Raw genomic sequence first — 72089 nt, 5'->3', positions numbered from 1 at the left:
AATCTCCAACCTAAATTTCTTCTGTTGCAACTTGCGTCCACTGCTCCTAGTTCTGCCCACTATGGCCATAGAGTCTTTCTACATCTTCATAACCACCTTTCAGTTATTTGAAGACTTAACAGTTCAGCCCTCTGTCTTCTCTTCTCCAGGTCTCTCTTATTAGTTCTGCTTCCCAGGCGTCTAAGCATCTTATTGCTTTCCACTGGACACTTTCCAGTCTGTCCACATCTTTCTTGAAGTGTGGGTTAGGGTCTCCAGATTGGATGCTGAAAGTGGATAGCCACCTCCCCATTTAAGTCCACTTGTAGCTGCATATTTCAGGTCAGCCAACACTTCTCTCTGAAGATGGTCTGTGAGTAGGCTTGGCCAGACTGTTGCTGAGAGATATTTAAAGGGACCACCAAGCAGCTGCAATGTGTGGCAACAGCAGTGGGAGTAGCAGCAAAAAATTCACGATTTGGATCTGTGCCCCCCTCAGAGGGGAGAGCAGATCCAGTGATTTTACATATGCCGGTGGTTTCAATCTAGGCAGATGGAGGAGAAGAAATGGTGGTGGATTTGTGAAAAGGAGCTGGACTCACATGTCATTTTAAGTAGGTAGTGCTACAGGCCATGTTTTCTGCATGGGGCTGCAGAAAAGGAGCATAAGCTTGCCATTAGGCAGAGAAAGAGGAAACCCCTGTGTGTGCCTAGGGAGCCACATGAACAAAAGGGGTGATACTTAGAGGGATATAAACCAGGGCCTGAGGCAAAGTAGGCAGTCTGAGCCTGCAGGCTATAAGAAGCAGTGCTCTAGGGAGAGAGGGGCCTGATTAGACAAGGAGACAGGATCCCAAACTGCAGGGAAGCTGGAGGAAGCCCTATACCACTAGGGATCTGAAGAAAAGTATTTGAGATATCATATTGCAGCTGGTTGCCATGGCATGGTGTTGAGCCAGGGCTGGGGAACCTCTTGTTTGAGAGCAGCTGCTCATATCTTTTCATTTGTGTTTAAATACCAGAGAAGCAGGTTGTGGCTGTAGGGGCAGAAGAGGCCACTGAGTGGCTCCTCATGGTTGAACCCAGGATGGGCTTCAGATTTTTGGAATGGCAAAATAGCCAAGAAGTGGGGAGCTTTTTAGATTAAAACCCCCCAAAAACAAATATTTTAAGGAATCCATAGCAATGTGGGTGAGAGGAATAGAGGACAACGCAAACAGAAGTAGCAATAGAGAAAGGATGAATGCTTTTATTACATTCTTAATAATAGCATTGGTAGTGGCCTTCCTAAATGTGAGAAGTATTTTAAGTAAACAGATGTGGGAAAAGGTTGAATTGTTTTTAGCACAGATAAAGTAAAGCATTTTCTATGTACAGGAGTGTGACTTGTCATATGGTGGAGGCTATAGTGTGGTTGAGAAGAGATGGAGGTAGAGGCCCTCTTGAGGATCAGGCACATATGAGAATGGGTCAGTGGGGTGGCAGTTTTAATTATGAACCCCTAAGTTAATATTGTTAGAGGACATATTATGGATGACTGTCTGCAGAGCATGATGGTGAAGGTCAGGGAGGCAGAGGTGGATGTTTTTAATGTTTGTACCCCTCCCAAAAAAGAAGTCAACTGTGAGCTTCTTAGGAAAAAAAAGGCTGTGTGTGTATGACTGGAAGGAAACTGTGGTCAGTGCTGGGGGATTTTTAACTGTATCGTTGCGGAGGGAGATAAACAAGAGACAGAAGCAGCAAGTGGTTTGGACTGTTCATCAATATTGTTGAAGGAGGTTTTAAAGAATGAAAGTTGTATGGATATGTGAAGAGGTGGGAGGGATTTTTCAATACTAGATACTGGGACAGAGGCACAATCAAGGATCAACTCTCTTGTTTTTAATCTCTTCTGAATTTGAAGTGAATAACAAGAAAGTGACAACCTATGTTTTTAAGGGATCACTTCTTACTGAAAGTGGAGGTTGGAGTTGGGTGACATGGTATCAGAGGCTGGAGTATATGGAAATCAAACATGCAAATACTGGAAGAGGAGGGAGTTGGTAAAGATTTTTAGGTAGCAGCATAACTGGTGGCAAATGCTGAAAGCTACTATGTTGATATCATTTATCAAAGATTTGAACAACTTTCTTTGCTAGCCTAAATAAATCCATATTGCCTTCTCAGCCTGCAGCCACTTTGTTGCATTGTAAGCTGAGAGCAGAAAAAGCTTATCTGGGAATCATTTGTTTACATGAATCTCAATTGCCTTTTGTCCCTTCTGTTTTTAAGGAAACTAAAGATGCTCTTAAGGAGCAAATGAAAATCCTTCCTTCCTGTCTCCCCTCCCCTTCCTGCTCAAAGGCATGCCTACTCTTTGTCTTCTTCCCCCTTGCCTCTTTCTGGCTGTCTTGGGGGCCAGGAAGTACGAGAACCATTCTTGCCTGCTGCATGGGGAATGGGCACAGATGGAGATAATGGCAGTAGGGATGGAAAGGGGTTCTCTTTCTTGCACCTGCTCTAGCACTGGGCAGGGGGTGTGTGTGGAATGGGGAGGGGAACTACTCTCCTTCATACTGTAATTGTTGCCCCCTCCCCAGCAAAGCATCCCCATCCCCAAACAGGGGAGAGGACAGCAGTGCAGGCAGGGGAGCTGAGTGGTAGGAAGGAAGGAGAAGGGAAGGGGATTTTTCACTTGCTTTAGAGATGTTAAAAAGCCTGTGCACACTGGTGGAGACTGAGAACAGGGAGTGCAGCCCCCTCTGCAGTGCTGGTTGCTGCTCCCACACTCCCTTCTGGGAAATCCTGGGTCTTCCTCCGAATATCTCCCCCTCCTCAACTGTATGGTAGGGAACCCCTCCTCTTGAGGGAAGAGTCCATCAATGTTTCTAGACTCCAAGGCTGCAGTCCAATACCCTCTCTCCCACCCCCAGCAGTATAACTGGCTTCAATAAATATACAAGTACACATGATTGAGAAGAACAACACCTTAATGGGTTGCCACTCCCTTTGGCAGACTCAGGAGACAGTTCCTTATAGAAGCCAGTCCATGTATTATAACACGAAGAAAGTTTCTTGCCACGGTAAAAAAGACAAGTCTCTCACCACAGCAAACCAACAAACACAAAATCAAACCTCTAGCCCTTCCTCAGCCCTGGAGGAGTGACACAAGTCCCTGTGCTTTTCCCCCCCAACAGTTTCTCTTCCTGAGTGTTTTGAACTTCCCTTGAGCCCAGCTCCTCCTCTCTGTCAGTTCAGCCAGTGTTCCTAAGCAGGTAGGCTGTTATACCATTGATTCATAGATTGTAGAGTCGGAAGGGATCATCATGTCCGACCCCCTGCCCCTGACAGGAAAGAGGACTGAGGTCAGATGACCCCAGCCAGATGACTATCAAGCCTCCTCTTGAAGACCTCCAAGTTAGGTGATAGTACTACCTCTTTTGGAAGCCCATTCCAGATTCTGGCCACTCAGATAGTACTACTTCTCTTGGAAGCCCATTCCCTTAGCCCTCTGCAAGTGGCTCCCAGCTCCTGAGCCCTGCATCTTGTTACAAAAACACTTTAATTTGTGGAGCAATGTGTAAGGTTTGCAGGTCCTTTGTTTCTCTCAGGGTGCATCTACACATGAAATGAATGTGACACAATAAACTTTGAAGCACTTTGAGCTGAAGTACACTGCTCCTGGGCACAGAATTTACATGTGAGCTCAGAACAGCTGGACTTTGAACCAGGGTAGAACAGGCCCCTGGCTGGCAGCATGCTCGGGGGTCGGGGTGAGGGGGTTAGCCTCAGGCTCCAGGGGTGATAGTGTTGGGTAGCAGAGGGGCTGGCTGTGGCACAAGGGTGCTGATCCTGCTGAGCCACATGGCTAGGTGGCAGGCAGGATTCTGGCCCCCACCTGGTCACTGACTACATGTGTGTTTCAGTGCAGTAAAAGACTGTGACAGTACTATCTTATGTTGGAGTTTATTAGTTAATTAATATGTCCTAATACAAGCACTTGTGTAGACTGTGACACTTTACTACAGAGCTAATTAGTCAACTCCACAGTAAAGCACATGTGTAGATGCACGCTCTTATTCTGAACTAGCTATTCTTTGAAAGATTATGTTCCTATTCCCAGATCCCTCAGTTGCCTGTTAGGAAGCATCCATAAATTATAAATGCTATCACTACATCTTCCCTAAAAATGTACAAAAACAAATTTAACACAGACGGGGGTCCAATTTATTTATACTTTTAGTAACTGTGTTTCTGAACATACCGCAAAGTTAATTAGCTGAGGCTGAATTGTTTTTTTCTGCATGATAACATTTACATTTGTTTCCATAGGTACATTTTTTTCCCATGCTTCTCGTGTTTTGGAACAATCAAAGAATGTCTTGCATTCAAAAGTTTGACTAACTTTATTCCAACTACATTCCTCCACTCCAACAGAGTCAGGGAGGAGGACTCACAGGTTATGGCTCTTCAGAGATTCAAAGTTCCCTTTACCAGCTAGGGCTGGTTTTAAAACTGGCCATTACAGCAAGGACATGGTTAATGCCTGTCTGTTGTTTAGAGGAAGGAAGACTGCTGTCCTGGTTAGCATAAGGCTGTGTGGGGTGGTAGGGAATGAATGTGAACTTTTACAAATAAACTGTATACAGACTAGAGGAGGAGAAATTGAGGTGAAAAACACAAAAAGAATTAAGAAATTAAAGGGGAATTGGAATGATTTAAGGTGGGGACAGCCCGATGAAGACCTAGGTTTGCTCACCAGAGTGGGTCAGGTCAAGAGAGGCACACCAAAACAAGGAAAGAAATCCACAAGGAGCAATAAGACAGAAATAACTAATATATTGTTTTATTTATTTGTTAATTTATTTTATATTAATTACATGCCACAGGAGCAGCAGCCACGGACATTTTCAAGTCCCCAAAGCAGCTAAGCATTCTCCCCTTTCTCTTCCATGTCCCTTTCACATGTCTCCCATTCTGTTGTCCCTCATCCACCTCCCCATCTGGTCCCCTAGATGATCCCCAACAGCCCAAGAACAGGCTCAGGGAAGGGGATCCTGCCCATCTCCATGGCCAATGCTGCTGCTTCTGGCTTATCTGGAGCAGGTCTGGAGTTCCTGTTGTCAACCAGAAACAGCTGCAGCCGCCAGTAAGAGAGAGGGAGAACAGAAGGGGAGCAGAACATGCTTCTGAGCATGGAGGGGAGGGAAGAGAGTATCAAGAGCTGGAGGAGGTGGGATTCTTATTTGATTCTTGGACTTAAAAAAAGTTCCTGTCTGTTGCTCCTGTTGCTTGGCCTGCCTGCTTGTTGGCAGGGGCAGGGGAGTTGGGAATGGGGATGCTGCCACTTTTTCAGTTAAATGGGTGCTCTCATCTCCCCATTTACAAGATCCTAGATCCACCCATGAATGTATCTTATGGTTCAATTCATTCACTGGTATATGTCTGCAGATCCCCTTAGCTGTCAGTGACTGAGATCTGCAGCTGGTATAACTGCCATAAATATTATGAATTATATTCCTGGATAATGTTAATTGGTGTAGCTTAAAGTTACTGAGCCGTACCCCAGCTAGCGTAAAACTTTCATTCAGAGGGTCAGTGGTCCAGCTATCATAAATCAGTCATTGGAATGAACAGGACAGATTCTTGGCTGTTGTATGCCATTGACTTCAATGGGGAAATACTGATTTACAACAGCTGAGAAGATGGTTCCTATAAATATCAGATAACTGAGCTTCAGCATGGATCATCACTTCTGCTGTGAAACTTACCCATTGAATTCTTCCCCTGGCTCATCTACCATTTCAGTTATTTATCTGATACTTTTCTTATGGTTTCCACTCAGGGCACCTTCTCCTCCCCTTTATGCTTTGGAAGGGTATTAAGACTAATCCAGGTAACAGCCCTAAAACTAAACAGGAGAGATGATTATCAAAAAACCATAGTGGGCTTTAATGCCGTACCTAGGAGAGGTGCTCAGGAATGCATCTGTCCTGTTCTCTCCTACTCTAAATGTGCCAAATCCCAGAAATGAGGCCATGCAGTGGCCTTAGAGTTCACATGGTATCTCTTAGGGTATAGACAAATATAACAATTGTATTGATTTCAGAGGATACCGGTACAGGCCAACACCATGAATCAATTACATCTGCATGATTCTGTAAAAAACCCACAATGGTAGCAGCACTGCTCCAACTTTAACCCAACTTCAGTCAGGATCACAGTTTGGTTGAATCATGCAGAGGGTAAGTGTTAGAGCATGACAGCTGATGTCTGCTCTTGAAAGCAGTTCCACCTCCTCTTTTAAAGCAGCTAAAAAATTTGTTCATAACTTTAGGCACTCTGTCTTCAGCATCCTTATTAGCATACACGCAGTACCCCTCGTTCTACATTGCCACTTTTGGGGGGTTTAGCATACGTGGACCTAGCAGGCAGGCTGTTTTTTGCAGCCAAACTTAGGTTCTGCAAAGAGTCAAAAAAAAGACATATATATTTTTTTCTGACAGTCTACAGTTGGCACGCTAGTTTAAACTTGCTTGACTAAGTTGAGACAGATTGCTGCATCTTCATTTTACTGATCCCATTTCTGTTCTGTTGAACCTTACAAATTTACTAACACCTTTTCTTAGGGCTTTCTTCACCTCTTTGTTTCTCAGGCTATAGATAAGGGGATTGACTAGCGGAGTCAGGACAGAGTAGAAAACAGAAAACACTTTGTTTAGGTTTCTCAGTGCACTGCTATTTGGTATCACATAAACAACAGTTAAGGTCCCATAAAAAAGCATAACAACAATGAGATGAGAAGAACAGGTAGAAAATACTTTCTGCTTCCCTGTACTGCAAGGGATTCTCAGAACTGTAGAAATGATGCCACAGTTATTACAAATGGTGGAGGGATGTCTATGTAGGCAAATACAAAGGCGGTCCGTGTAACCAAGCTGGTATCTCTGCAGGACAAATCAATTAATGGGGTGAAATCACAAAAGAAATGGTCTATTTCATTAGAACCACAGAATTTCAATTGTGATATCAATAAAAGTAATATTGTAGTTACCAGAAACCCACTCATCCAAGATGCACCTGCCAACTGAAGGCAGAGCCTACCATTCATGAGGGCTGCATAGTGAAGAGGTTTACATATTGCTAAATATCGATCGTAAGACATTGATGCTAAGAGATAACATTCTGTAGTTGCCAGAAGAGCAAAACAGTAAAATTGTGCAATACAACCACCAACAGAAATGGCCCCATCCTCAGTCAGGAAGCTGGCCAGCATCTTGGGCAGGATGGTTAAGGTGCAGAAGGTCTCTAAGCAAGACAAGTTTGCCGGGAAGAAGTACATGGGGGTATGAAGGTGCTGATCAGCCACAACCAGTACAATGATAAGGATGTTCCCAGCCACAGTTACCAAGCAGATCGCTAGAAACAGCAGGAAGAGGGGAATGTCCAGTTCAGGGAGATTCCCAAATCCCAGTAGGATGAATTCAGCTATGGATGTTAGATTGCCCATTTCTCTCTGCTCCATCTGGTTTAGCTTGTGTAAGAAGAAATTCTAAGAAATAAAAAAATAAGTAAAAAGCAGACCAGAACAAATATTTGTTTAACCAGTTACCTTAAAAAGATCCAAACAGCAATCCGAAATTAGGATTTGTCTGTTTCTGCGTATCTGAGTCGTAACTCTATTGAAAAATATGTAAGAAACACAGAATATAACAAGTTCACAGCAAATCATTATCTGACCACCGTTGCACCTAATCCAATAACATGACTGACAATCAGAGGAATATGCGCTACAGAGCATCTTGAAGGATCACCCAGTACCCGTGTAATAATATGGATATGAATTATTTCCAGGGCTGTGCCCTGAATCCTCTGTAAGTTTTTGACAGTTAGTGCAAGTTTCAGTGATCCTCCAGAGTGTACAAGGCTCTCATGGTAAAATAAGCCAGTTTCTGAGGCCAGAGCACACAAAGGAGCAAAAAGATCAGCATCAAACCTGAATGACCATGACACTCCAGCTTGAATGAACTGGTGCTCATTTATAGCTGAGTCAAGCCATACCAGCCTTTGGCACAGATAGGAAGGAAATTAAAAATTGGGAGCTGTAGCAAGCCACTATACCAGCTCTGCTACTATTCAGTTTAACAGTTCACCTTTTATTGTTTGTTACTGCCTTCCTTGTATCAGAAGTACTACTGATACAGTAATTTCACAGTTTAAATATACATGTAAAAATATTTCTTTCATAAATTCTAAATGAATTGTCTATGAAGCTAACTGGAAATAATTTATTTTATATTATGAAAAGAAAGAAAATGGAAGTACTTTGTTGATACCCTCCATAATTATTTCCTTTTCTTTCTTTTTACTGACATTTTCTTTTTCTCTTTTTGAAAACCTTTGCTAAGGTGACAAAAAAATATAAAGGCATTTAGGATGTAAAATTTCATTGGCTGCCATATGAATTAGGGCATCCTAGTGCTGTAGGCTCCCTCAAAAATCCTTGCCACTATTTTTAAATTGAGGGTATTTTTTTTAAAACTGATTACATGACTCAGGGCCCATTTTCAAAAGTGCCTGCCTAAATCAAACAGAGTGTGCATATATGGTCTCCAGAAGAAGTCTGAATGAGGCACGAAGAAAAAAGCCTACATCCTAACTAGAGTATATGAGTTTCTAGATAAAAAGCTCCAGGTAGACTCTTTGCTGGACCCCCAGTACAATAAAATAGCTTTCCTATGGAAGTCCTACCCACGTTGACTCATTTTCCAGCATAGCAATATGGGGGAGAGAGAGGAGAAGTATTGCAGGACTAGTAGGGTGAGGTGTGGAGCCAGAAGTGTCCCATTAAATTTTATGCCATAAGTATAGCCAGGGCAATTATACTATTCTTGCCAAATGGACTTTCCATTCCTCCTAGGGGCCTCTTCTGATACTAAAAGCCTGTGCCTTGGGGAGGAGGGGAGAAAAATTCTTGTGTTTGACTGTTCATTTTTCGCAGCATTAAAGGACCAGAACATGATGTTAATATTCATAGGATGTCCTCCAATGCCCCAAAATCTAGCCTAAAGATGGGAGTATTATCAGGAAACACTGAGCCCATAGTAAGTCAGTGCATCAGGACCTGCCCCGTGGACCCTAAATAAGAAGCAGCCACCTCTCTGGGAACAGGGACTGGGTTCAGGAAGAGGGATCTGACATCTGCTGTCTCTCTGCTCACCTTACACTATTTCAGGTGTTCTTTCCCCCTAAAGAGGCTCCAGCCTGCTGTTAGCTGATTGGTTTGATCCTGCTTTCTGATTTTTTATTGTGGAGATTGCACAAACTATTAAAGGTGAGTATTCTGGCATTCTTCAGGGATTATAGGAGAATTCAGCCTTCCATCAGCTGCCCTAGTCAAAAGGGTCTCTCTAGAGCCCATGGGTGCTAATGATCACTTTAAAATGCCTGGAATTTAGGGAATTAATTACATTCTGCATGTCAGGGGAGTGATAGTATCCAGGCTCATGCATTTGCCTGTTGATAAAGCCTTCTTTAATAATTAATGGCAGCTTCCAAATTGTAGACCTTAATTATACAACTTGGTCTTTCATGGTGGGCTTTAATTATTGGGGCATCTCCTGGGATGGAAACACAGCAGTGCACAAGTTATCTGGCAGATTATGGAGGGTGTTGGGGATAACTTTTGATACGTATGATAGACAGGCCAAGTGCAGTTGTGGGGGGAGGCTCTTCTTGCCGTGTGGCTCAAAAACAGGGAGAAATTGACTGGAATATGTGAAGTTTGAAGATACCTTGGATGACAGTGATCATGGAATGATAGAGTGCAACAACCCATGGGAAAGAAGGATTTCATAGATTTCATAGATTTCATAGATACTAGGGCTGGAAGGGACCGCGGGAGATCATCGAGTCCAGCCCCCTGCCCAAAGGGCAGGAAGTCAGCTGGGGTCATAAGATCCCAGCAAGATAAGCATCCAATTTACTCTTGAAGGTGTTCAATGTAGGTGCTTGAACCACCTCCGCTGGCAGACTGTTCCAGACCTTGGGGGCTCGGACAGTAAAGAAATTCTTCTTTATGTCCAGCCTGAAACGGTCTTGCAGGAGTTTGTGACCATTCGACCTCGTCATCCCTTGGGGCGCTCTGGTGAACAAACGTTCCCCCAGATCCTGGTGGTCACCCCGATAAACTTATAGGTGGCCATCAGATCACCCCTGAGCCTATGCTTTTCCAGGCTAAAGAGTCCCATGGCTCTCAGCCTGTCATCGTAAGATCTGTTTTCCTGACCTCTGATCATGCGCGTGGCTCTCCTCTGGACTCTCTCAAGCTTCTCCACATCCTTTTTGAATTGTGGAGCCCAAAATTGGATGCAGTACTCCAGCTGCGGCCTCACCAAGGCCGAGTACAAGGGGAGAATGATGTCCCGGGATTTGCTCGAGAAGCATCTATGGATGCACGCCAGCATTTTGGTCGCTTTACTAGCCACAGCATCGCATTGCAGGCTCATGTTCATCTTGTGGTCAATGATGACCCCCAAGTCTCTTTCTTCTGTAGTGCTAAACAATGTAGCACTGCCGAGCCTATAAGGGTGCTGCAGATTTTTCCTCCCAAGGTGGAGAACCTTGCATTTATCGGTGTTAAACACCATCAGGTTCTCGTCTGCCCATTTGCTGAGCTTGTCCAGGTCAGCCTGGATCACCCGCCTATCTTCTGGCGTGGATGCTTTGCCCCAAAGTTTGGTGTCATTGGTGAACTTGGCCAGTCCACTCCTGACTCCAATGTCCACATCGTTAATGAAGATGTTGAACAGTATGGGTCCCAGGACAGAGCCTTGAGGGACCCCACTGGTCACAGGGCACCGTGATGACTGACTGCCATCAATCACAACCCTCTGGGTCCGACCACGAAGCCAATTTCCCAGCCAGCGGATCGTGGTGGAGCCAAGGCCACAACTGGGCAGTTTGGCCAAGAGGTGATCATGGGATACCAGATCAAAAGCTTTTTTGAAGTCAAGATATATGACATCAATCTCTTCTCCCTTGTCCAGGTGATAGGTCACCTGGTCATAGAAGGAAATGAGATTGGTCAAACAAGACCTACCCGCAACAAACCCGTGCTGGCTGTCCCTTAGAATGTTAGCCTGGGCCAGTCCCTCAAGGATGGCCTCCTTAATAAACTTTTCTAAGATCTTCCCCAGGATAGAAGTCAGGCTAAAGGGCCTGTAGTTAGCCGGATCCACTCTCCTCCCTTTCTTGAAGATTGGCACCACATTGGCCTTCTTCCAGTCTTCGGGCACTACACCAGAGTGCCAGGAGTTTTCAAAGATCCGTGCCAGGGGCTGGGCTATGACGCTCGCCAGCTCCTTGAGTACCCTGGGGTGCAGGTTGTCAGGGCCAGCTGACTTGAAGGTATCCAGCTTCTCAAGGTGTTTCTTCACGAGGTCAGCATTGATGGAGGGTAGGGGATCCCCCTCACCCAGATTTCCCTGTCCCATAGCAGGCACGGGCATCCCGTGTGACTGATGAAAGACTGACGCAAAGTACCTATTTAATAGGTTGGCTTTTTCCTGGGCGTCAGTTGTCAGTTGCCCCATCTGGTTAGCAGGGGTCCAACATTGCCCTTGTTTTTCCTCCGGCTCCCCACGTATCTGAAAAAGGACTTTTTGTTGTCCTTGATGCCTGAAGCTAGTTGGAGTTCAGTTGCAGCCTTGGCTTTCCTGGTTTGCTCCCTGCAGGACCGGACCAGCGTGGAGTAATCCTCCTTGGAGGTGAATCCCGTCCTCCATCCTTTGTAGGCTTTCCTTTTTAGCCACAGTAGGTCCGCTAGGTCTCTGGAGAGCCAGGGGGGCTGCTGTGCCTTCTTGCTGCCTTTCCTCCATGTTGGAATAGATTTAGCTTGTGCACTGAGGATCGCTTCCTTGAGAAGCAACCACTCTTCTTGAACTCCCAACTCCCTGTGGTCATGGTCCCTGAGGGCCTGACTGACTAGCCTCTTGAGCTTGTCAAAGTCGGCTTTTCTGAAGTCAAGGACTTCTGTGTTGCTGACTGACTTGCCAGCTTTACGGCGGATGGTGAAGGTGATCAGCTCGTGGTCGCTGTCACCCAACTTCCCATCAATCACTAGGTCGCCGATTAGATCATGCCCCGTAGCCAGTACCAGGTCAAGCAGCGCTTTGCCTCTCGTTGGCCCATAGACTTCTTGAGTCAGGTAGAGGTCATCCACGCATGAGAGAAAGCTTTGCGCCCGCTCAGATTTAGCTGAGTGATCTTCCCACGAGATGTCCGGATAAGCTGCAGAATAAGGACACTGACTTCAGAAAAGCAGACTTTAACAGACTAGGGAAATGGTGGACAGGATTCCCTGAGAGGCTTGTCTGAGGGTAAAAGGAGTCCAGGGGAGCTTGTGGGACTTTAAGGAGGCCCTCTTAAAAGCAAGCTGTCCTGATGTGACAGAAAAATGGGAAGTGTAACAGAATTTCAGCCTGGCTATACAGCAAGCTCTTTAGGGAGTTGAAACTCAAAAAAGAATCCTATAAAAAGTGGTAAATTGATAATAGTACTAGGGAAAAGTATGAGTATCATATGGGCCTGCAGGAAGAAAACTAGGAAGGCCACAGCACAATTTCAGATGAAGCTGCCAAGGAGCATAAAAAGCAATGAAAAGGGATTCTGTGGGTATGTCAAAAGTAATAGGAAGACTAGAGAAACCACAAGTCCCTTGGGGAATGCAAAAGCCAATCTAGTTACAGATGAATAAGAGAAGGCTGAATGATTTCATACTTTTTTTTACATTTTTTTTTTAAGTTAGAGGCAGCTACAAAATGATAAGTGTAGTTGGCAGCAAAGAAAGAGTAGGAGACAAACAGCCTAGAGCAATGGTTTTCCTGCTGGGTTCTGTAGAATGCTGGGGTTCCACAATAGGCCATCAGGGTTCCCCTGAGAGATTGGGAGTAATGGGAGTGGATTGGGTTGGGAGGTGGTGCACTGCCATTGCTGGTTGGTTCACCTGGCTCTGTGTCAGTCTTTAGGATAGGGATAGAAGTTCTGCAGAAGAAGAAATTATATGAAAAGGTTGATGAGTCTAAGAAGTTTGAAAACCACTGGCCAAGAGTAATGGCAAAACAGGTTAGAAGTTACTTAGGGAAGCTAGATGCTTTCACGTGGACAGTGCTGGATGGGATGAACCCTAGCTCACTGAAGAAATTGACTGAGGTAATTTTGGGGCCATTGGCTATCCTCTTTGAAAACTCATATAGGTCAGGTGAGATCCCACATGACTGGAAGGAGTGAAATATAGGGCCCATACTTAAGAAAGGGAAGAATGACCATTTAGGGAACTACAGACCAGCCACCCTAACCTTTATACCTAGAATAATCATAGAGCAAGTCCTCAAAGCATTCACTGTGAAGAATTTAGAGGAGAACAGGGTGATCAGGTATAGCTAACATGGATTCACCAAGAGCAAGTCATGCCTGACCAACCTGATTTCCTTCTTTTTTAAGGTAACAGGCTCTGTGGATGGGGGAAGAGCAGTGGATGTGACAGGAGTAAACCAATTCCCTCAAGGTTCAACAATGGAAATTTAGGTTGGGGATTAGGAAGAACTTCATGTTTATGAGGGTGGTTAAGCATTGGAACAGGATACCTAGAGCCTAGAAAAGTAGTGTTATCTCCATCCTTGGAAGTTTTCAAGAGCAGGTTAGACCAGGAACTTTCCTGGAATGGCTTAGTCAGGGGTGATCCCTCCTTGAGCATGGGGATGGACTAGATGACCTTGTGAAGTCCCTTCCAGCCCTACTTTCCTATGACCCTGTGATACTATGATCTAGCATTTAGAGTCTAGGTCACTTGGCTAGCTATATCTTCTCACACCTTGTTTACTACCCTAACCACACTATAGCTAGGGGCCATACCAGATGAGAAATTTAGATACTAATGGACATTAGTTAAGTAGATTATTTTTACCTAGACTTGGCCATAAATATTGTCTTGTGGTTGACATACTATACTGGGATTCAAATTTTGCTTAAAATCCAGCTCTCTCACAAACTCTCTATATGATCTAAGACAAGTATGTTGCTGTGAGATAGTTAAGAAATGAACTCAGACCATAGATGGGCCTCCAAATGCCTCATTGCACAGATGGGCCTCCAAATAAGTGGTCTGTGGTTTAAAATACTCAGCAGTAAGGCATTTAACCTCTTGATATCCAAAGGAATGTGGAAGAACAGCTCATTAAGTCCTGCTCTCAAAATGACCATGGTCCCAAATATATCACTCATGGAAGATGTGCCTTCAGCTTTAATGGGGCCCCTCTCCATGATTCAGTTCTGCCATGTTGTCATGGGTTCCCCAGAGAAGCACTTATTTAGGACCTCATGAAATCACCCCATGTAGCTTCTAGACAAAGCGAACCCCTGGCTCCTTGGACTCCAAGACATGGTCTTTTGGTTTCTGACTCCTCCCCATTGTCTGTCCTTCTCTGCTCCCCCCAGAACTACCTTTTAGCTTAGCTCCTGGAGAGGAACTCAACCTTTTCAAGGGTATGGAGTGCACCTGAAGTCACATGTAACAAAGGAAACTTATCTTCTCAAACAAACCCAGCAGGTATTAGTCAAAAACAATCCAGCAGGCAGAAGCCTTGGGCCCTAAAGCCCAAGTAATCACTGTCAGGGGGGCTCCCCTGTTTAGGTGCCTATGCCTCGTCATATATTGTACAGGAAGCCTAACTGCCCGTATCAGAACTGTGGATTTATCTGATGTTTCCCCTAGCTGCAGTTTTGTTAGGGCAGTGGACAAGCCATGAGGGGCTATGTATAACCAAGTGACCTGGATTCTTATCACTAGAGCAGGGGTCGGGGTATCTAAAAATTAGGTTCTGTTGTTCTGAGAATTGCAATGCCATTTACTTTAGGGACGTAACTCAGAGGGCCTAGCTATCTCAGCATATTGCAAAATAGCAACCTAGTCTATGGAGAAAGAAGGGGAAAACCTAATCTTAATCACAAAAGTAACTGTCCTTTGATATACAGATATTCCTGAATAGTGCATTCCTCTCTTCCTGCTCTTGTGATCTACATCTGATCTGATTCTACATACTCCCCTGCAAATATAACATCTCCTAATTCACCCACCTTCCTGGGAAATATGTAATGTGTAATCTCACTCTGATTCAGTCACCTGATAGCCTTCCCTTCGGTAAGCTAAATGGAAAAATTGGGGCCAAACTTGGTTCTGTGAAATGGACCCTGTTTCTCAATTGTTTACAGGCTTTTGAAAGTCTGTACTCAGAAACATTCAACTGTTAATTCCTATAGTCAACATCCATGCGTCTAGTCAGCCAACCAAGCCCGTACATATCCATTTACATTTTTCATTTTTGAAACACGTATCCATGTGTCTCCTGCCTCCCTATTTATCTCTTTCTAAAAGAAAAAATAATCTCTTGACAGCTGGAGACACATGACCCATGGTTTGGGGGCAGTGTTCTCTTCCTGGCTTTGACACTGACATGCTGTATAACCATTGAAAGTTTCTTTTCCATTCTGTACATTGTTTCCCTGGCTGTAAAATCATGGAATAACATAGCTGAGAAAATCATCAGTTCTATTAACAATGTGATAGCAAGTAACTGAAAAGTACCCATCCTATTTAAAAGTCACGAAGTTAGTACATGATAATAAATAGGGAAAATGTCCCTTGAGGTGTGAATAAGGATGGCCATGGCCTAGATCAGGACTGTGCAACTGGTGGCTGAGAACAGTTTAGCTTGCAGCCCCCAGGCTCTCACCTAGTCACTGTTTTTGCTATCACTCTGACTGCTGTTGCAGTTGGAGACTCCAGGCTCCTTCTCCCTCCTTCAGCTGTCCTGTCCTATCTGTGGCCCAGGCAGAGGAGCAGTGCAGCACAGTGCAAGGATCTGAGAGTGAATCTGGGCCATGTATGGGGAAGGGATTAAAGACTGTATAGCGGGGGAGATTTGTGCCCACATGGTAGGGTGCCTGCTAGGGAATACATTGTAGCAAGAGTGGGAATCAGGTCCACGTGCCGCAGCAGTGGCAGGGGGAACTGGTGCATCTTTGTGGGGTGACCACACAGGCACACAGGGCAGTGGTTGAGGGGTTGGGGGGCATCCACATAGCACACAGCCCAGTGACTTGCAGCTTGCCTGGTGTGGCTTGCACAGTGTGCAGCCCCTGCTGGTGTGGCTGTCAGGACATGTGGTCCCCAGATGCTTACAAGATGGACATCTAGATGCCCTAGATGTTTCTAATTTTCAAACAAGCTCTAGAGCATTAATTCACAGATGAGGTCATTTTCAAAGGAACGATTATCAGCAGTCTCAAAGGAGAACACACCTGTACCAAGAGGCAGTATGGTGCTCCTTGTCTCTTTAAAACCTCCACACATTTAGACCAGGAAGCATTAAGACTCTATGTAATAAAATGAGCAACATCAGTCCAGCAAGTCAGCAGGGTCAGTGCAGCCCATCAGGAAATACAATGTGACTTCACAGAGAGAATGAGACCATATGGGACCTAAAGAGCAACAGAGCAACGATGCAATCCCGATCCTACTGCTTATACCCAGGTGCCATTTGATGGAAATGTGGCAGCTTAATGCTGAGGATAGAAGGTAGATGTTATAATTTCTGAGTCAACTGCTAGGGACCTTATTCACTGTGGCAGGGAGCAAGGCAGCCTAAGTTTTGTCTTAGCTCCACACTTCAGGTGGGGGTTGCTGTTCTAGCTCATTTCCCCTTCCATCCTGATATACCACATTTATCGTTCTGATTACTGAGCTGGATATACCACATCTCTCTGATTACTGAGCTGGAACCCCAAAGAATATGGCTTTCAGTGCTGAATGATACCTGCTCAGTCAGAACCGGGACCCAGACTACATTTTCCTGCTTTTACATGCAAATACACAGCATATGTATATCATATAAATGCCAGGAGGTTGTGGATGGGGGCTGAATGTGTTCCTTAATCCATGATTTACTTTCCTTCCCCTAAACAGAAACTTTTTTTCTCTCTCTGCCATCTCTGTTCCTCTCAGGGATTTCTTTTTACTTCTCTCTGTCCTTCTTCAGACCTCTTTCCAGAGCTTCCCAGATCTAGGGGCATCTCCCCACTCCATTTAATTGTCAAGCTTACTTAATACAAAATCAGTGTCTGGATTACTTTACCTTCAAACTTTCCCATTCTAACTTTTCTCCCTGGAATCTACTTTAAACTGTTCTTGCCAAGGGTTTAATGTGCTTTCCCTAGACAACACCAAGAACCAGGGCTCCATTCTCATTCTTCATGCCCTATCAGTGCTCTTTAATAATCCCACCTCTGTTCTACTTCTTGAAAACTTTTTTTCTTTGCCCTTCATCCTCTCCTGGCTTCCATCCTGCCACTCTGTTAATTTTTTTTTAATATATTCATTAGAAGAGCCCTTTTACCCAACATCCAGGTTTATGTGGGCCTTCCACAGAGCTTTATACATAGCATCCTGCTTTCCTCCCTCTGTGCCTGTCCTCTATGTATATAATATGGAAACACTGATTTCATCATCTTGTCTTTGTTAGTGACTGTCAGATCTTCCTCTTAATACCAAACCTATCTCCTCCTGTCCCAGCTGAAATCCCATCCTGGCCTCTTCCCATGGATATGTAGCCAGCATCTCAAGATTCACTTGGATAAAACAGAACCTTTTTTTTTTTTTAAATCCAAAGCCATTCTATTACTTTCTTAGTTCCTGTGGTATTCACTGCCATCCTGTCTTTCTCTCACCATGCCCAATCTATTTCTAAAATTTTCAGGTTTGTTCTACGTATCTGTAAGACATGGCCTTTCCTACACCTCAAATACCTCAAATGCACACCTTTGATAGCAATAACCTGTCCTCTGACAGATGAATCCAATGTTGTCCTACTCATTCATCTCTAGCAATTCTGTAGAGTTCAATCTCTTATACATCATCTTTGTCCATGTCACCAGGCTCTATACATCTTTCCATTATCCTCCCCATTTCTTTACATACTAAATATAAGCTATTTTTCTCTCCTTTCAAGGCTCTTAGTAGCCTTTCCTCACCCCCCACCCCAACTACCTGTCATTCATTACCAAAATGGGACCTCTCACCCCATTTTGGTCTGTTAAACTCACCTTCCTCAACTTCTTGTTACATTTTCCAACAGGAGCCTTCTCTGTATGAGACCTGGTGGATCACTGGTTATTACTTTCATTGCCTCTAGAAGAACAGGATGGAAATGTGAGCAGGAAGCCTGAGACATGATGAGGTACTCTGGAAGGAACGGCTCAGAGCTGCATTTATTTAAAGTCTTAATCGTAAGAGCATCGTATTTCCCAATTGCAAGGGTGAGAGTGAGGTGATTCAAAGTGCATCATCAAGGCATTTTGCATGTGCCCAGATCCTAAGAATGACTCTAAGCCTATGAAAGCCAGTGGGCAGAGTGGGACAAGAGCATAATTTATTATGAGTCTGGGGTAGGCAGATGAAAAATATCTGTTCTACACGCTCATAGGTGAAGCAGTTTCCCTGACTTGCTAGCAAGTAGAATCCCTGCTCTTGTACTGAAAGTTTTTTTTGTAGTAAAAGTGGATTTATTTTGTTTTGTATTGTATTATAGAATCAAATCAATGCTACTGGAATGGCCTCTGGGGATCCCCACCCCAATCCCTTCTCCTGTAGAGTAGAGCACTTTCCTTTTCTTAGGATCTTCTGAACATGTATTAACTGACTACTTCCCTGTTGTTTCGGTGGCAGTACCTTTACCCCGCTGGCTTTTATCTTTTCCGTGTGTCATGTTTTAGGGTGATGTTGGTGGTTTGGGTACTGATCCTTTTACTATGGGGAAAAGTTGAAAGTAGAGTTTTGTAGAAGCAGGGAACTGGACTCAGTGTTCCAGGGGGCCCATCTTATCTGTGTTTTTATGGTTAAATTGCACACCAAAATCCTTCAAACCAAAAAATTTCCTTTATCTCCAGATACATCTCTTCAAAAACGGTGAAAGGGAAACCCTGCTATACTGGATGGAGAAAGGAGAAGAGAGCAATCAAACATTTATTATGGAACTCACCCTCCTGGGATTTGGGAATGTCCCTGACTTGCATGCTTTTCTTTCCCTCATGTTTCTTATGATTTACATTGTGACCATAGCTGGGAATATTCTAATTGTTGTCCTGGTTGTGACTGATAATCATCTTCATACCCCCATGTACTTCTTCCTGGGCAACTTGTCCTGCTTGGAGACCTGCTACACCTCCACCATTCTGCCCAGGATGCTGGCTGCCTTCCTGACTGGGGACAGGACCATCTCTATTAGGGGCTGCATTACTCAAATGTATTTTTTTGGTTGTCTGGCAACTACAGAGTGTTACCTCCTAGCTGTGATGTCTTATGACCGGTACTTAGCGATATGTAAACCACTGCTCTATACAGCCCTGATGAATGGCAGGGGATGTCTCCATCTAACAGCTGGGTCCTGGATAGGAGGATTAATAAGTTCTCTAATAATAACATATTTCACATCACAATTAACTTTCTGTGGCCCCAATGAGATTGATCACTTTTTTTGTGATTTAACACCAATACTACAGCTCTCCTGCAGTGATACCAGGTTGGTCATGTTTGTTAGTTTTGTGGTCTCTTCTCTAGCTGCGGTTTTCCCATTTATGTTAACTGTGGCATCCTATATCTGTATCATAGTTGCCATTTTGAGAATTCCCTCTTCCACTGGAAGGCAGAAGGCATTTTCTACTTGCTCCTCTCACCTCATTGTGGTGACAGTTTTCTACAGTACCCTATTGATTGTGTACATGATACCCAATACCAATGCCCTGAGAGACCTGAACAAAGTGTTCTCTGTCTTCTACACAGTTCTCACACCTCTTGTGAATCCTCTGATTTATAGCCTGAGAAACAAAGAGGTGCAAGTGGCACTGGCAAGAACCATTGGTAGATTTATAAACTGCATAAAGAACTCAGGTTTAATTAAGGGAGGATAAAGCCCCTCTAAAGACTACTGTAGACAAGAAATATGTCTCCAATCAATATACACTGTAATTGGTTGGAAGAAAGGGAGCTTTGGCAAAAAATTGAACTTTCAGTCCAAAAAAAAAAGTTTAGGTTTTTTTTTATCTAAACATTTTAGAATGAAAGCACTGAAGAATGAATATATTTGGTTTTGGTTTTCTTACATTCTGTATGTGTGTTTATTGAAGAAAGCCAGTGCTTTCCAATATATATTTCTTGTGTCAAAAATCCCAGTTTTCTAATATAAAATACAAGTACTGATAGAATATTTTGGCCACATTACTGTATATTAAGTAAACACATGCTTAGACATTGAATCTCTAAGCTCCTTCAGCCCACAGACCACTATCCCACGCTCCTTATTCATGTGGGCACCAATGACATGGCTCAGAGTGCTCCCAGCCAGGTCATGAGGTGCTACAGGGATTTGGGAGCAAGGCTAAAGGGTCTGGGGGCACAGGTGGTGTTCTCTTTGATCCTCCCAGTCTTAGGGTATGGGCTGAGGGGGGAGAGGAGGATGCAGGTAGTGAACCAAAAAATGCGGCGCTGGTGTCATCAGGAAGGCCTTGGGTTCCATGACCACAGCCCACTCTTTGGTGAGAGAGGCAGTGAGCTGCTGGGAAGAGATGGCTTCTACCTCTCTCTGCTGGGGAGAAGGCTCTTCTCAGCCAGACTGGCTGACCTGCTCCACTGGTCTTTAAACTAAGCTCTCTGGGGGATGGGGGGACTACCACCGCTGCTGAGCAACCCTTGCAAAGCCAGAAGGCCAAGGCACTTAAGGTAGCCCACCTCAGCCCCAGCCCTGGTACAATCTGTGGGCAAGGCAAAAGCCCCCAAGGGGACACTTGTCTGCCTGTACAGAAAAACCAGGAGCTTGGGGAATAAGCAGGAGGAACTCATCTTCCTGCTAACACAAATAATTATGATGTCATAGGGATAATGGAGACCTGGCAGGACTCCACCCATGACTGGACCATGGGGTATAGATGGCTATACCTTGTACAGGAGAGATCGAGTAGATAAAAGGGGTGGGAGTGTAACTCTCTATGTTAAGGAAAGCTATGCGTCCCTGCAAGCTGATGTTGGCTACCAGGGTGGACAACTGAAGACCCCCTGCGTTACAATCCACGGGGAACATGGCACAGGGAACACAATGGTGGGAGTCTACTACAGACCTCCCACCCAAAGTCAAGAGCATGACCAGGAGTTCGCCCGGGAACTGGCTGAGGCCGCATGTCCAGGACCATGGTTGTCATGGGTGACTTCAATTACCCAGACATCTCGTGGGAGGATCACTCAGCAAAATCCAAGCTGTCGCAAAGCTTCCTATCATGCGTGGATGACCTCTACCTGACTCAAGAAGTCTACAGGCCAACGAGAGGTAAAGCACTGCTTGACCTTGTGCTGGCTACAGGGGATGACCTAATCAGTGACCTAGTGATTGCTGGGAAGCTGGGGTGACAGTGACCATGAGTTGATCACCTTCACCATCCGCTGTAAAGCTGCCAAGTCAGTCAGCCAGCAATACAGAAGTCCTCAACTTCAAGAAAGCTGACTTTGACAAGCTCAGGAGGCTTGTTGGTGAGGCCCTAAGGGACCACAACCCAAAGGGGAGGGGAGTTCAGGATGACTGGTTGCTTCTCAAGGGAGCAATCCTGAATGCACAAGCAAAGTCTATTACATCTTGGAGGAAAGGCAGCAAAAGGGCACAGCAGCCCCCTTGGCTCTGCAGGGGACTGGTGGACCACCTGCATCTAAGAAGAAGACATATGAAGGATGGAGGACCGGATCCACCTCCAAAGACTTCAGGAAAGCTGCTTTTGACAAGTCTCAGGAAGCTTGTCAGTGAGGGACCACGACCTCAGGGGGAGGGGAGTCTGGGAAGAGTGGTTGCTCCTCAAGGGAGTGATCCTCAATGCACAAGCCAATTCGATTCCATCTCGGAGGAAAGGAAGCAGGTGGGCACAGCAGCCTCCCTGGCTCTCCATGGATCTATCAGATGTCCTGAGGCTAAAAAGAAAGGCCTACAAGGGGTGGAGGATGGGATTTACCTCCAAGGAGGAATATTCTTCACTGGTCCGGTCTGCAGGGAGCAAACCAGGAAAGCCAAGGCTGCAACCGAACTCCAACTAGCTTCGAGCATCAAGGACAATAAAAAGTCCTTTTTCAGATATATGGGGAGACGGAGGAAAAGCAAGAGCAACGTTGGACCCCTGCTAAACCAGATGGGGCAACTGACAACTAACACCCAGGAAAAAGCCAACCTTTTAAATGGGTACTTTGCATCGGTCTTTCATCAGTCCCATGAGACACCCATGCCCGTTACAGAACAGGGAGATCCGGATGAGGGAGATCCCTGCCCTCCATCAATGCTAACCTTGTAAAGGAACACCTTGAGAAGTTGGATACCTTCAAGTCAGCTGGCCCTGAAAATCTATGCCCCAGGGTACTCAAGGAGATGGTGAGCATCATAGCCCAGCCTCTGGCATGGATCTTTGAAAATTTGTGCTCTGGTGTAGTGCCTGAAGACTGGAAGAAGGCCAATGTGGTGCCTATCTTCAAGAAAGGGAGAAAAGTGGATCTGGCAAACTATAGGCCCATCAGCCTGACTTCTATCTTGGGGAAGATCTTAGAAAAGTTTATTAAAGAGGCCATCCTTAATGGATTGGCTGATGCCAACATCCTGAGGGATAACCAGCATGGGTTTGTTGCAAGTAGGTCTTGCTTGACCAATTTCATTTCCTTTTATGATGAGGTAACCTTTCACCTGGACAAGGGAGACAGAGATTGATGTCATATATCTTGACTTCAAAAAAGCCTTCGATCTGGTATCCCATGATCACTTCTTGGTGAAACTGACCAATTGTGGCCTTGGGTACATCATGATCCGCTGTCTGGGAAATTGGCTCCGTGGTCAGACCCAGAGGGTAGTAATTGATGGAAACCAATCGTCATAGTGCCCTGTGACCAGTGGGGTTCCCCTAAGGCTGTGTCCTTGGACCCATACTGTTCAACATCTTCATTAATGATGTGGACATCAGAATCAGAAGTGCACTGGCCAAGTTCGCCAATGACACCAAACTTTGGGGCAAAGCATCCACACCAGAAGACAGGCAGGTGATCCAGGCTGACCTGGACAGGCTCAGTAAATGCGCAGACGAGAACCTGATGGTGTTTAACACCAAAAAATGCAAGGTTCTCCACCTTGGGAGGAAAAACCTGCAGCATCCTTATAGGCTCGGCAGTGCTACACTGGCTAGTGCTACGGAAGAAAGAGACTTGGGGGTCATCATTGACCACAATATGAACATGAGCCTGCAATGTGATGCTGTGGCTAGTAAAGTGACCAAAACGCTGGCTTGCATCCATAGATGCTTTTCAAGCAAATTCTGGGGCGTCATTCTCCCTTGCACTCGGCCTTGGTGAGGCCACAGCTGGAGTACTGCGTCCAGTTTTAGGCTCCGCAATTCAAAAAGGATGTGGAGAAGCTTGAGAGAGTCCAGAGGAGAGCCACGCACATGATCAGAGGTCAGGAAAACAGACCTTACGATGAGAGGCTGAGAGCTATGGGACACTTCAGCCTGGAAAAGTGCAGGCTCAGGGGTGATCTGATGGCCACCTATTAGTTTATCAAGGGTGACCACCAGTACCTGGGCGAACATTTGTTCACCAGAGCGCCCCAAGGGATGACAAGGTTGAATGGTCATAAACTACTGCAAGACCATTTCAGGCTAGACATAAGGAAGAATTTCTTTACTGTCCAAGCCCCCAAGGTCTGGAACAGCCTGCCATTGGAGGTGGTTGAAGCACCTACATTGAACATCTTCAAGAGTAAACTGGATGCTTATCTTGCTGGGATCCTGTGACCCCAGCTGACTTCCTGCCCTTCGGGCATGGAGATGGACCCGATGGTCTTCCCAGGTCTCTTCCAGCCTTAATGTCTATGAAATCTATGAATATGGTAATTTTGGGGTGTTGTCATAGCTGTAATGGTTCAGGAAACACTCAAGAGGCAAAGCTTTTTAGGGGGTGATATTTGATCAATTCTATATTTGGCAGAGACTTTATACAAACTTTTTGTACAATGTACTCTTCCTTCCTCAGGGCTCAGGCACATGGCTTATGAGGAGAGGATGTGGGAACTGGGGTTATTTAGCCCGGAGAAGAGGAAACCGATGGGGAATTTAATATCAACCTTCAACTCCCTGCAGAGTGGTACCAAAGAGGATGGAGCTGAACTGTTCTCAGTGGTGGCAGATGACAGAACAAGGAGCAATGGGCTGAAGTTGCAGCAAGGGAAGTTTAGATTAGATAGTAGGAAAAACTCTCTCACTAGGAGGGTAGTAAAATAATGGAAAAGGTTACCCAGAGAGGTTTTGGACTTTCCATCCTTGGAGGTATTTAAGACATGGCTAGACAACACCTTGGCTGGGAAGATCCAGTTGGGGATGGTCCTGGTCTGAGCAGGGGGTTGGACTAGATGACCTCCTGAGGTCCCTTCCAAACTTCTTTTTCTGTGATTCTATAAGACCATTAGAAGGCAGAGTTGATATGCACCATTATAGACTAACTAAATAAAAAATAGAGAGAGCATAAGCTTTTCTATGCTCATTTCATCACAAAGGACATGCAAAAATCACAGTGTAAAAACAAGGGAGAAATTAGAAAAAGACTCTGTTGGGGGGTGGGTAGAGAGATAGCGAAGAAGGGAGGGGAAGGAAGACAAGCAAACAAACAGAAAACCTGTCGGAACACAGTGGTCACAATGGTTAATCCAGTAAAGAGATAAGAATCTATTCTTTGTTTAAACCATACTTAACACAATCCAGTTTGCAGAAGATTTCTTGTTCCGCAATTTCCCATTTAAATGAGATTTTAACTTTTTCCTCCTGAGAACAGCAATCTAGAGATCAGCAATGGAGTGTCCAGGGAGGTTGACGTGTTCTGCCACAGGTTTTGTGTATTTCTGAAGCTGATGTCAAATTGGTGGTCATTCATTCTTACACATTGAGATGCCCCAATCTGTCCAGTCTAGACAGCAGAAGGGTGCTGTAAGCAGGCGAATGGCATATGTGATGTTTGTGGAGTAGCAGGTGAATGAATCTTGGCTATTGTACTCTTTGTTCTTAGGCCCAGTAATATGATCTGTGTTGGTGTGGGGACACAACAGACATTACCACAGCAGTTGATATGGGGACATAGATCCAGGCCATAACCACAATTACAATATTTGGAAATAGGTTACTACTTTAAAGGTATTAAAACCTTTAGCTATGGCCAGCTACTGGAACCCCACTCAGACTGGAGTAGCTCCCTCAGTGCTGGTGTTGTTGGTTCCTGTCTCTGTCTACCTCTTTGTAATTCCACAACCAAATTATACATTTTATGGAAAGGCTTTTCCTTGCATCTGTTTTAATGTGACTTTTTATGTCACAAAAACACTTACATTCTGAGATAAGCAGAGCAGAAAAAATACATATTCCAAAAATACAATTCCCAACTACCTCCATTATATCTGTTGGTCTTTCTATGAATAACATTAAAACAAAGTCATACGCTGATGAAATGGCTAATATAAATGTCGCGTCCGAGGACCGGTGTACCCTTGACCTGCGAGCCTGGGTCGGCACGACCGGCTGGACGCGGGTACGATACGGTGGTCGTACAGGTGGAAAAGCGAGAGGAGTCAGGGAGTTTAAATGCGTTTTGGTTAAAGATTTATTGTTACTTACACCACAGAAGAGTTGCGGCGTAGGAAGGAAGTTGTGGTTACACGGTGAGACAGGAGAAGTTCAGTTCAGCTTACAGATGCTTTTTCATTGCACAGATCATAAACTGCTTGGTGCAGATTTTCAGCAAAGCGTACAGGTAACTTCAGTTCAAAGACGTTCATGAGCTCTTGGTGAAAACGGACGAGTCGACAAAAAATCAGATACAACACCTGAAATTTTTTCGCCGCAGGTGGGGAGGGGTCAGCGACTGGCCAGTTCGCTGACTATGTCTCCTGGGTGTGCGTGGAGGTCTCTGCAGAAGGTGGAAATCTTTCCAAAATTAAAGGTTTTCAGGTAGCCAATCACAACACACCAGGCTTGAATAATTACAGGACTGCCAATTATGACTGTGAGCAGACTTTGTGTGTTCTTAGGTTTCATGTGAGATTGACTGCGCATGTATTTTACATTTAAGCTGGGGGAGGGCTGAATACGGAACTATGATGACGAAATAAGTTATGTTAACCTTTTGACCTTTTTGCCATCGGCAGCTGAAATCAAAGATTTTTCTTTGACAATAAGAATACCTTTTGTACATGTTTAACATCTGAACATTCACTGCAGTATTATAGAAGCAACCTCTCCACTTACTGTCGCCTATTACTTTTAGGCCTGTTTCTGTTTGCCATAGAATAAATTCTGGGGGAGGACACTGCAGAAACTGCTGCAAAATGGGCAGCTCATCTAGATTAAATCAATTCTATAGAAGTTTATCTAATTTCTGTACATACGTGATCCATGACCCTAATGAAGGCTTAATTTCAATAGTCTACTTAGAATGGTAACAACAAAATATCAAGGCTGTGTGAAGCTTCAGGTGCTGATTCGATTCAGAGGAGATTCAGCCAAGTTCAGCGGCTGAATCGCCAAATCCAAATCAAATCAGGAGACCAATTAAAAGGTCCAAATCGATTCACAGCTCTCCGAATCTATTCAGAAAAGATTCAGAGAGCTTCAGAGATTCGGGGCTGGAGGAGTGGAGAGGGGATCATGGGGGGACCCATGGCAGGCTCCATCCCCTGCCTGCTCCCTCAGCCTCCCTGAGTGCCCCCTGACCCCCACCTACTGTCCCAGCCATCCCCTCCCATGGCTGCCCTGCCTGCCCCAGCTGCTGGTTCTTTAAAAAAACAAACAAAAAAAGCCCCCACTCACCACTGATGGGGATGGGAGTCTGGGCAGGGATGGGGCCTGTCCGATTCAGAGATTTGGCCGATTTGGCAGTGGCTGAATCTCCAAATCAGACTTGGCTGAATCGATTCAAGAGAGTGATTTTTGAATCACTGAGTCAAATCACCGTCCCCCAAATTGACCGAGTCTGAATCTGAAGTGAATACTAGCTGCTTCACACAGGCCTACAAAATATACCAGTGTTCCTATAGATTTTAAAGTGAGAACTGTAGTTGTGTTCCTCTGTTCAAAGGCTACAATGTCCTGAACATCTGTCTACAAAGTATAGGTTTTGAGGCTGATCTCTATTGTTGTTCTTTCTTGTTGAGGTGTGACCAAGGATGTTTTCAGAAGAGGACTGTGCTGAGGGAGAGATTTAAGGCAGAGATGGTGGTGATAAATGGTCATGGGTAAGGCAAAGTATTCTGTGTCAAGGGCAACATCTAGTTATATATAAGCCATTCAGCTGGCTTAGGCCTATTGTATGGATATGCATACCAGAACAAATTGCCTCGTGCTCTGGCCCACTTGCCAAGTATGTCCATTTCCTTTCATTCAAATATTTTAAGTGAACCAGCACTACTATGGACTATATAAAGACTGGTTAGTTATTTAAAGAGTAGACATTTCTTGGTCCATGACATGGCAGTGCGCCAAATACTTCATATGCACACACTCAATGATGAACTACATTGCAAATAGCTAATTTTAGCATCCAGGCACTTTGTAGAGAGCCCACTCTATTCACCTATCTGTCATCTAACTGTGAGATTACACATTAGAGTTAGATGGAAGCCCCCCCCCCGCCGCAACACATGGATTGAACCACTGCCTCCCATCAGGCCCCAGACCCCTTCCACTCCAGATGGGCCCCTCCACCCCCATGTCACCACACTGCCACCCCAGTCAGCCCAAGAACAGTGGTAGCAACAGCTGAGGGATTGGTTCCCCCTCCCTTCCTGCTTCCAGGCTCTTTGCAGCCTGTGCTGTGCCTGTTCATCTGGATCTAGCCCCCACCAGGCCCCACAGCTGCCTGAAAACTCCTTCCTCCACCACTACCACCTCCCCTTCAGTTTCTGGGCCTGACAGGACCTGGCCTGGATGGACAGGGTTGGTGGGGTCTGCAGGGACCACAGGAGTAGGAAGGGAGAGACCGCCCCCCACACCTCCACCACTCTTGGGCTGATCAGGGTGGCAGGGGAGTGATCCAGGGGTGGAGAGGACAAAGGGTAGGGGCAGGTAGATGGACTGATGGGGTGGCAGAGCAGTGATCCATGGATGGTGGGGCTGATTCAGGGGTTGAGTTGAGGGGGAAATTTAGGGGGCTGATGGAGTAGCAACCTAACAGACCCCACCCACCTTCTTTTCCCTGCTCCTTCCCTCTTTCCTCACCCCCACACTCTTTCCCCATGCCTCCATACCTTCAGACCCTCTGCCACCTTCACCTTTTTTTCTCTCCGTCCCCACTCACCATATCCCTATCCACCTGTTTCCTGGCTATTCCCAGCTGTTAGTCCAGGGATGTAGAGTCTAGAATGACAGCTAGTCCACCCAGTAGCAGTGCCTTTTGGGATACTGGAGGTGGTTTTATCTCAGGTGAGCACCCAGAAGTTAATTTAACTCAAGCTAGGTAGCACAGCTCAAAGATAATCCTAACCAGAAGCGATATTACTTCTAGATGCCTAAAGGGTACTTCATAGTAGTTACTGAGCCTTAATGTGTGGTCTTTCAAGTTTTTAGCACTGTTCACATGATCTGACTGTAATGTGCAACCTTACCCTAAGATCCTCTGAACCTAACAACAAAATGCTTTATATATATAATTCCTTGAAGTACGCAACCAGTGATCTAGTATGATCATTAATTCTGATTTTTATTTACACTACTGGCACTTTAAACTGCTTTGTTAGCACAAAAGGTGTGCAAAAGTGTGAACAAGTTATATTTATGATAGGAAAGGGACTTTGCATAAACCCAGTCCTTTATGTATTGATCTCACCATTCATATTCTTGCATAAGTATTTTGCATTGCCCACATCTAAATTGCATTTGTATTTTCTTGTTGTTTCTTTTATCATTATTTAATAACCAATATTATCGTGTTGCATGTCCCAGGAGACAGCTAATGGCCTCCAGTGAGGGGACCAGGGTTCTCTTTCTGACTCTGCTAGAAGCTTGTTCTGTGATCTAAGAAAAGTCACTTCCCTGCTCTGTGCCTTAATTTCTCCATCTATAACATTTCTTCTGTTGGTACTTACCTGCTTTTTAAATTTGTCTTAAAATATTTGGATAAAATTGCTACATATATTTTGAAGCAATTTTAATGCATCATGTATTTTTTTTCACAGGTCACACATTGCTCATGACAAAAGTGAGCTCTCCCATGAGGATGGAATTGGGACAGCAATGGCCTGTGTGTTTTCATTATTTTAACAGATACCACCATGTTGGCGTCTTATTAAGGGCAATTTAAAGAGATCATTATCAGCAGTCCCAAGGGGAGAGCCAGCAGTACCTAAAATTAGGATAGGGCTGCTTTCACTTATAAGCTCTGCAGGAAGCCATATCAGAAGTCACTAATGTGCTCTGTAATATACACAGCAATATAAGTTTATCAGCTAGAAAGTCACCCAGACCAGACCAGAGCCTCATGAAAATAGGAAGCGTCTCTTCAGAGAGGAGCAGTGAGTCTGAATCTTTGAAGGCAGAAGATCAACAGTGGAAGCCTCATCTCACTGCTCATATCCAGGTGCTACCTTTGTAATGGTCAGCACTTGCTATTCAGGATTAAACATAACCATCATCACTGGTAGGTCAAACCCTGCTGGAGATCTGATGAAGGGAGAAAAGCTCACTACAGCCACAGCTGTCCTTCAGGTACATATTTTATTGGGCATTTTCGGCTCCATCTCACTTCCCCCAGTGATATGTCTCAACTCTTCTCCAAAGATGACTGATCTTGGCTTTGTAAAACTTGACTAGCATTGCTAAGTGACAGTTGCTTTGTCACAGCAGAATCTTAGTCCTGACTCCTCCTGCTGTCCCAGTCAAACAAACTTATACACAGCTGGATGAGTGTAGGTGGGACCTGAATATGTGTCTCCATTTGTAGAGGAATTATTGGGTAGATAATTGTAGAAGGAATATGTGCACATATGTGCCTATGCCTGTTCATTTACATACAGTGTGTGTATCTGCACAGGGTATTCTTTCTTGTACATTGGGGAAGTCGTTGGTTAGAGTAAATCTCATGTGCACAGCTGGCGGATGCTACTTCTTTATCTTGTTGAGTCTGCCAGCACAGGGAAGAAAGTGAGAGACAGAGGAGGCCAGATGCTAAACTAGGGAAATCTTACCAAAGTTGATGAATTACTCCTAAAGAATCAAGGTGTGAAGATCTATCTCTGTAAGCTACACTGGTTTAAGTTTCTACTGTCATCATATCCTGGGATAACTATTTGCTAAAGTTAAAGACCGTTACCAGCTTCCCCATCTGACAAGTCTGTTCTTAAGCCTAGTGTAACTTTGTCAGAATATCAAATGGATTTAAATTACTCTGGGATTTGTGTTTCTCTATGTCACAGAGGATGGAATTACATGCGAGATAAATGCAATGGGGCATGGAAGAGTTTAAATGAATGGAACAGAACAACTCATACAGGTGCTCCTATTTACCTCAATACTTTGTAAAAAAAACCCAAAAGATATTCATTTAAAATTAAAAGGCAACATTTTTATTATTTAAACAGGAAAAAATACTTTGTATGAAACCTATATTTATCTCATGGGATTTGACCTTAGGACATTATTTTAGACAAGAAATACGATAAAATAATATAGGTAGTAAGCTAGGGTTGAAGACTGTGAGATGGCAGGTGCAGCATTCAGGTTCTGTTTCTACCACAGACTTTGGGCAAATCCCTTAGGGCATAGGTGCATGATCAAGTTACCATAGGATACGCTAGGGTGTGACTCTATAGCGCTTCAGCTGCTCTTCCATAACCATTCAGGAGCATGCTCCTACCTAGACGTAAACATAAAATATCCTACATATTGGGAGAGGAGGAGCAAGCTAGCCTGTATTGATAATGAAGCAAGAACATTGCAGAGGGGTACTTACTGCAGAGTAGCTGATATGCTGTAAACTCACATCATAGCTTACCCCACAGAGAAGTGTTGATATACAAGATCCTTAAAGCCAGAATTTCAAAAGTATGTACATGCCTAAAGATTCATGCACATCCCTAATACAATTTCAGGAATGCCTACCTTCTAATGAAACTCAATAGGAATTAGGCATAAGGCCAGAGTTTTACAGCACCTGGTGGGATTGTCAGAAGAGGCTATAACCAACACATCTGAAAGAGGCTAGGCACATAGCTTCCGCTGAGTTCCATCCCTTTAAATATGCCCCTTAAAACCCTTGTACATTAGGTCCCAATCAGGGATAGTGTGATGATAAAAACACTAAAGAATGTTAAGTGCCCTCACACTGTGGGAAGAGGCACCATATCTGTAACTTGGAAAGAGCAAACATAGATCATTCAATTTGATAGGCTTTTAAATGGGTATATTGACCAGGCTGGCCACTAAGTTGCATAGCCCACGGGTGCTCAACCCTCAGCTCATAGGTTAGATCTAGCCCCTGGCACTGTGTCATCTGGCCTGCAAGGCTTCCCATGGGTCCAGGAACAGTCCTGTGGGTTGTGACCCTGTGAGCTAGAGTTTGAACTCAGGGCAACATAGAGCCTGATCCTGCTGCATGGAGCCCAGAAGAGGCAGCGTGAGCCCCAGAGTCCAATTCCCACAGATGAGACTGGGCAGAGGTAGTGCAGGCCCCAGAGGTGATCCACTCATGCAGTGCTGAGGAGAAGCAGTGAAGCACCCTGGAGTCTCAGTTCTGGATTATAGAGCCTGGCAGAGGTACACAAGGTCCTGAAGCCCCAATCCTGGCATGTGGTTGGGTGGGGGAAGCTCAGTATGGATCCAGGTGTGGCAGCTGATCCTGGGGTATGGGTTCTAATCCAGCTAATAGACCAGTCCTACACCACTCATTTGGCCTGTGAGACCAAAAAGCTGAGCCCCCAAGGCCTAGGCATAAACTGATAGTTTACTGAACAGTGAAAAAAGAATCCCCACATATATGAAACTGCATATCCACATTGCAGTGCCTAAACACTTTCTACACAGTATCTGGTACTGGGTTCTTTTCAAAGAGTCCAAATATTGCTGGATGTATCAATCCTCATCTTCCTTGAGAAGGTCTTCAGTGTGTGAATTGTATAGTCCTGAAAGCCAATGCACAGCTTTCTTATCTTGACTCCCATATGATTGAATGAATGAAACATTAACAATGGAGCAATTTCTCTCACTGTTTGTTGCTAGTTTGGTTTCTCTACTATACATAGATCATGAGGAAAGCAGAAGAGGAAAATCAAACATCCATTATGGAATTCATCCTCTTGGGATTTGGGAACATCCCTGAGCTGTGTATTCCTCTCTTGCTGTTCCTAATAATCCACACTGTGACTGTGGCTGGGAACATCCTCATTGTTGTACTCGTGGTGGCTCATCAGTGTCTTCACACTCCCATGTACTTCTTCCCAGGTAACTTGTCCTCCTTGGAAATCTGCTATACTTGCACCATCATGCCCAGAATGCTAGCTAGTCTTTTGACAGGAAAAATAACCATATTCTGTTAGCAGCTGCATCATACAGTTTTATTGGTTCTGTTCCCTGGTGACCACTGAATGTTATTTACTAGCTGTGATGTCTTATGCCCGCTACATAGCAATTTGTAAACCACTGCACTATGCAGTTCTTATGAATGGCAGGGTCTGCCTGCAACTCACTGCAGTACCCTGGATATGTGCATTTCTGGCTGGTACTATAATAATTTGGCTGATATCACAGTTAACGTTCTGTGGTCCCAGTGAAATTGATCATTTCTTTTCTGATCTCACCCCAGTGACAAAGCTCTCCTGTGATGATACTTATGTGATTACTCTATTGACTTTCTTGCTGTCCTCCATAGATTTACCCTTTGCCTTTCATTTAACCCTGATATCCTATATTTGTATTATCTACACCATCCTGAGAATCCCTTCCACTACTGGGAGGCAAAAGACCTTTTCTACCTGCTTCTGTCAACTCATTGTAGTCACAGTTTTCTGTGAAACTCTAATCATTGTCTAGATGTTACCAGATACTTATGCACTTAGAGGTCTGAACAAAGTCTTTTCTGTCTTCTACACTGTCCTGACTCCCATGGTCAACCCCCTCATCTACAGCTTAAGAAACAAAAAGATGACAGATGCAATGAGGAAAGGTGTCTCTAAATGCTCTGCGTTCTTAAGTTTTTGGAGAGGTTGAATTATTTTGTAAATGATCTATCTTGAATGAAAAACTAGGCTACAAAGTCCAGCCCACTCACTATTCTTGGGAAATGTGGCTATGTGGAAGTATCCACAATGACTGTTACTTCAGCCTCCATGCTGTAGAAGCACTGTGTGATTTTAGGGTTCTGCAGAGTAGAGTACTTTTCAGAATAAGACCTTTCTTCTGGCTTTAGTTCCATTCTTATCAATGGGAGAACTTGGAAACTTGGTATGAGCAACAGTGGTGGTAGTATCTGGACTTCTGTTCTGTAAAAATAAAAATATTATTATATTGAATAAAACATAAAGTGTGACATTATAATATTATTTCGCTGGACACCTAGAACTCCTGAGGCAAAAAACCCGATGTGGATGATCAGAATTATTTTGTTTGCACTTAGGTAGCTGCTACAAAGACAGATGCTGCCCATGTAGACATTCAAGCTAGCTGCTCCCCACCTCCCCCACCAAAAAAGGTATATATAGATGACTATAGTAAGTTGTCATTCTATTGCTGTGTGGACATCTACATCTGTGGATAAGCAAGTCCCTCCCCAACCCCTTTTCAGGTGCATTGGTTGTGGATATCTATAGGTGGAAAGAGTCAGCAGGATATTAATGGCCCTTGTCTCAGGCATAACTGGGGAGCTGCTGGTAAACTTGCCTTCTGTCATGGTTGCAAATTTGAGCATTTGTGGCACAAAATGAGGTATAAATGCAACAATTTATGGTGGCACAAAGGTGATGCTCTTCCCCCCACTCCATGAGTCTTTCAGGAAGTTTAACTTTCTTCTCACACAGACAAAGTAATAAATCAGCTTTTTATTTTTGATGGGAAGTTTTCTCTCCAAGTCTTTATAGACTTGAGCCCCTGTACTGGGATCCAACTGACTTGCACTTTTGGCAGCATAGCACAAAATTCACTAGCTATAGACCTGTGAGGTTGATTTCTTCAATCTGCATGATGGTATTTGCATTTGTGTCTCTAGATACATTTCTTCCCATAGACATGGTCACTTTTTGTGTTGTGGAATAATTGGTTTTAAGTAGATTGTTCAGACATGGGCCATGATACCCAAGATAATCATCAGGAGGCAAAAATGTTGTTTCTTCTTGTAGTGCAAACACACACTTAACTAGGTTTAGTTTCTTTCAAGTTTCCAGACCAAAAATCAGTGTCACCATCCTAGGTATATTAATGAGAGGTTGTATACTCTGTTTTTATATTAGACATTAGCAATGCGTCTCCATATTTTTACTACTGGATAGCCAGTCATTTAGCTGTTTGTTGGACTTACTTTTGGTCTCAATTTTAATTTTCTATGTTTCTGCTCTGGTCAGATATTAACGTGAACTTCCTGGAGCCCTGGCTTCACATGGAGCTTCCTGGCCTCTGACTGGAGGAGCTGCAAGCAGAGCTGGGAACCTCTCAGGTCGCTGCTCAGGTCCTCGCTAGAGCTGGGGAGCCTCTCCTGCTGGCCACAGCCTCTTGTAGGGGATCCTGGAGCCCAGTGGGGAGCCTCTCCTGCCAGCCGCACGCCATGCTGCTGAGGGTCCAACTGGTGCCTGCAGGTCCCACTCCTTCAGGTGCTTCTGGGGCAACTGCTCCCACCCCACTAGCCCAGCTCTTGCCAGCTCTTTGAAGCTCCTTCCTTGTGGGGCCTCACTGGTCTCTCCTGAGTCAGCTGCGCTGCCCCTTTTATCCCCCTCCAGGTGACCCACGGGGCCAATCAGGAGACATGGAGGGTGAGTCTCTGGGGCCTGATTGGTGAGGAAAGGGAATCCCAAGCCCTCAAATCATCTTTTAGCCGTTCACAACCCCTGGGCTAACTCACTACCACCTAGCCTGTCGCACTTGAATCAAGGGATTGCCACTGAATTGAGGTATTGATGGTATTGTCTTCTATGGTTACTGCACACCTGCCTTAGCAATGGAAAATTCTACCCTGTGAAGTAGCTTTATATGACCACATGCTTTCATGCCTCCTACATGCATTCAACCCTTATACAGTGTCTACAATCCCACAAATAATTCTATAACTAATCAGAGATTCTGTAAAGTTTCCAAAAACTACAGTTCTTACTCAGTCTCTGTAGTTCAGTGACATACTAATCTATACTTGTTTGCACCTAAAAAATCTGTAGCTTTCAAAAGTCTTGTTCTTTTTTGGCTTGCAATACTCCTGCAATGTAGACAGTACTTTACTTAATTTCATATTTTGTCCTTTTTCAAAGGTAAATGCGTTGTGAACAACTAGAATTTCTTCCCCTACAGTATGCAAGATGGTAAATGATTTTACTTCATTATTTTTCTCTTCTGCCCCTGTGGCTGCTAATTACCACCCAGACACTCTAGTTCTCTGCTTTATTGCCCAGCATCAAAAGGGTGGGCAGAGGTCGCAAATGGAAATTGTCCCATTTCCATTCACCCCGCTGTTGAATTGAAAAGAGGACCAAGGTCATGCTCATTTGTGGCAGCTTTAGCTTATTACTTTTTCCTCTTCTGATTTTATTATTTTCCCTTAGCAGCGATGGAGAAACAGATGGAGGTGCATGAGTTCATCCTTTTGAGTTTCACTAATGTCTCGCGGCTGCAACAATTCCTTTTTGCTCTCTTCCTGACACTGTACATGGCCAGCCTGCTGGGGAATGGCTTTATTGTGTTGGCGGTGACAGCTGAGACCAAGCTTCTTACCCTCGTGTACTTCTTCCTGGTAAACCTTTCCTGCCTGGCCATCTTCTATTCCACAGTCACTGTGCCCAGGCTACTAGTGAACTTCCTCACAGGGCACCAAGCCATCTCATTTGGTGGCTGTCTGACAAAACTGCACTTCTTCCATTTCCTGGGCAGTAGTGAGGCTCTGTTGTTAGGCATTATTTCCAGAGGGGTGGGGACCTTGTGCAGCAGGCCTTGGGGCTGTTGACTACCTTGGTCCAACACCCTGGCTGGACAGTATGGGAGATCCCCAAGTCCTCTCTTGTCCTGGAAGGTGAGCATGGTCTACCCTCCAGCTCCAGGGGGTGAAGGGCCTGGCAGTAGGAGTCTATCTCCTGATCACCATCCCTGATATCTGGACTGTGGCCTGGAGATCCTTTATCTGGTGCCCCAGAGACTCCAAAGTAGAGCAAACCTCACAAGGGGAGGTGGCCATGCTCCCGGTCCCATGTGCCTGGAAACATGCCAGGCAGCCTCTGCAGCTGAGATCCTGGGGCTCCATCTGTGTGAAGCCAGGAACCATGGGTTTAATCTGAGTGGAGGCCTCTGCGGTGCCAGAGGGAGAGGCCTCAGACTCTGAGGGGAGTCTCGGGGTGTGGCATGTGTCCATCCACATTGTGCCACTGGTAGCTTGGCTGCTGATGGGACTAACTTCCCTAGGGATCACTGGCAGACCCTCGGGACCTGCCACTAACCCTCCTATACAAACTGCTGCGCTAAACTCATGTGCCAGGCCCAGAAATGCAGCTGTTTGCATCTCCTTTTCGCAAGGCTCTGGTTGCATGGCTCCCTGGGGCCTGTGCCAGTTAGGAGCTGGGGGGTGGTGTGTTCTTCCTCGGCTTCCAACCAGCTTCCCCTACTTCTGGCTGTGCTGGGGCTCCAGGTTGGAGTCCCACTGGGGGGTTCTGGGGGCTCCTGGGCTCAACAGGGGTGCAACGGGCTACTGAGAGTAACATTTCTCGCCAGAGCCAGGGGTGAACTGTTATGGCCTATGACCACTATGTAGCCATTTCCAATCCATTATGCTACACAGTGGTCATGAGCCAGCGGGTCTGCCTGCTCTTGGCAGTTGGAACCTGGACCATGGGTTTCCTACACTCCCTCCTGCACTCAGTTATGACCTCTAAGCTTTACTTCTGTGGCCCCAGCCATGTATGCCCCCTTTTCTGTGAAATCAAACCCCTTCTGAACTAGGCTTGTAGCAGCACCAGCCTCAACCTCAACCTCCTCAACATAATCACAGGGAGCATTGCTCTTGGGTGCATCATCTCCTTCCTCCTCCTTAAAGTTCACTCATGGGAAAGCAGGAGCAAAGCCTTTTCTATCTGTGCATCCCACCTCACAGTAGTGACTTTGTATTCTGGGACAGTGGTTTATACTTATGTGAGTCCCACATCAGTAGGTTCTGTGGAAGAAGAGAAGATTGCTGCTCTTGTGTACAGTGTGATTACCCCATCTTTAAATCCCCTCATTTATACCTTGCAGAACAAAGATGTAAAATCTGCCATGAGGAAAGTTGTAGGTAGAAAACTTTTCCATGAAAGGACTCTGAGAAAGTGATGGCTTCTTCTCCTGAACTAAAATCTGCAATGATATTTATCATGTGGCTTAATCCCCATTAAGTACCAAAATATGGACTGTAAAACCCATTCTTGCTCAGTAATATATGTGCCTATAGATATAGTAAGGAACACATTAGGGACCTTTGCATAAGTGACTCCGTCTTTCATACATCCTCCATTATATAAAGATTGGAACACATTTTAGGTAACCTTGTATACAGACAGTCTTCGAAAGCCAGATTCTATGTTTTTGCTGATTTAAACAGGAAAATGCTGACTTAGTGTTTGAGCATAGTAACATAAAGTAACTAAAATAGTTTACCATAAAGAAAAGTACTCATTGACAAGGGTCCAAACCTAACTAATAACTTCTGAAAGGCCACCCTAGTTAAAGAGTTGTTAAGTATTTATCACAATTTTTTTACTTAGCGGTGAGGGGAGAAGAGTCTTCATGACCCAGCTCACGGGTGACTCTCGGTATTTAGTATTGGGAATACAGACACAACAAGTCCTCATCTTATCTGACACCTATCTCAGGGACCTCAGCCTCTGATATCCTGGGCCAACATCAAACACACTTTTGGAGCATATTATCCAACGCCTGAACACAGAATGTCAATGCAACCTCACTTTACCTTCTCTTTGATTCATTCTACCACCTAGAAGAATCCTGAGGTATTTAGGGTGATAAGGAGACCTGGAATTCACATTAGAGAAGACGCATCAACAAGGTCATTTATGAGCATTTTGCATCTGTACTGACATCTCAGCTCAACAAACTGGCACCAATGTCACTAAAAGGCAAAACTGCTAAAGGCATGGTACAAGAAGGCTTGAGAGGCCAATTGGGTCTCTAGCAACTGCAGGTTGGCTTGCACCAACTACAAGGAGCTGTCACCAATTTTTGTTTTGGATAATGCTGTATAAAGGCCTCTTTTGTTATCAACATCATGGCAACCCTTAAGCTACCAAGAACTCTGATGCCTCAAACAGGGAGGAAAAGGAGGTCCATCCAGTCCTCAGCTTACTGTGGCTGAGAAGTAGGTCTGGAAGAGTCTGAGGTGTCCCTTCTTTTGTTCAGCAACACTGATTTGCAGCCTTACCACTGGTCCCTATGAGAGACTTCCAATTAGACTGACATCAAACAGACCCAGTCCATCCTGGCAGGGCATTCCCTTTAATTTAAACCACATTAGACCCTCAACATCATGTCAAGCTGTGCTGTCTTCCTTTCAGCCTACTTTCCTTTCTATTTTCCTAACTGCCATCCTCCCCAACTAGCACATGACAAACACTCATGGCAAGATAAGCCCCTTCCTCTCACTGTCCAGGACCTTAACCCCCCAGCAATTCACACAGGATGGCTGGCCACTATGATCTGTCATACACTTCCCTAGAATATTTCTCTGCTCCATAATGTGGCAGTCCAGTGTCTTCATTTCCATGCCCCCATGACATGATAGGGCCTTCTATGGGGGGTAAAAGGTCCTTGTCTATTCTTAAGCTCTTACAAAGCAACTGCAAATGAAATTTCCTGGTGCTGAAGGTGCCATGTCCTTGTAACTTGTTAGACTTGAGTATTAAGACACCTGATTATGGTTCCTTATGTTGGCTTGTCAATATATGGTTGATGCCAAGATGACTCCACAAATGTCCATGACCTCCTCCCCACCACACCACCCTGTATTACCCCTGGGGAACAGGCTTCTGTTGAATGTAGGAGCATTTAGTCTAAGCCCTTGGGCAACAGTAGGGACCTCTTTTAAGTGTTCTGGGGCTGATTCTACTGTCTTTTTCTCTGACTGCACTGCTACTTCACAGGTGCTTAGCTAAAAGGCAGTTTAGCAATTCAGGGACTTCATGAATTAATGGGCTAATATAAGTCATTCATAGGCTTGCAGGTACACAGAAAATTGTCTCTCCTCCTACTCTCTGACTTCTATCACTTGCTATTGAGAGAAGGTAAAGGTAGGAAGTGACAGGTCCTTAGGATGACCCAATCCTCCTCCTTCATTTCCACAGGGTGGCTTGCTTACTCCTCACACAAACAACTGTTAAGAGAGGAAATGTTGGTTGGTAGAGTGTTTTTTCCTGTGGTAGAAATCTTTGCAGGACTTTGTTTAACATGAAGAAGCTATTGGGTAGAAACCACAACCACACAATCTTAACTAGGTCTGGACTCATTGGCATGGGAAAATCCTAGATGACAGGAGACCTCCATCTTGGTGAAGCCTTTTTCCATATTTACAGCTGCTGAGATCCTGACATTTTTTTCCACCTGATCCACCACTGAGGACTGGGGCTTCAGTCATAGTTTGGCTGGACCCTCCCCTCTGGTTTGTTTGCCATGTGTGACCCTGGCAGGAGTGTAAGACTCCAGATGGCAGTTCTGAAGATCATTGGAACACATTAGCTTCTCACCCACCACAAGGTCTTGGTCCAGAAAGGAAGAATCCATTGTTGTGTTGCCGGTGGTGTCCCTAATTAAAAGACACTTAAAGCACCATAAACTGAAACTGAAAAGACAGTTTCACCCACCATAACTTGGCACAAAAAATAAGCTTCTTGAAGAGATCTGGGGTATGAGGCAGAGGGGGAAATAGCAGAATACATGTTTTGCATAGCTAAGCAAAGTATTTCAGAGGTCTTTGGACAGGCAAGATGGTTTTAAATGTTCTGTGGAAAGTGTTTTGAAGCTAGACAATTCAGGAATATTTGCAGCTGCAGCACTAGGTGTGCCTCTGGGCTTCTTCTGTGTTTGGGGTCTTAAAGCACAAGGTCTTAGGTGCTCCATTGATCACTCAGGCTGATGCCAGTGAGCTTGCTGCCTTGAAGAGGTTCATGATTAAATGAGATAAGGCAGACATACAGGACTTATAACTGCCCATAGGTACCTAGAAGCCAAAGTGTAATGGAGGAGCATTTGGATGAAAAGATATCACTGTGTGTACTGTTCCCATAGTAGCACCCAATCTGTGGCTAGGCAAAGATAGAGTCAATGGTGTTCTTGATTGCTTCCCAGTTCTATGGTGCCAGGAACTTGGACTTCAGCTGCTAGTGGTTTGTGAGTTGCTGTTTCTCTCCTAAGAGCCCTCAAAACAGGCTTGCCCTCCCAGGAATCTATGTTGCTGGGGAACTGTGATATACTGTGCCTTTGTGTAAAATTTCAGGTTTAAAGTATCTATGTTATAACAGCATTGCATGCCTCACTTCCTCTGACTAGTTTGTACAGTGGAAAGAAGGTTTCTTGTGTTTGCAAGCAGAGCTGTAGAAACCTGCCTAACTTCTCTATTAGAAGATGAAGGGTCATCAAGTAATACCAGCTTATTGTCCTATACCATCATATCAAGTGGTCCCAGAAAAGCACCTGAAGACACTCATTCCTGTTTCTGGTGCCAAATAGGTACTTGAAGGAAGTTCCTGAAAAGGGAGACCCAACGAGCATGGAAATAGACAGCTAGACCTATTTGTTGTGCTGTGGTTCTGTGGGCCTAAGCCCATAAAGAAAACGTTGAGACTCTCTTAAGATAGGCAGGACAAAAGCAACAGGAGTTTAAGAGGCTTTTTTCCTGAAACGCTTCTTGAGTTCTGTGGAAGAAGGACCCTTCTTGTTGTTTCAATGTGGACAAGTAAAGGTTATGTTGTTTTAAGAAGGGCCAACCTTTTCACTGAATTTGAGCCTCTGGGTACATTCCATCCACTGAACAGGTCAAATTTCTTTCAGGGAACAAAGCCCAAGGGAGAGACAGAAAACCGTTGCAGGGGAACAGGGACTAGAAGGCCTGGTCTCAATGTCCAAGAACCCAGGTGCTCACACACTCTAAAAGCTGTTTCTTGGCAGGCTTAATGGGGCACTCAGAGATGATAGAAGCTTGGAAGTCCCAAGCAAGTGCTCCCTTGGGGCATCTGTGAAAGGAGCACCATATCCTCCAGAAGTAGCACAATATAGATAGGCACTTCCTCTTCCTGCCTTAAACAGCTCCTTTCATTGTCCTGGTCCATTAGGCATCCCTGAAATTTCCACCTCAAGTAAATGGTTCTACAGTTGTTTAGCATACTAAGTTACAGTGTTCTGCATCATTCCCATCCTTACACATACCACATTCTATCCATTTATGATTAAATCAAAACTAGTAAGTTTAATCATACAAACACTAATAATATTTTTTTGTTTCTTTTCCATTTCATTCAGTTTTCCAATCAGCTAAAAGCTGAGCTTTGCAACAGGGGTTTAGGACAGCAACAATATTATCTGCCCATAGGGAGAACTGGGTGTTTCCAAAAGCATGACTCTTTAAAAAGGGTTTCTTTGTTACACTGCAAAAGAGGTTTTCACAACTAATATTAGTAAAACTCATGGCATTTTCTTTCCTCCTCCTGCCTGAAGCTGCAGAAATTCCTAAGATCGTCCAAAACAGTTTTCCCTCTTCACAATATGGGTTCCAATGAGTGTAAGGTATGTTCAGGTTGCCAAATCATTTTCTGCGTCTACAAATAAAATAATTGGTAAAATTTTACATTTCCCCTCTCTCTCTATATAGGTATATCAATGAGTGTATCTATATCTGTTTCTGTCTTTCCATCTTTAGTCCCACAGTACCCAATCGATAAAAGAACAATTAAACAAAGCTTGGACCTCAGACAACATAAGCCTCAGAACTCTTACAAAGCTCAGACCTCATTTGGTTGTCTATGCAGTAGTGTAACTAAGGGTGGGTGACCAGGACATGAGCCTTGGGTGCTGAATAAAAGGTAGCACTGGAACTGAGGGGAGTGAGGGGGGCAAGTCCAAGCACAGTGTAGCAGGGGCAGGAGCCACCTATCAGATAGCTCACAAATCATTTATATGGATAGAATGTTGTTCCCATATGCTATATTTTTCCCAGTAAAGTGACCAAACTTTGAGCACTAGACACAGAACCCAAAACTGAGAAAATTAGAAATGTAATTTCCTAGCATGTGTTCCAATGACATACTGTTAGCTGATATAATGGCCAGTAGTAATCCTATCACTCCATCTGTCTTCAATGTTGTTTGATGTGGAGCTGTCACATTGTAATTTAGTAGTACTGCATAGCAGCCAACCTGGTTACTGGGATTGTGTTTATTGTTTGAACTGGATAGTTTAACTGAATGTGGAGATGTCTGCAAGGGGCAGAAGAAAGAACAGATGGAGATAGAAACCTTCCAATATAACTATGAAAGATATTATAGCAGCAGCCACCAACCTGTATCTTCTCTAAATCAGTGCCTAGAGCTGGGGCCCCACTTACGCACCTCTTGTTACAATACTGGTCTAACCTGCTCCATAACTCTTCTGAGGATGGAGATTTCACATTCTCTCTAGTTAGCCTGTTTCAATGCTTAACCACCCTGGTGGTGAGCAACTTCTTCTTAATTTTCCTCTGCTGCAATTTAAGACCATTTTCTCCTATTTCTGTCTCCTGGAGCTACAAAGCATAGTCTGTTGTCATCCTTATACTTACCCCTCTGGGGTTTAAAGAATGTTATCAAATCCCACCCCAGTCGTCTTCTTTCCAGACTAAATATTCAAAGTTCTTTCAGCCTTCCCTTGCAAATTATGTTTCCCAGACCTCTAATAATTTTTTGTTGGACTCTTTTTAATCTGTCCACATTCTTCTTGAAGTGTGAGGCCCAAAACTGGATACAGGACTCCAGGTGAAACCACATCAATGTCAAATACAGTGGAAATCACTTACCTTGATTTGCAAGAGAACATACTCTTAATACGACCCAGGATGCTGTTGACTTTGTTTGAACTTTTTAATTCAAATTCAGTTTATGGCCTGTTGGAACCCTCAGAACCATTAGCATGGATAATTCTGACCCCTAGCTCTGTGCAAATCAAGATTTCAAACTGCTTTGACCTGCCAAAGAGAGGCAAAGAAATAACTCAATGTGTTTTGAGACAGGCTCTTTGAATGGTGCGAGATGCAGGGGTGCAAGCAGCAGTCGGAAGTAAGCGGGGCCCCTGGTGGGAGGGACTAACCCCAGTCTAGCCACAGGGAGGCAGCTAAGCCAGAACCAAGGTGGGTCTCACTCTGCCCCAGCCCCTACTTTGCCCAGCCCCCCCCAGGGAGCCAAGCGACCGGAGCCTCATGAACAGGCCATGCAAACAGGCGTGCTTGTCTGCCTGGCACATGAGTTAGCGCAGAGTTTGCGCAGGAGGATGAGTGGGAGAACCCGCGGCCCTGCCTATGCACCCCCGCTCTAGGGAAGCCAGTCCCAGCCATAGCCAGCCCACCAGCAGCATGACACAGATGGGCATGCACCTCACCCCGAGGGTCCCCTCAGGGTCTGTGGCCCCTCTCTGGCATCTCAGAGGCCTCCAACCAGATGGAACCCATCGTTCTGGGCTCTACGCAGACAGACGTTCTGGCTCTTGGCTGTGGGGGCTGCCTGTTGCTTTTTCAGTCTCTGGGGCTGTGGGGCCTGGGGATACAGCCACCTCCCTTCGTGGGGTCTACTCCCTACTGGGGTCTCTGGCACACCAGCTGGAGGAGCTCCAGGCCGCAGTCCAAAGACTGCATGCCATCAGGGACTGTGAGCAGCAGATGAACTCCTACTGCCAGGCCCTTCTCCCCTGGGAGGCAGAGGGTAGACCACCGTCTCCCTCCAGGACAAGGAAGGACTCAGGGACCTCCCTTACTGTCCAGCCCAGGGGTTGGACCAAGGTGGTCAAGGCCACCAAGGTTCGCCACTCCAAGGCCCCTGCCCCGCTGGAGCTATGCAACAAGTACAAACCTCTTGCAGCCCCAACAGAGCCTGCTGAGTTGCCAGCTCCCACAGGCAACATGGGCAGTACTCTAGGTACTGTCCCGGCTCTCCCCAAGACAAAACGCAAAGTGTCTGTCTTAGGAGACTCCATCCTGCGGGGGACTGAGGGGGCAATCTGCTGCTCCGCCCCCTTATCTCGGGAAGTCTGCTGCTTCCCAGCAGCCCGCATCCATAGATTTCATAGCTTTCATAGACATTAGGGCTGAAAGGGACCTCGGAAGATCATTGAGTCCAGCCCCCCACCCAAAGGGCAGGAAGTCAGCTCTGGTCATAGGATCCCAGCAAGATAAGCATCCAGTTTGCTCCTGAAGATGTTCAGAGTAAGTGCTTGAACCACCTCCGATGGCAGACTGTTCCAGACCTTGGGGGCTTGGACAGTAAAGAAATTCTTCTTTATGTCCAGCCTGAAATGGTCTCACAGTAGTTTATGACCATTCGACGTTGTCATCCCTTGGGGTGCTCTGGTGAACAAACGTTCCCCCAGATCCTGGTGGTCACCCCGATAAACTTATAGGTGGCCATCAGATCACCTGTAAGCCTGCGCTTTTCCAGGCTAAAGAGCCCCATGGCTCTCAGCCTGTCATCATAACGTCTATTTTCCTGACCTCTGATCATGCGCATGGCTCTCCTCTGGACTCTCTCAAGCCTTTCCACATCCTTCTCCGGACCTTGTCATGCATCCATAGGTGCATCTCAAGTACAGCCAGGGAGGTGATCCTCCCCCTCTATGCGACAGTGGTCAGGCCACAGCTGGAGTACTGTGTCCAGTTCTGTGTGCCCATTTCAGGAGGGATGTGGACAACATTGAAAGGGTCCAGAGGAGGGCCACCCACATGATATGGGGGCTACAGGGCAGACCCTACATTGAAAGACTGTGGAACCTAAACCTGTTCAGCCTTCACAAGAGAAGGCTGAGGGGGGACATGGTGACTGTCTATAAACTCACTAGGGAGGACCAGAAGGCTTTAGGAGAGACACTGTTTCCCCTAGCGCACCCTGGCATGACAAGGAACAATGGACACAAATTATTAGAGAGTAGGTTTAGATTAGAAATCCGCAAGAACTACTTCATAGTTAGGGTGGCTAGGATCTGGAACCAACTTCCTAGGGAAGTGGTGCTGTCTCCTACCCTGGGGATATTTAAGAAGAGGCTTGATGACAACCTTGCTGGACTCGTTTGAGTCCGGTCTTTTCTCCTGCCCAGGCAGGGGGTTGGACTTGAAGATCTACAAGGTCCCTTCTGACCCTACTTCTATGATTCTTTTTGAATTGTGGAGCCCAAAACTGGATGCAGTACTCCAGCTGCAGCCTCACCAAGGCCGAGTACAAGGGGAGAATGACGTCCCGGGATTTGCTTGAGAAGCACCTATGGATGCAAGCCAGCATTTTGGTCACTTTACTAGCTGCAGCATGAGCCTGCAATGCAATGCAGGCTCATGTTCATCTTGTGGTCAGTGATGACCCCCAAGTCTCTTTCTTCCGTAGTGCTAGCCAGCGTAGCACTGCCGAGCCTATAAGGATGCTGCAGGTTTTTCCTCCCAAGGTGGAGAACCTTGCATTTTTCGGTGTTAAACACCATCAGGTTCTCGTCTGCCCATTTACTGAGCTTGTCCAGGTCAGCCTGGATCACCCTCCTGTCTTCTGGTGTGGATGCTTTGCCCCAAAGTTTGGTGTCATCGGCGAACTTGGCCAGTCCACTTCTGACTCCAATGTCCACATCATTAATGAAGATGTTGAACAATATGCGTCCAAGGACAGAGCCTTGAGGGACCCCACTGGTCACAGGACACCATGATGAGTGACTGCCATCAATTACAACCCTCTGGGTCTGACCACGGAGCCAATTTCCCAGCCAGCGGATCATGGTGGACCCAAGGACACAGTTGGCTAGTTTCGCCAAAAGGTGATCATGGGATACCAGACTGAAGGCTTTTTTGAAGTCAAGATATATGACATCAATCTCATCTCCCTTGTCCAGGTGATAGGTCACCTGGTCGTAGAAGGAAATGAGATCGGTCAAGCAAGACCTACCCACAACAAACCCGTGCTGGCTATCCCTTAGAATGTTGGCCTCAGCCAGTCCATTAAGGATGGCTTCTTTAATAAACTTTTCTAAGATCCTCACCAGGTCAGGCTAATGGGCCTATAGTTAGCTGGATTGACTTTCCGCCCTTTCTTAAAGATAGGCACCACATTGGCCTTCTTCCAGTCTTCAGGCACTACACCAGAGCGCCAGGAGTTTTTAAAGATCCATGCCAGGGGCTGGGCTATGACACTCACCAGCTCCTTGAGTACCCAGGGGTGTAAATTGTCAGGGCCAGCTGACTTGAAGGTATCCAGCTTCTCAAGATGTTCCTTCACGAGGTAAGCATTTATGGAGGGCAGGGGATCTCCCCCACCCGGACCTCCCTGTCCTGCAGTGGGCTTGGGCGTCCCATGGGACTGATGAAAGACTGATGCCAAGTACCGATTTAATAGGTTGGCTTTTTCCTGGGTGTCAGTTGTCAGTTGCCCCATCTGGTTCAGCAGGGGTCCAATGTTACCCTTGCTTTTCCTCCGGCTCCCCACATATCTGAAAAAGGACTTTTTATTGTCCTTGATGCTCGAAGCTATTTGGAGTTCAGTTGCAGCCTTGGCTTTCCTGGTTTGCTCCCTGCAGGACCAGACCAGTGCAGAATAATCCTCCTTGGAGATGAATCCCATCCTCCCTCCTTTGTAGGCTTTTCTTTTTAGCCTTAGGAGGCCTGCTAGATCCATGGAGAGCCAGAGGGGCTGCTGTGCCTTCTTGCTGCCTTCCCTTCGAGATGGAATAGACTTAACTTGTGCATTGAGGATCACTTCCTTGAGGAGCAACCACTCTTCTTGAACTCCCCTCTCCCTGGGTTCATGGTCCCTTAGGGCCTGACTGACGAGCCTCCTGAGCTTGTCAAAGTTGGCTTTCCTGAAGTCAAGGACTTCAGTGTTGCTGACAGACTTGCCAGCTTTATGGCGGATGGTGAAGGTCCTCATGGTCACTGTCACCCAGCTTCCCACCAATCACTAGGTCACCGATTAGGTTATCCCCTGTTGCCAGTACCAGGTTGAGCAGTACTTTGCCTCTCGTTGCCCCATAGACTTCTTGAGTCAGGTAGAGGTCATCCACACATGAGAGGAAGCTTTGTGACTGTTTGGATTTTGCTGAGTGATCCTCCCATGAGATGTCTGGGTAATTGAAGTCACCCATGACAACCATGGTCCTGGACATGCAGCCTCAGCCAGCTCCCGGGTGAACTCCTGGTCAAGCTCAGGAGTTTGGGTGGGAGGTCTGTAGTAGACTCCCACTGTTGTGTCCCCTGTGCCATGTTCCTTATCCATGTGGGCACCAATGACATGGCTCAGAGCACTCCCATCCAGGTCATGAGGCACTACAGGGATTTCGGAGTGGGGTAAAGGATCTGGGGGCACAGGTGGTGTTTTCTTCAATCCTCCCAGTCTCAGGCTATGGGCTGAGGGAGAGGAGGATGCAGGTGGTGAACTAAACACTGTGGAACTGGTTTCATCAGGAAGGCTTTGGCTTCCATGACCACAGCCTGCTCTTTGGTGAGAGAGTCAGCGAGCTGCTGGGAAGGGACGGCTTCCACCACTCTCCACTGGGGAAGAGGCTCTTCTCAGCCAGACTAAGCCTGCCAGGGAATGGGGGACTACCACCACCGCTGGCCTACTGAGCAACCCTTGCAAAACCAGCAGGCCAAGGCACTTAAGAGAGCCCACCCATGCCCCAACCCTGGAACAACCGGTAGGCAAGGCAAGGGTCCCCAGTGGGACACTTGCCTGCCTGTACACAAATGCCAGGAGCTTGGGAAATAAACAGGAGGAACTTGCCCTCCTGCCTAACACAAATAATTACAATCTCATAGGGATAATGGAGACCTGGTGGAACTCCACCCATGACTGGGCCATAGGTATAAATGGCTATACCCTGTACAGGAGGGATTGCATAGACAAAAGGGGCGGTGACAAGCTCAGGAGATTTGTTGGTGAGGCCCTAAGGGACCATGTCCCCAAGGGAAGTGGAGCTCAGGAAGAGTGGTTGCTTCTCAAGGGAGCGATCCTCAGTGCACAAGCTAATGCTATTCTTTCTCAGAGGAAAGGCAGGAAAAGGGCACAGCAGCCCTCTTGGCTCTCCAGGGAACCAGCAGACTTCCTGAGGCTAAAAAAAAAGGCCTACAAAGGATGGAGGATGGGATCCACCCCCAAAGAGGAATATTCTGCAGTGGTCCGGTCCTTCAGGGAGCAAACCAGGAAAGTCAAGGCTATGACAGAACTCCAACTAGCTATGAGCATCAAGGAAAATAAAAAGTAATTTTTTAGCTGTGAGGGGAGCCAGAGAAAAAGCAAGGGCAGCATTGGACCCCTGCTAAACCAGATGGGATGACTGACAACCAAGGCCCAGGAAAAAGCCAACCTATTAAATGGGTACTTGGCATCAGTCTTTCATCAGTCCCATGGGATGCCCCTTCCCACTATGGGACAGAGGGGCCTGGGTAGGGGAGATTCCTTGTCCTCCATCAATGCTGACCTCATGAAGGAACAACTTGAGACGCTGAACACCTTCAAGTCAGCTGGCCCTGGCAATCTACACCCCAGGGTACTCAAGGAGCTGGCTAGCATCATATTCCAGCCCCTGGCATGGATCTTTGAGAACTTTTGGCCCTTTGGTTAAGTGCCTGAAGATTGGAGGAATGCCAATGTGGTGCCTATCTTCAAGGGAGGGAGAAAAGTGGATCCGGCAAACTACAGGCTCATCAGCCTGACCTCTATCCCGGGGAAGTTCTTAGAAAAGATTATTAAAGAGGCCATTCTCAACAGACTGGCTGACGGGAACATCCTGAGGGATAGCCAGCATGGGTTTGTTGTGGGTACGTCTTGCTTGACCAATCTTAACTCCTTTTATGACCAGGTGACCTATCAACTGGACAAGGAGAGGAGATTGACTTCATATATCTTGACTTCAAAAAAGCCTTCAATCTGGTATCCCATGATCACCTCTTGGGAAAACTGGCCAACTGTAGCCTTGGATGCACCATGATTCTCTGGCTGGGCAATTGGCTCTGTGGTTGGACCCGGGGGGCGGTGGTTGATGGAAATCAATCGTCACGGTGCCCTGTGAACAGTGGGGTCCCCCAAGGCTCTGTCCTTGGACCTATATTGTTCAAAATCTTCATTAATGATGTGGACACTCGAGTCAGAAGCAGACTGGCCAAGTTTGCCGATGATGCCAAACTCTGGGGTAAAGCATCCACACCTGAGAACAGGAGGGAGCATGATCAGAGGTCAGGAAAACAGACCTTATGATTACAGGTTGAGAGCTATGGGACTCTTTATCCTGGAAAAGCACAGGCTCAGGAGCGATCTGATGGCCACCTATAAGTTCATCGGGGTGTTCACCAGGATCTGGGGGAACCATTGTTCACCAGAGCGCCCCAAGAGATGACAAGGTGGAATGGTTATAAACTCCAGTAAGACCATTTCAGGATGGACATAAGGAAGAATTTCTTCACTCTCCAAGCCCCCATGGTCTGCAATAGCCTGCCACTGCCAATGTTCATGCACCTACATTGAACTCCTTCAAAAGAAATGTGGATGCTTACTTTGCTGGGATCCTATGAGCCCAACTTACTTGCTGCTGCTTGGGCAGGGCGCTGGACTCAATGATCTTCCAAGGTCCTTTCCAGTCCTAATGTCTATGAAATCTATGAAATACATGAAGGTGCCCAGGTTCATGCATAGGGAGAAGTAGATGGATGGATCCAGGATAAAAATTAAAATTTAAACAAAGGATATCATTGAGAGGAGAGGACAGGAGAGGAAAGGCCTCACTCAGCTGCCATTATGAGATGACAAAACTGTGGACAAGAAAGAAATGTTGATAGTCTGTTTTCAGTTTTAATTTTTGTCAAATGTTGTATTTGTATTAAAAAATATACATGTATACATTTTAAAAGTATGTGTCTAATTTGTATAGGATTCTGGAAACCAACTTCTGAACCCAAGTACCTGAGGAGAGAAAGTACATGTCATAGAAAGTTGTCAGTCTACCTTAGGGAAACAATACAACGTTCCTGGCAAGTGAAGTATAGTTGTAACACATGACAGGGATGAAAAAAGTCGACATTGCTCCATTAACTAGTCTATGAATCTGTTGGATGTTTATGTTAACCTATATCTTAAATTCAACAAGATAATATTTGACTAACTTCAAGCAAATGAGTAGTGACTTCTCTTGCTTCTGCCACTTCCCCTCACAGTGACATAGTGACTTCATTTAGTGAGGATACAACCCACTAGCTGAAGTGCTTTCTAGTCAATGTTTAATGATTGCTTTCTTCCTGATGTTACTTTCTTTCTCATAGAGGGATAGGGAATCTGACACAAGTGAATGAGTTCATCCTCTTGGATCTGACCAATGTCTGGTGGCTGCAGAAATTCCTCTTTGTACTGTTCCTTAGACTGTATGTGGCCAGCCTGCTGGGGCATGGTGCCATCGTGGCTGTGGTAATAGCTGAGACCAAGCTTCACATCCCTATGTATACTTCTTCTTGGGTAATCTCTCCTCCTGCCTGGACATTTATTATGCCACAGTCACTGTGACCAAGATGCTGGCTGCCTTCCATTCAGGAAACCAGGCCAACTCATTCACAGATGCCTGGCCCAGATCCAATATTTCACTTCCTGGGCAGCAACGAAGTTGTGCTGCTAGACATTATGGCCTATGATTGGTATGTGGCCACTGGCAACTCATTGTGGTACACTGGGGTCATGAGCCAACAGGTGTGCTTACTCCTGGCACTAACCACTTGGAGCACTGGCTTTCTGCATGCCCTGATGCACTTAGTTATGACCTCTCAATTGCACTTTTGTGGTCCCATCCATGTCCACCACTTCTTCTGTGATATCAACCCCTTGATGAGTTTGGCCTGCAGCAGCACCTGCCTCAACCTTGATTTACTCAATATTGTTACAGGGAGTATTGCACTGGGTCCTTGTGTCATGGGATCACCACATAAGGGCATGGTCCTCTGCATCCTGATGACATCCATCTGCCTGTCTTCAGTAGGGAAAGCCCAGGTATGATAAAAGGTGCCTTGAGTGATGTACTATCCATCCAGTGTGGGACCCCCCCCCCAACTCGCCTGCCATGAGTTGGTGTTATTAGATAAAGGGAGGGTTCAGTGGAGATCTTCCTCCTGGGGGGCCCCAAGGGACGGTAGTACTCACATTTAGGGTGCAATGTTCTATGGGGCTCCACCTCCCCTACACCCCACCCACTCGCCAACCGGATTGGCACCAATGGTGTGGTTTGGTCATGCTCAATCAGCTCCTGCTTGCTTCAGCACCTCTGAGTAGGGTGCTTCTGGCTTTGCACCTATTGTTCTTTTTTTTGTCAAAAGAAATAGACCTCTGGGGAGGAGAGGGGTGTGGAGTTGCCTCCTTCCTCCCAGCCTCCTACAGGGGGCTCAAACACCTCCCCTGCTGTGCCTGCTGGTGTTGAGCCCGCTGCACTGCTCCTGTCTGCTGCAGAAGCCTCAGCACCTCTGGCGTGCTCCGTGCCAGCATGCTCCCTTGCCCTCTCTGCCCCCTGGGTTCCAGTGGGGCTTTTAAATCTTCCTGTGGTGGCTGGAACAGCTGCTGCAATTGGCTTGGCTTTTCCTCACCCAGGGAACAGCTGATTAAACCACCGGTCTAATGCGGGCTACCGCAACTGCGGTTCGTGGTCTGGCTGCTCCCCTGGAGGTAAGTTTCACCCATGGGGGCGCTGTTTGTGGGGTTTGGAGCCCGTGGGGACTGCCCTCTCCCCTTTGGGAGCCTGAAAGGACATCTCATCTCTAGGTCAATTAGTCAGATTAGTGTTCCTTCTAATTCTCATCTACCACGACTTGATGGATCATTTAATTCTGGGAGGGGTGGTGCTCACCTGGGTCTGAGTTTGACTGTAGGCATCCCCTGTGGGACTCAGCTTCCAAAAACAAGAGGAACGATAAAAAAAAAAGGAAAAGAAAACTGTCTTGTGTGCTCAGCTTCCCCCTTGTTCTCAGTATACTGGGGATTGTGATCCTTGTCGCTGCTGCTTTTGCTGCATCTGGCTAATTGATGTGCCACCATGATAATTAATGAATCTCTGCAGCAATTAACACTTGTTGCAATTTCTGAGCTCCCCCAAGTTCTCAGACCAGCTGGTCTGCCACCCCATTCCTCAGGATAAAGGCCTTTTGGGTTTGGGTGGTCAGTCAGTCCACCCAACCTGTACTCACTGTCTCTCTTCCCTCACTGACAAGTTGCCCAGCCAGAAATATCTCTTGGGGCATTGGAGAAGCCAATCTGGCTCACCTGCCGAACTGATAAAGCTGGCTTCAGGCACTCTGGGAGTTTGGGATGCTCTGCCTGTGCAGGACCCCCCCCATGCTCCTGTGGGATGCTCCATCCATCCTACCACTGCAGCATTCAAGAGCTGCCTGGTACCTTGAGGTACGTAGAAAAAACATTTAAAGCTGTGTCTATGTCTGAATTGTCAAATCTTTCCAAATCTCCCTGAATCAATTTGCAGGGTTCTGATTCAATTTGGAGAGATTAAAGGGTCTCCTGATTCGTTTCAGAGATTTGGCCACCAAATTGGGCCAAATCTCCACTGAATCGAATCAGAGATTGAAGCTTCACACAGCCCTAGTGTTTAGCTTGTTTATAGTTCAGGAACTAAGAAACCTTTGATTAGTTGGTTTGGATCACTTGTGTCATGATAAATGTATAAAAAATTCCACTGACATGTATAGAAATGTACATGATGGGAAAATTATCTTAATGATCTGGTATTTGAATGAGAGCAACAATTTGGTGTGTAATGCAAGATCCAGAATACTACCTAGGTTTTACCAATTTTTTTCCCCAAAACTGTGTTGAGTTGGAACAGTGAACAGGGTTAAATATTTATTTGTATTACTGATGAGAGACCAGTTCATTAGAAAAACTCACAGAGAGAACACTTCGAGTTTTAAAAAAGTCTTGTTTAATAACAGAGCTGCTCTTTAAAATGTGCTTGATTTGTCTATCTGCTCCATGTGCTCACCTTGTTTTACCAAAAACATTTCCCAAAGCCCTTTTCACTTCTTGGTTTCTCAGACTGTATATGACAGGATTCAGCATGGGTGTTAAAATGCTGTAAATCATGGAGATGAACTTGTCCTGATCCTCTGAGTTCTGTGTGGTGGGTTTCAGGTACCTAAATAAAATTGGTCCATAATACAGGATAACTACTGTCAAATGGGAAGAGCAAGTCGAGAAAGCTTTGCGTTTTCCTTCCATTGACAGAAGCCTCAAGATGGCAGAGATGATACGAACATAAGAACTCAGTGTGATGAGAAATGCCCCTCCCCACAGTGATATACCAACAGTGAAAATCACCATCTTATTGGTAAAGGGGTCACTGCATGAGAGCTTGAACAGCTGAGGGAGCTCACAGCTGAAGTGGTTAATTATACTAGGCCCACAGAACTGTAAGTCAGTCATCAGTAGAGTGTTCAGCAAGGAATAGAAAAACCCAGTTATCCATGTACTACATGCCAGCTGGACATGAACCCAACTTTTCATGACTGCAGCATAATGCAGAGGCTGGCATATGGCTACATACCGATCATAAGCCATTGCTGTAAGTATTAACCCCTCAGCTGTAGCAAAGAAAACAAAGAAGAACACTTGTGTGATGCAGCCACTGAATGAAATAGTCTTTTTCTCCACCAAGAAGGTCTGCAACATCTTTGGGATTGTGACTGAGGAATAGCAGATATCAATAAAAGATAAATTTCCCAAGAAGAAGTACATGGGAGTGTGTAGGTGTGGGTCAGCCTGTATCACCAGCATGATAACTATGTTCCCCATGAGGGTGATGATATAAATAGCTAAAATGATCAAAAAAAGGAAAATTTGCACATGTGAAGAAGTGGAGAATCCTAGGAGGATGAACTCACTCACTGTGGTTTGATTAACCATTGCCATTGTTTCATAAGTTCTTTTTTCTGCAAGTGAAAAAAACACGCTAGAAACATTTTCCTTTTTCAATGTGTGTAGCGAAAATGTTGCTTTTTTGCTGTTGCTATTCTTTTGTTATTATTGTTGTTGTTGTTACTGACAATGATGATAACTAATGCTTCTTTTAATTTGTGTTTAAGATGTTCCATTTCAGAAAATATAATGGCTCATAATTTGCTAAAATAATATACTAAATGATAAGTAATGCTGTTCATTCAGTAGAACAATTTCAGATTCACGCCAATATTTTTAGATCCACATGGGACCCAACTTATGTGTTTCTTCAAGTTCAGATGCATCCCCAAATGAACAAAATTAGGTGTTTCTAACTTTCTATGTTATAGTCCAACATTATTAAGATAGCAAACATTGGAGGTATCCACCATTTAATTCTGAGGCTCTTCCTATCATATATTTGACTAGTTCACTTCAGATGTCAAAAGTTACTCTCTCTCCTAAAACTCCTGTTGTGACTATTGTTGAATACAAATAATTATATTATTCTTGTTTCTGTTGATTTTGTTATTGAAATGCTCCATGGAAACAATTGCCATTGTATTAAAAAACAAAATACTTGAAAACAGAAATGGTGTGTGCATGTGTGTGTGTGGATTTACTCAAATCCAAGGTAAGTCCTCCCCATCACTATGAGGGGAAAAAGCCTTATCTTGGATTCAAGTACTGGCCTGGGGCAGGCTGTGGCTCAGCTCTAGATTTGGGATTAATCGTTTGGCAAGGGAGGGGGCTTGCAGTGAAGGAAGTGTGGGAGAGAACATGTGGTGGGGAAGTTGGGGGAGGAGGCAAGAGCAGTAGGGGGCAGATGGGCACATGGTGAGTGGCAGGCACTGGGGGTGGGGAGTAAGTGATGGGGGGGCACAAACAGGCACAGAGGAGCAAGGGGAAGATGAGACAATGTATGGCAGTCAAGCTCTTTGCCCTCCACCACTGTGTTCCCTGTCACAGCAATGGGGCAGAAGAATTTAAGATGACCTTCCACTAATTAGGTTCTATGTATTAAAAATTATAACACATTTATAATTTCCCATACATAAAATCTAATTACTGAGGGGCCATCTAAAATTCAGTTTCCTTGGATTCAGGTAAATAATGGTACAGAAATTGCAGATAAAAGCTAAAGTTTTCATTTGAAGTCCTTAAAGAATAGGTTAATTTGGCATGAAAATCTGCTGAAAACTTTTACAAATCTCTTCCCCTCACCTCCCAAAGGAAAAAAACCAACACATTACATTCTAGTTTTTAAAAAATGTAAGTTTTAGGTGCTTTCCCCCCCACAACAGATAAAAAAAAGTTTCCCTCAAGAAAACCAATGTGTTCCACGAACATTCTAGTAGGGCTGTGTGAAGCTTTGGTCGATGATCAATTTGGCGGAGATTTGGCTTGATTCAGTGGCTGAATCTCTGAAGCTGAATCAAATTAGGAGACCCTTTAATTTCTCTGAATTGAATTGGAACCCTCCAAATTGGTTCAGGGAGATTCAGAAAAATTCAACAATTTGGACATAGACATAGCTTTAAATGTTTTTTACTACATACCTCAAGGTACCAGGTGGCTTGTGAATGCTGACATGGGAGGGCAGATGAAACTTCCCACAGGAGCACGGGGGGGTCCCAGCATGCTTGGCAGCACAGCAACTGGTGCCTCCTTGGTCTGTGCTCCCCCTGCAGCCAATTGCAGAGCTGGGGTGTGTGTGTGTGTGGGGGGGGCAAACATGCTTGGCAACAGACCTGGAAGTGGACCAGAAGTACTTCCAGTCCACTTCTGGGTTCTCTGCTGAGCACACCAGGGTCCTCCCTGCACTCCTGTGGGACACTCCATCCACCCCACCATTGCAGCATTCACAAGCTGTACCTCAAGGAATGAAGAAAAAACATTTAAATCTGTGTCTATGGCTGAATTGCTGATTCTCGAAATCAGCATTGACTCTTCAGATCTGGATTCAGCTGAATCGAATTGGAACAGTGATCTGAATCAATGAATAGAATTATTGTCCCCAGTTCAGGCTGAATCCAAATCTGAATCTGAATCAAATATGGCCCATTTCGCACACCCATACATTCCAGTATGTACTCACTGTTAGTCTAGGGTAAAGTACAGAAATGACATGACTGGTGGTATGCAACAAATATCAGTTAAACATCTATAAAAAATAGACATGGAGCTTTTAATAGTATTAACCCCATCTTTTCAAACCAGAGGTATTTGATTTTTCTTTTGTTTTAGTTTTACTTTACAATCATTTAAAAATGAACTCAAAATTGAAGTGAAATATTTAGGTCTATTATACCCAAGTAGCTTTGAATAGGACATTCTGAAAAATCAAAATTGTGTTCCAATTTGAAATAATGGAAAGATTCAGGTGAAAAACATACTATTTATCACCAGGCTATCTATCAATCAGTCTTATAGTTTGACTTCTTCTTTGAATGAATATAAGTTTCTGATTGCCTAATATAAAACTGAAGAAATAGAAGTAAAAAAAAAAAAAAGTTAAATTGTATACATTTCTATCTACCTGTTTGGGTTTCTTAATGTATTTTCATAATACAGTGTTTCTATAACTTGGATTTGATTACTCAGGGTGGTATTCAACAGACTTCTACACGATATCTGAGAAGAGGGATGTGAAAGCAGAAGAAAGGAAAGGGAAGTACAAATGGAGGAAAAAGATAATGGAGAAAAGAAGTACATATTCTCAGTGTATTCAAAAGGTTATATTGCACTTGTGATATTTTGGTTCTCTATTACACAGAAACGTAGGGATACATGCCAATATAGCAACTTTAAAAAGTCACCCAACCACTAAACTGATCTCTTCAGGGTGCCAGATTGTCTCTTAAACATGGTTTTAAAGTCACCTCATTTCATATGTATTTATGAAAATATACGCTAGACAAAACAAAAATTCCCATAAACCTATTTTTATACCATAAATATTTAAATGTTTGTCACAAGGAAATCTGTAAACACCAGTCGTATTTTACAACCTCTGTAACTTCCTGAACAGCAGCAATTAGAATGTCATATACCAAAGCCCTATCCCATACATTTTTTTCTCTCTCTCCCTGATGCATGCTTTCCATCCATGCCTCACACACACACATGGGCACTCACATACTCACATACCCATACAAAGTTTTCTTTCTGTTTCTATATCTCTAATCTGGCATTGTTTTTGTGTCAGTCATAAGCAAAACTGTTGAATGATACAATGCAATATGATACAATGCAATATGAATTTATGAGATACTTTGTTCAAGAAAAGTATGTAAAATGTTTTGGTAAGTGTTAAATAGCAGCTGCCATTGTGAATTTAAAAAATAAAATAAATGAAATAGATTATTTCTATTTTTTTTATGCCACATAATAATGTTGCACATATAATGCACCACTACTGCTTGATATAATGTTAAAAAGATCAAAATAAAACCTATACAATAAAATAAATACGTTTAATGCTATCTTACATTACAAATTATCCCACACTAACTAGCTGTAGTTGTTATGTCGTAAAAATAGCTCACCTTTTGCCGTATAAAATGTAGTCTGTTTTCTTCCCATTCAGTTCAGGATGGAAATATAAATGCAAATTATTTTCTTCAGCAGCATCAGCAACAGAGTGTGAGGTGAAAAAGAGAGAGAGAGAGATTTGTTTCATTTCATTTTAGTGTGACATACAACTTAAAGAACAAAAAAACAGGGCTGGCCATTTTTGTTTCCTACCTTTGCAAAAAGTTATCAAATGGAAAAAATTAAACATATGAACATTTCACTCTTCTTCTATAGAGCAATGCTTTAGCTTAAATCCATGCACAATACCCTCATAAAGCTGGGACTCTATAAATAAATTCAAATACAGGCAGTCTTCGACTTACAATGTTTTAAGCTACAATGTTTTTCACTTACAACGTTTATAAATTGACACCATTTAAACTTTATGATGTAATTTTCGACTTTACAACACTTGATCTGATGTGATACCACGCCAGCAAACAAGTTCACTGAATCACTCAACTCCTGGAGAACATCTGTTCAAACTTCCTCAGACACTTTCTTTAAGAAAGCAATCAAGACTCCAGAAAAACCTGCAGCCAAGACTGTTGAGAAGACTCCAGCCAAGAACCCTTCAAAAAGTCCAACCAAGAGCCCTTCAAAAAGTCCAGCAAAGTCACCTCAAAGAAGTCCTTCCAAATTAATATGATTGGTATTTACAATATAAATACATTAATGTAGCTATATTACTCATCTGTAATTGATTGAGTAAAAAATTCTGGGGTATTTTTGGTGAAAATAGGGTACTGGGCCTTGGTTCAGGAACCAATCCCCCATTTATAACATTGTTTCTTATGAGAAAATTGGTTCCAAGTTACAATGTTTCAACTTAAGGCACGGTTTTCAGGAACCAATTGTGCCATAAGTCCAAGGACTGCCTGTATTACTAAAGACACATTCAAGTTAAGCTGAAGCAAAATAGGAACAGGTAATATTCCATAATAATTTGAATTAACATGTAAGTATTGTGGTGGTGTTGAAGTTATGTTACTACCATCTGGTCCTGGAAATAAGCAAGAGGTAAGGATTTGTGTAGGTAACAGCTTTTATTGGATCAATCGCATGGTTGGGATATACCATGCATATATTATTATCTGTCTTTGAAGTTAACAGTTTTTCAATAAAAAGGATTAAACAAAATAAAAGTGTTTGGCTTTCTGATTTACTTGCCTATATGATATACTCATCTGTAGAAACTAGCAGTATCAAGGTAGGGAAAACTATCCTGAAGGATGTATCAACATTTAGGAGTGGCACTCTGATCCCAACAAAAAAACTCCCAAACAATTCCAAAAAGGCATTAAAAACCTAAAAATAGGTAGTTGAAGTTGTAAACCACCGATTTAATATATATACCTGTTTCCATCATAATCATCCATCTCTCTCTCTCTCTATATATATATATATATATATGTATATATTCAAATACATATTTTGGGAGGCACAGAGAATGTAAGACAGTTTCAAAAAATTCCAAAATAAAACTTGGAGAAAAAAAAATTTGTTCATATCACCTGAGCGCCAGATCTGCAGCTTTCCATCAGTTGTTCTATAAGTTTTAATTGAATTATCTTCCTTATTTTCCCTCTCAGTTGACCACACTGAAACAAATACTAAACTGCTGTAAACAAGGTTAGCTCTGCCTTTGATAGATTTATATGAGCTCGCAGTTGTTCCTAGTATGGAAAAGGCTGTTCAATAAATTTTGCCTAAGAACCCCTGAGATCTAATAAGAGGAACATCCCTCAGAGACTGCTATACTACTGAAGCAACAGGTTAGGTACTTCTAGATTAATATCTTAAATATTTATTTCAAGAGCTTGGCCTGGAGTTTTTAAACTAATGCATCCTGGTGTATAATTTGTTGGACTTTAATCCTGATAATTGCTTTCTGCTTTCTGCTAATTGCTTTCTGCTTTTGCTCACCCATCATATTGCTGGCTCATCAGAGGCAAAACTCTTCCCTCTTTGTTCCTCAGTTTCCCTATCACTAAATAGGACAAAAGCTGGCCTCCTTTTAAAAGTGCTTTAAGACCTACTGAGGAAGTGTGCTGTATAGGTCTAGAAGGTGTTTATTATCTGATGCACTCTACCCTCATGAAATTGGTACCTGGGTACAGAACTCTGCTCTGACTCTTTTAGGAAAACTTGGGCACAGTTCAGGACTACTAAATATTAAAGGCTCTAGAAAAATTAGGCACCAGCTCCCTTTAAAAGGGAATGGGATTTAGGAGCAACATTCCCTCTTCCTCCTTTGAAAAATCTCACCCTCCTGTATCAAAGACAGAAAAAAGGGAGCACAATTTTCAGAGATAAGCAGTAAGGAGAGCCTCATCATTTGGGTGCCTGGCTTGACAGTACTTGGGCCTGCTTTTCAGAAGTACTGAATAAAGAAGTCATTGCTTGTTTTCAGAATTGCAGTCTCAAACCCTTGGCCTGAACAAAGTGGTGGCTCACCCTGACCTGCCACCCTTACTGAAAATCATAGGTGTTGGACAAGATCATGCTTAGGGGCAACCAACATGGGTTCATTAGAGGCAGATCCTGTCAGACCAACCTGGTGGCCTTCTACAGCCAGGTCACCAAATCCTTATATGCAGGGGTAGCAGTGGATATAGTCTTTCTGGACTTTCGGAAGGCCTTCAACACTGTCTCTCACCCTGTTCTCATTAAAAAAACTGGGGGACTGTGGTGACAACACCTACACAGTCAAATGGGTTGCCAACTGGCTGGAGGGCCGCACCCAGAGAGTGGTGGTGGATGGGTCATTTTCAACCTGAAGGGATGTGGGCAGTGGGGTCCCCCAGGGCTCATTCCTCAGGCCCGCACTGTTCAACATCTTCATCAGTGACTTGGATGAGGGGGTAAAAAGCACCCTGTTCAAATTTGCTGATGACATTAAGATGTGGGGGGTTGTGGGCATGCTAGAAGGAAGGAATAGGCTACAGTTAGGCTTAGACAGGTTACAAGGGTGGGCAGATGAGAATAGGAAGGGATTCAACACTGACAAGTGCAAGGTGCTGCACCTAGGTATCACGGGGGCACTTGGGTGCCCCGTGCCTTGAAGGAAATAAAGAGAGCTGCCAATCACCAGGGCAGCTCAGGTGCCGGTTGCTGGGGCAACCAGGCAGGTCATGTGACCTGAAGGGGGATGGGCCGGGCCTTTATAAACAGCCCAGGCCGGAGCCTAGGGAGCAGTTCCCTTCTGGCAGCTGCAGGAGCAGGAGCTCTATGGGAGAGCTGAACAGGCCGAGTGGATGGTTGCTGCCTGACCACGTGGACCGGCTGCAATAATGCAGGGGTAGAGAGGACCCTGAGGGAGGTATGGTTAAGAGCCAGCATGGTGCGGGATTTGTATGATAAGCCTGGGGCTTATGTTATGTTGTAGCCTGCTGGCTAATAGTGTGGTTTAGTTACCATTAGACTGGAGGACTGCGTGGGGCTGTAGGGGTGTGAGGAGGCCTCATGGGGGCTACCCAGTAGCTTGGGGGGCTCCCGGTGCCCAGTGGGGCACAGCGAGCAGTGCCAGTAGGGCACAGCTGTTTGCGCCAGTGAGGCGCAGTGTGAGGGGGCAGAGACCCCAACCCTGAGAGCGGAGTTGGCCCCTCGGGGAGACGATCCTGAAGTAGGGCAGGGGGCCAGGCACCGCTACGGCCACCTGAGCCCCAAGGCACGAGAGGCACAGTAGAGGCCCCAGAGGGGGCAATGGGTACGAGAGGCGTGGCGTAGGCCCCAGAGGGGGCAATGGGTGCAAGAGGCGCGGCGTAGGCCCCAGACAGGGGGTGCTGGTGGTGAAACCAGCTCAGGGTTGCCAGGTAGGGCGCCAAAGCCTGGTGGGGTGAGTTAGGAAGAAGCCCCAGTTGGGCAAGCAACCCAGATGGTGGTCCAGGGGGCCAGGCACGGCTGCGGCCACCTGAGCCCCAACCGGGTGCAGGACCTGGAAAGGGTCCCGGGGGCTCCACATGGTTGGAGATGCTAAAGAGGCGCCAGAGAAGGGCGCTGGTGCATGACGAGCACAGGGGGGCCAGGTAGGGTGCTAAAGTGTAAGGACTTGATAACGTCCAGGAATACCTGCGAGGCTTGGGGTGTGCTGAATGGGAGGTAGGAGGCACTCATCGTCCATAAGGCGGGGTGCACTGGGGCACCGCAACTGGAACGGGGCATTGAGCAGAGCAGTGTCCAAGGCGAGACAAGGCAGCCTCCTTTACTGAACTTAGAACATCAAAGCCATGGCGGGCGAGTAGAGGGTGCTGAATCACCTAATTGGACATGGTAGGGGGCGCTAGGGAGCTTCACGGCCGATCCTAGGCCTCACCCCATGACACTAGGGAGGAAGAACCAGCACCATACCTACAGGCTGGGGAACTCTCTTCTCATCAGTGCAGAGGGAGAAAAGGATCTTGGAGTCATCATTGATGCCAAGATGAACATGGGCCAGCAGTGTGGAGAGGCAGTCAGGAAGGCCAACCGCACCTTGGCATGCATCCACAGATGCATCTCGAGCAGGTCCAAGGAGGTGATCCTCCCCCTTTATGCGGCACTGGTCAGGCTGCAGCTGGAGTACTGCGTCCAGTTCTGGGCACCGCACTTCAAGAGGGATATGGACAACATGGAGAGGGTCCAGAGGATGGCCACTCAAATGATCGGGGGCAGCAGGGAAGGTCCTATGAGGAGAGGCTACAAGACCTGAACCTATTCAGCCTCCACAAGAGAAGGCTGAGGGGGGGATTTAGTGGCCTGTTACAAACTAGTCAGAGTGGACCAGCAGGCATTGGGGGAATCTCTATTCCCCCAAGCACTACCAGGACTGACTAGAAATAACGGTCACAAGCTGGCAGAGGGTAAATTCAGATTAGACATCAGGAGGTGCTACTTCACTGTCAGGGCAGCTAGGGTCTGGAACCAACTTCCAAGAGAAGTAGTGCTGGCTCCTACCCTGGGGGGCTTTAAGACAAAGCTAGACAATCACCTTGCTGGGGTCATTTGACCCCAGTACTCTTTCCTGCCATGGCAGGGGGTAGGACTTGATCTTCTCAGGTCCCTTCCGACCCTACTAACTATGAAACTATGAAGGTATACTTAAAGCTTCCAGCAATGCCAAAGGCTTTACTTCCTCCCTCAGGCCCTGTTGACTGGCTCCACAACATCTGACCAGCCACTTGCTCTATTTAATACCGCGCAGAGGAAGCGGAAGCATCTGAGCAGCACAATTCTTCCCACTCCTTGACTGTGGTCCTGGAGTTAAAACCTCATTGTGCAGCTATGCATGGCTCGTGCATTAGTATCTTTCATTGAAGATAATGGTTAGCAGTGAAACCTTTTCAGGGTCTGTTTTTCACCCCTGCTTTTTGTAAGCAGAGGATACATTGGCTCCAGTGATGGCAGTGTACCTACCTTCTTGTTCTCAACAGGGAGGCTGAAGGGTGCAGATAGATGTCTTTCAGTGATAACTGTGTATAGACATTAGACAACACTGCTGTAGGTCTTTAGCAAGTACAATGCAGGGGAGTATAGTTGCAATCAATTTGTGGGTCTGACAGCATTGAATCTGACCATTTGCACAGCTGGAGACTTGGCCCAATGACTTTAAATGGGGTATGGATGATTTACAGTGGCTGATGTGCTCTGACTCTAATATTGTTATGGCCATTTTACACTAGTTTAAGATCTGGACTTGATCACAGTTGAATGACAGGTGATTTACACTATCTGAAGATTGGACCCAACTGATTCCAATGGAGCTACACTGACCTATTCTAATTGGGAATTGCCAGAGGCCCATCTGCATGATGCTTGCATACTGTTGCAAGGCATATCTGCACATTAAATGAAGGGAAAGTGTAAGCAGGTTTGTTAGCCTGCTGGCTTGTGAAAGGTAGCTTGGTTCCCTAGACATTTCCCAACCAGTCCTCAAAATAAAGAAACAGTTTTTGCACACCAAATACAAACTAACAAACAAAACCCTTTGTCCTTGCTCTGGGCAATGGGAGAGCCCCTTGGGTCTAACCCCAACACAATAGCATAGTCCCTTCCTGCTGCCAGTGTCTTCACAGTTCACATAAAGACTAGACCAAGAACTCTCCTTTTTCTTTGCCTAGTACTGCCTTCCAGAGGGGAACCTTTTTGACCCCCCCCAACTCAGAGGCCCATGTTTTCTGAGCCTGCCCAAGTCACTTTGGGAACATATGCCTTGTCAGGCTCATGACTTTGGCCCAGCTAAATACTTCATACACTCTAATTTGGCCTTCGTAAAGCTGTCAATAAGGCAGACTGCCTCTCTAAGGTCAAGAACCTGGTGTCTGTAAACTAGGCCTGTGCGAGTCGGCAGAGATCCAATCTGTCACGCTGCTGTCCGATCGCAGCGCAAGGGACCGGAACAACGGGGTTAGAAGGGCCTATTAGCTCTCTATGAACCAGCTCACGTCGCCCAAAGAGACTGGAGGTGAGGTGATAGTCATGGAGATGGGGCGTAGTTGAAAGTAGAGGTTTGTTTACTCATAGTGAGCATTGAGGAGAGAAACGAGATGCAGAGAAGTAGACTGCTAATCATGTCATGCCGGCAATGAAGCGGCATTCGGTGGTTGCTAATCGCGAATGGGAGGCGGAAGCTAGGTGATCAGGCTAGCATCCCTTGTGATAATCGAAGCAGGTGATGAACGACCGTGCCTGGGTGCAGCTGTGCGCTCCCTTATATCACTCAGGTGCGCGCTCAAAGGTGAGCTGGCTGTTTTCACCTATCACCTCTCAGGGTTCTGTGACCCGGCCTTATTCGGCGTTACAGACCAGCTGACCTCACCTATGTTGGTGATGCTCTGATAACGAAAGTAGTGGTATGGCAGCGTTTGTTTTACCCTTTTGTGATGGTTGGAGGGAAGAAGGGTGGGGCTCGCCATCTTGGTGCCTTGTGCATCTATGCCACCATTATGGTGTGTGTGTGACACAATCCAGTTTTGGATCTGGCCATTTCCAATGGCAGGAGCTCCAGATCAAGTTTCTGCCTCGATCTGGCTGAAGCTTTGGAGCCACCTCAGAGATCTGGCCATAGGGTATAATGAGGAATCAATGAAATATCTATAACTTTGTTGTTTTTTGTCTGATATGGATGAACTTCTCAGGAATGGTAGAATCTGCAGAGAGCATGAAGCCTGACATGTTTCAAGAAGATCAGTGCAGGGGTTTGGGCGGAACAGCACCCCAAATTCTTGAAAGTAAAACTAATGTCATGTTTAGGCGTTACAAAATAGTGGTGTGAAAACTGCAGGAGTGGTAGCACTTACTAAAGCAACAAAGCCTGACAAGTTTCAAGAAGATAAGTGCAGGGGTTTGGGGGAACTGCTCCTCATTTTAGGGGACAAGCAAAACTTGTGCCATGGGTGCTGTGGGACTGATTGTCTATGTCATGGGGCAGGGAGGGGAGACACTGCTGCAGACATGCCCCAGGATGCATGGGGTGGGCTCTGCCACAAGCCCCAAGAGGTCCTGATGGCTGCTCCAGCATCCAGTGAGTGGGGGGCTTTTTATTTTTATTTGTTAAAAGTGCCGGGATGCTGGGTCCAGGTGGGGCAAGCATCGATGGGGCTGGAAGAATGAGCAGGGGTCTGGGGGTGTTCAGGGGGCTGAGGGAGCTGGCAGAGGGTGGGGCTTGGTGGGAGTCCCCTCACGGGGCTCTCCCCCCTCCTCCAGCCCCTGCTCCACCCCCTACTTACCAGCATCAAATCTCTGAATCTCCTCCAAAACTTTCCAAATCAACTTAGAGGCTTCGATTCGATTCAGACCTTTTTATTGGTCTCCCAATTTGATTCAGATTCAGAGATTTAGCCACTGAATTGGGCCGAATCTCCTTTGAATCGAACCAGCAAATGAAGCTTTGCACAGCCCTAGAAACCATTATGGAAGAGAACCATTATGGAAGAGAACATTTTTCTCAACTTAGAGTTTCAGTGACTGAAACTCTAAGTCCTCCACAGCTTCTGTCTCAATATGTCCTTCTCCATGGCATAAGAAAGACCTCCATGTTTCATTCAGTGAGCACTGGAGAAGAATGTGAAGAAAAAAAAAGATAATGATTCAGTTCACTGATCTCATTCATATCCCTTCTGGATAGAAACTAGTATATCTCACACCAAGTTGTACAAACAACCTGCCACAGGAAGAAACCCTGATATCCCTAGATATTTTTTTCAGTTGAGAAAAGCCCCTGCTGAACTTCTTGATCCATTTATTGTAAACTTTATTTGGCCATTGCTTATGTCTTAGACTAACCACCCATTACTGGCCATGCATCAAATCCTGACAACCTCTTTAGTGCTCTTATTTTTATTATAAAATTTATTTGGAGGCTGCAAGCAGTGCCAGGAACACAGTGTTCTAAGGCTGCCCACCCATATTTTTATACTGCATATTTTGCAATCATGTCTCTTTCAAATCATTATCTTTTTATTGACACTCATAGCCAGGTCAAGAATTTAGCACAGATATAGCTGAGAGGAGAAATTTCTCTTGCTATTTCAATTAATGGAACATTTGAGAAAGTGATGCATAGGATGGATTGCAATTTAGCTTATTTTCATATGTTCCTAACCCCTTCCCCCAAATATTTTGGTTTAAAGCATTGGTTCCCAAACTTTGACAGACTGAGTACCACCAATTTAAAATGATACAGCCTTAAGTACCACCAGCACATTTTTCATACACATAGGTAAAAGACTATGTATTAAAACTACATCAAAACATTTAGTAATTATACAACATTGTTTTATAAGTTACGGTAGGCATATAAAACAATTGTAAATTGGAAAAATAAACAGTGTAAGCCAGGGGTAGGCAACATTTTTGGCTGGAGTACTGAAAAAGCCACTTGTACCCTATAAGGTGCACAAGTGCGGGCACACCAGAGAAAGAAGACTGGGGTGGAGGATATATAGCAGGACGCACTGCATATTAATACAATAAATAATCATAAATGTTGCTTTTTTTTTTTTTTTACAGTAACCAGGTTTTCTAAAAATTCTAAACCTAGTGACAATAAATAAAACTTCATATACTACCTTTGTTCTTGTGTATCCTTTTTTGTTAAGCATGTTGTGATGGCGGGGTGGGGCAGAGAAAGAAGAGAGAGAGGGGGAAGAGAGAAGAAAGATAAGGAAGAAGAGAGGGAAGACAGAGAGAGAGGAGGGAGGGAAGACAGAGAAGGAGAGCGGTGTGGGGAGAAGCAGACACGGAGGAGGTGCTGCAGGCAGGGTAGCATGGCTGAACCCTTGGAAACACTTCAGCCATGGGTGACTGGTGCCGCCTTAGTTGTGGGGGCAAGACACGTGCCTCCCTTGTGACCAGTCCCAGTCCTGCTGGCCGGAGCAGGGTGGGGGGCCCACAGGCAATCCTGCAGTCCTGGGAGGGTAGGGTCCCCCAAAGGTGATCCTGTGGTCTTGGGAGCAGAGGGGTCCCCTGTGGGCAATCCTGCGGTCCTGGGGGTGGGGTGTCCCACGACGGCTTATCACTGCAGCTGATTGCTGCACTCACTGCAGCCATTTCCAGGATAGCTGCAGTCACTTCTGGGAGCAAGTACCGGCCGATTGCTGCAGCTGCTCCCAGAAGTGACTGCAGCCACTCCCAAAAGCAGCAGCAGTAAGCACAGTGATCGACCAGTGCTTGCAGGGGAGCATTGGCATTCCCACCTGCTCACCCCGCTCATCACCTAAGCAGTGAGTGTGGCCATCAGGGGGTGCACCAGCACTCTCAGGGGGTGCACGTGCACCCCTGTGCACATCCTATGCATTCCCACTGGCTGCAACTGGAGGGGGTGGCTCTGCCCTGCTAGCACTGTGTTGGAATGATGGAGTGATGTCCAGGGAATATACAAGAGGCAAGGATTATTATTTTAATTTTTTAAAATATATTTTAATGGACCAACTGTATAGTTAAGAGAGATCTTAGACAAGCTCTTGGGCCAAAGGTACTCTTCCTCAGGTCTCTAGTGAGAGTCAAAGAACCACATTTAGGGAATTTTTTTTTTTTCTGAAGGCCAGAACCACAGAGGAAAATTATTTTTCTAAAAGGGACTTGGCTGAATTTAGGTATCTAAAGCCAGGGAAACCCTGTATTTTATTGCATAACCTTCAGTGGAAAAACATGATCATCATACAACAGAGGGGAAAAAAAGCTCCAGTATGAATTTATTTAAATCTGTTTAAGGGCAGATCCCACTTAAAGAGAATGACATATAGAAGCTTCATGCTCTCTTATTTCTTTAAAATCACAGCCTATTGTAGCAAGGACAGAAAATGAAGAGGCCACTGTTTTTTGGAGACAAGACGTGATTTGGGACATAGTACACTTACTAGACATATTGGGGTCACCTAGGAGGCCAATTTGGATATGAGTGGTGTTCAGATGCCATAATCAGTGGGGCCACAAAACTACCATAACTTATTATCAGTTGAAATCTTTGGCTGAGATCTTTAGGGAGATTAAGTAACTTAACCTGGTGTTTCAAGATGCAGGTAAATGTCCAAACCATTCATCCATATTTCCTTTGACTATCAGGTGTGCTGACCAACTCTAGCTACAGCTGGCTTCATTATTTAGCACTGAAACCCAGGCCCAAGTTCTTTCAAGTCAGGTACCCAAATCACCTGGGTGGGCAGTCTCCTAAACTACTAAACAGTGTAAGTGAATCCATGTGAGAATGTGTCTGGGTTAATTGGTCTGGCCACTCATCAGTGATAATCACTTTGCCTAAAGTGCTCCTTGTAAACTGCATCCAATTTAGGCAGCTACATTAAAACATCACTGTATGTTTGGGAATTGCACTGCTAGGTTTGGTGACTTTACTATGTAGGCTTGGCTATTACGTCTAAGAATTTGGCACTTGCCTCAAAAGCCAGTGAAACAGGTGAGATGCATAAGCTTCCTACATTGCCAAAAGCAGTGTCAGGTGCTCCACAGCATATTCAGACAGCCATTTATAGAGGGCTAATAGGCAAGGCAGGAAACCAAGAATGCAGGAGACAGGGGGTCAGAAGGGTTTGAACAAGATCAGGATGTAGATTTGCAGTTACAACACTCACTTAACAGTGGGAAGTCTTAGGCTTCTTTCTCTACCCTAAAGCTTATTTTTATTACTTAATGCAATGTAATGAGAATCAGCAGGGATAGGGGCAGGGAGGGATGTAGCTCTCTCTCCTTTGTAGACAAGTCCTTAGGTAGTCCCCCCAGTCTTTCCACCCCAGTGGTTTTTGGCCTTGTATCTCCTACTTCCCAGTAAAATGTTCTACTATCATGCCAATAGCCAGGCACTGGCCAGGACAACCTACAGCTTTCTGTTTGAAGATGGCACGCTGTGCAGATGAAAGAGGATGATATGTGGGGCCAGCAAGAAAATAAGCAAAAGTGAGTGGGTTCAGCAAGAGAAAAACTTCCCTAGAAGGGACGGGCCCTGAGTTTGGGTTTTGGTTCTTACTTCCAAATCTATTCTGACTGATCATGATTTCATTTAACCCAGTTAAAAACTGGAAAGACTACAATTAAATCAATATATCTTTTTATTGTGTCACTCAATTCACTATCATTTCATTGAAATGTGACTGATATTGGTGAAAATAAAGTGGAACTGAAGTCACCATCATTAGAATGTTAGGGAAATGGTGTAAGTGGGGCAATATGAACCTTTTCCTGTAGGATTTTTTTTTCTCCTCTTTAATATCTGAGGATATTTTTTGCAGAATGAGAACACTTCACTTCATATGGAGTGTGATGCTGTGGTGGGTTTTCCTTCTTCTATCAGTTGTGTCACACATTGAAAACCTTCAAGAATGCATCTCATTTTTCTGTGGGTTCCCTCAGTGTTATTTGATGGAATCCGTATGAAGTCACTACCTATAGGCTGCCAGAAAGTGAATCGTGAATTGAGATCAAAATGTTCAAGCTATAATGATAATATTAAGATATTCATTTTAAAATATGGCATGGGCAGTAATCTGTGCCTTCATTTTGCTTCCTGATTCAAGCTGTGTCTGCATTCTGCTCTCACTCCTCACTGCAAAAGTCCTAATGTTTTCATGCTATAATGGCACTTAACACATGTTTTACATCATAAAATGTTAGGGTACAAGTATCACAGTGGAAATAACACATACTAAGCATAATCTGCAATAAGACCCTCAATCATCTCTTCTACAAGCTGAAGAATCATAGATTTCATAGACATTAGGGCTGGAAGGGACATTGCAAGATCATCAGGTCCAGCCCCCTGCCCAAGGGGCAGGAAGTCAGCTGGGGTAAATGATCCCAGCAAGATAGGCATCCAAGCGTTTCTTAGGAGTGTCTAGAGTTGATGCTTGCACCACTTATGGGGGAGGCGGGGGGGCATCAATTCCAGGACCTGGGGACTTGAATGGTAAAGAAGTTTTGCCTTATGTTGAGCCTAAAATGGTCTTCCAGAAGTTTATGACCATTGGACCTCGTCTTCCCTAGGGGTGCCCTGGTGAGCAGATATTCTCCTAGTTCGTGATGCATGCCCCTTATGTACTTATAGATATATTTCTTATAATCCTATAGGCATATCATTCATAATCCTATTTCTTCCAATCTCTCCTTGTATGACTTGCCTTCCAAACCCTTCATCATTTTTGTTTCCTATGCCTGGAACATCTCTAACTTCCCTGCCTCCTATTTGAACTGTGAAGCTTAAAAGTATACATGATATTCTAGATGAGGGCTAAGCATCACCAAGTAAAGTACCTAATAATTCTTCTGATACAGCCCCAAAATGAATTTGCCTTTTGTATAGCTGCCTCACACTACAGACTTATTTTGCATCTGTGATCCATCAAGTCTCTTGGATCTTTCTCTGTACTGTTGCCATGCAGCCATCTTGTGTTTGTTTTTGGTTTTTCTTCCCAAGGTGTAGCACTCTGCATTTGTCACTACTGAACTTCAACCTGTTGATTGTAGCCCTGCTTTCCAATCTATTTTGATCCTTCTGAATTATACCCCTGTCCTCCCAGTGTGTTCAAAATCCTTCCCAGGTTTGTTTATTCTACATCATTGTCCAAAAAGATCAAAAAACCTTACAGTTATGCCTTGCCTACAGGCAATAGCTATCCAAACAATAACTGAATCCACTTTAAGTCACTGATTGTCCTTCCCATGGCCTTCTATTGGGTTATGCTGTCCTTAGAGGAAGGAATAGATATGCCTAGCTGCCCATCCCCTACTTTCACTCCTCTGGACTCTTTCTTTGTCAGCCCAAATCCAGGGATAACAGTGAAGTATAATGTAACTACAGATTACACTCTGCCCTTCCTTCTCTCCCCATCCCTCTCCCTTTCCCTCACTCTTCCCCACAACATCCCTCATCTACATCATTTAATGATTTTAGGCCATTCATAGGAACAAACTCATTTTCTTGCCCCCTCCATTTTTTGGCTAGCTGGACAATAATCACACTCTTCTGGCTAATGTTTGCACCCACAATTTTCACTTTTCCAGCCCTACCAACTGTGGAAACATGGTGGATTATATCTGCAGACAAATTGAATTCAGATTTGAGGGCTTTTACGTAAACTTTCTTTCTTAACTCAAGCCTGTACCCAGAAACCTTGGACAGTATACTTTAACTGGTTATTCCAAAGCGAAGCAACTTCCCCAGTTAGAAGCAATAGTAAACTATAACAGGCTTTATTAATGTGGAAAAGGGACAAACACACAACCCTAAAGGAAAGTATATTCATTATGTGCTGAAACCACAAACAGTTAATTTCCTATGACAGTAAGTAATAAAGAAACTGAGAGGAGCCATCAGTTAGCTCAGGGGGTGGGCAAAATGTGGCTCAGGGGCTGGATGCGGCCCACCAGGCCATTCTATCCAGCCCATGGGGCTCCTAAGAAATTTAGAAAATTAATATTAATCTGCCCTGGGCTGCCTGTTATGTGGCCCTCAATGGCTTGCCGAAACTCAGTAAGCGGTCCTTTGCCCAGAATAATTGCCCACCCCTGATTAGCTCAACATGATGGGGAGGGAGATTGACCCAGAGCCACTGTCTGGATCAGTCTCTACCACCT

The 72089-nt window shown here is 45.0% G+C and overlaps 2 protein-coding genes and 2 pseudogenes across 2 annotated transcripts; 3 read left to right on the top strand and 1 right to left on the bottom strand.

The window, feature by feature from the left end:
- Window positions 1-19005: 19005 nt before the first annotated feature.
- On the top strand, window positions 19006-19980 carry LOC149862787 (olfactory receptor 11A1-like). The gene has a single exon (XM_090054109.1). It carries the CDS (start codon window positions 19006-19008, stop codon window positions 19978-19980), a length of 975 nt encoding a protein of 324 aa, XP_089910235.1.
- A 15874-nt stretch (window positions 19981-35854) lies between these two features.
- On the top strand, window positions 35855-37599 carry LOC149862786 (olfactory receptor 12D3-like; annotated as a pseudogene).
- Window positions 37600-42046: 4447 nt separating this feature from the next.
- On the top strand, window positions 42047-51512 carry LOC149862785 (olfactory receptor 12D1-like; annotated as a pseudogene).
- Window positions 51513-53495: 1983 nt separating this feature from the next.
- On the bottom strand, window positions 53496-54425 carry LOC149862784 (olfactory receptor 5V1-like). Its single transcript, XM_090054107.1, has one exon. The coding sequence runs from the start codon at window positions 54423-54425 to the stop codon at window positions 53496-53498; it is 930 nt and encodes a 309-aa protein (XP_089910233.1).
- Between the last annotated feature and the right edge of the window lie 17664 nt (window positions 54426-72089).

This window comes from Crocodylus siamensis, chromosome 6, assembly GCF_052110815.1.
Source record: "Crocodylus siamensis isolate JL-2025a chromosome 6, ASM5211081v1, whole genome shotgun sequence".
In the NCBI taxonomy this organism is placed as follows: domain Eukaryota; kingdom Metazoa; phylum Chordata; order Crocodylia; family Crocodylidae; genus Crocodylus; species Crocodylus siamensis.
Note: the sequence above shows the minus strand (reverse complement) of the source record. Positions and strands in the feature narration are given on the sequence as shown.

Bases quoted from the DNA above. Each gene is read 5' to 3' on its own strand.
- LOC149862787 (XM_090054109.1), top strand. From the start codon at position 19,006: ATGGAGAAAGGAGAAGAGAGCAATCAAACATTTATTATGGAACTCACC.
- LOC149862784 (XM_090054107.1), bottom strand. From the start codon at position 54,425: ATGGCAATGGTTAATCAAACCACAGTGAGTGAGTTCATCCTCCTAGGA.